Genomic DNA, 64141 nt, shown 5'->3' with positions numbered 1-64141 from the left:
TGAGTGAAAGAAGAAAGATATTGGGAAGAAAAATGTTATTTTTGGCTATTTGATGATTTTGACTAATTCAGAAAAATACTAGTTTTTTTTCTCTTTGGCTGGCCAAAAGGCAGTAGGCAGTGCATCATATGATGCTAATGGGCCTGGGCAGGTGTGGATTGGCTGAGAGCTTCATGCGGCTTGTTGCTGAAGTTGTGAAGCTGGAATTGGATTGGGCCTGGGCCCGTGTGGTTGGTGCAGCACGTGAAGGAGCTGAGGCTTGAAGGACCACTCGGCTGAATGAAGGATTCGTTTGAGGGGTTGATGTTATATGCTATATGCTGAAGGAAGAGGAGGACAGCTGGCTTCGGCGTGGCCCTTGCTGAAGGGAAAGTGGACAGCTTCGGATTGGGCCAGGCAGCAGGTGGGAGCTGATGGTGGGCCTCGGTTTGGGCTCCTGGAGGCAGCTTGGACTTGGACATTGATGGCTTTGAGGAGGGCAAGTGCTTGAGCTTGGGACAGCTGGCGGCATTGGTGGAGGCTGGTGATGCTTGTCTGTACGGCTGGCGTGAAGGAGAGAAATGCATCACAAGATGATGCACGGCTGGAAGAGCATCAAGCATGGGTCACGGCTGGTGAGGAGTGGTACTGTAGCAGCGGGCCTGGGCTTATGTTGACAAATATCACTTTTTATGCTATTTTCTTTCAAATTTGCCATTCTTTCCTTTCTTTTCAAAGCAAAAAAAAAAAAAATACAACTTACTCCCTACAAAATAAGTAAATAATAAATTAGAATCAAATATTTTCAATTATAAAATAACTCAAATTAAGTTCAAGAAAATACTAATTGAAATTTAATTTACTTTGGGAATTAAGTTTAATAAAATCACATTTTTTAACTTATAATTTATCAACACAAATTTCAAATAATTAAACTACAACATATTATAATAAAATATCTATAAAACATATAAAAATCTAGAAAATAACAATAAGACTAACAAATTAAAAATTACATAAAAACTTAATAAGTTAATTAAAAACTCAAGAACTAAGCAACAATTAACATATAAAAAGTGGTAAAATAACTCTATTTTGTAGAGTTATCAAAAACCGTCGGGAACGGCCACGCAGTGAGGAGCTTCAGGCCCTTAGTTCAGGGGACGACACGTCCCGGGTAGACCTACGCGACGGATTGAACACTCGGAAAGAGCGGACCCGTAAGGAAAAGATCCTCCCCCGAGGTGGCGACCTTAGGAACAATATCAACGACAGGAGGAACGAAAGAATCTCCCTGGAGGATGGCACGACAAAGCAGCTCATGGAGCAGCTGGCTGCTTTGAAAAAGGTCACGGACCGTTTGATCCGCAAACAGGAAGGAGCAGATACCGACTCCGATGAGGAGGACAAAAAGCCCTGTGCGAGGCACATCCTGGACGTTGTGCTCCCCAAGGGGTTCAAGATGCCAAGCCTCATCGCATATACCGGAAACACTGACCCTAGGGACCATCTATCCTGATACAACCAGCTTATGACAATGGCCCACGTCAGCGACTACGGCATGTGCTTCTGTTTCTCGATCACTCTAGGTGGTCTCGGCGAGGAGTGGTGGAAAAGACTTAAGTCGGGATCCATCCAATCCTGGTCAGGGCTGCAGTCGGCATTCCGGAAGCAGTTCGTGGCCGCCACGAGGATGGACATGCAAATCAGCGCCCTCGCAAATATTAAACAGCTCCCCGCGGAAACACTAAGGGCCTACATCCAACGCTTCACTGAAGAAGCCTCCAAGACGAAGGTGGACGACGGACAGCGCCTGGTGGTATTGCAGTCCGGAATCCGGGCGGGGTCACCGCTTTGGGATGACATGCAGCGTAGTAAGGCGGCTACCCTGGAAGAGTTCATCAGAAGGGCCCAAGGATTTATCATTTGGGAAGAGGCTCAGATCCAGGCTTTCGGATGGCCTCCGGCACCACAGCCAAATGCCCAAATGTTCCCAGGGTACGGGATGCAGTTCCCCGCGCAATCCTACGTCACGCCCGCGATCGCCCCGGGACCGGCAGTTACGCCTGGAATCACCTACACCGCTACGGTGTACGGTCCTGCCTCATTATAGCAAAAAAGGCTTCGCAAAGCCAATAAGAATGTATGAAATGTCCTCCTCATGTTTCCTCGAAACCCTTATATTGTTGTAGTGAACGGTTTTGTACTCCACATCCGACGAGTACCATAGCATTAGAGCAAGTTTCCAAATCCTTCATTGGACAATAAATATCCTATATAAATAATTAAAAAATCATGTTAGATACATCATAAAAGTTGTATGAATCCAATTATAATAATAAAATAAATAAATAAATGTGTTTCTTTCCCAAGTATTAGCATAATAATCCACATCAGTTGTTATATAAATATGGCAAAAAAGGCTTCGCAAGGTTAATGATAAGCGATGCAAAGAATCTCATTATAGCAACATTTTTACATCTTTCAGATATTAGTTTTAAACTTGATTTCGAAGTTGAGCTTTTTGATATCTTAGTTATTTTGTGTGTGTATTCTTATACACTTCTAAGGAAAAATTAAAACACTGTAATAAAGTAAGTAGGCATGTTCAAGCCATATCACCAGTACTATTGCCAAAAAAAAAAAGTGTGTACAAATTTATTAATTCTTTTTATCCTAAACAATGATGGTCATTAACAGGATTACACCTTTTAAGACAAAACACAAAGATAATTGTTGTGGGAGATCTTGCTCTACCACCAAATCATGATGACTTTTATTGAATTTTTTTTGAACCCATGTAGTGAGGATTTTAACCCTGACAATCTTCAAGCTCTACTCTTATTCCTCAAGCATTGTGCTTATTGTCTCGATGATAACTTATTGGCTTGATAGAGCAGCAGGTGCTGTAGCGAAACTGATTGCAAAAGAGGGGAATTCGGCCACATTAAAATTACTTTATGGGGAGGGTACATTTTTGTCACAAAGCCCTCTCACTGATGTCCTTCACGAAATGTCAAGCACTCCCCCAAGTGTTCAACTTATGGAACATTATGTTGGGTCTCGACTATCCAATAATCTTCATGGGTGCGAAGCGCTCTCCCAAGTATTCAACTTCTTGAAAACTATTTTGGATGCTGAACTCTCAAATAACCTTTATGGGTGTCGAGCATTCTCCTAAGTATACAACTTTTGGAGCACTTTATTGGTTACTCAATTTTTGGATAGCCTTTATAGGCATCGAGCAATCACTTAAATTTGGTATGTAAAAAAAAAAACACTTATTAGACGACGAGCCATAATCTGATTCTCAATAACTAAGTTGGTGGTTAATACGTGTTAAAATGGTTGGTCTATATTAAACATAAGTTTTTGTTAGCAAATTTTCGTGTTTTGTCCCAGTCTTGTCTACTGTCGTGTTAGTTAAATCTAGGTTTAATCTAGTGTTTTAAGTTTGTTGATTGTTATAAAAACACTATAAATAAGTCTCGTCGTCTCATTTTGTAACATTACAGAAAAATCAGTTTTTCAGTGATGTTTACTGAGAGGTTTTGAAAGCACTCATATTGGGGAGAGATTCTTCTAGTGTTTGAGAAGGAGCCTTGCACACGGTCAAGTGTGCTAATGAAAAAGCTCGGTTTAAGGCATTGTAATGAATCGAGTGTAAAGTATCTCTCAAGTGATCCACAAGCTATAATTCTTCATTGTTGATCATAGTGCATATAAGTACATCCTAAAGTAAATTTAAAGAAGATGCAAGCTCAAGTTTTTCAGTTGAACTTCTATAAATTATTGGTATTGATATTTGAATTTTTTTTTTGTTGGTTTGTGTAAAATTGTGTCTACTAATTTGTTAACTTTGTATGTGCTGGTGAAGCTGGTGTGAGGTGGTGAAATACCTCTCTTTATGATTTGTAACCATGTTTGTTTGATTGCAAATCGGGTAACCTATTTTCAAAAATACCACAATTCAGTATGGTTTTTGGTTTTTCAAAATTTATTGTTAAACTTTCTAAAAATAGCCACAAACCCCAAAAACCCCCAAAGCCCCATAAACTATTGATTCACAACAAGGCTACGTAAACCCCTTCTCCGAACTCTCTCGGAAGAAAAAATTTCTCTGAACTTTTTATTCTTTCCAATCAACGAGCAGAGATCTGGTTCGGTCTCGGCTCCGAGACCTCAATCTCATCAACCATGAGAAGAGCTTCAGCTCTCGCCACCTCCTCCCTGATCTCCAGATCTCTGGCCACCGTCGATGGCGGCGCAGCCGTCTCCAACCACCGCCTCCTTCAGGTAGCTCTATTCGCCAGCAGTAGCACTAGCGAAGCCTGTTCTCGCTCTCGTAGCCGGTGGTTCTCTCCCATGGTTGAATCTTTTTCCAGTGGCTCGTATAGGGCGATATCAGTTGGCATCGCCGGAGTTATGGTATCGGGGGTCGCTGCGGCAACTCTGTCTCAGCAGGTCTACGCTAAAGAGCCTCCGCCGCCGGAGTTGGTCCCCAAAGACGTCGTTCTTTACCAGTACGAAGCTTGCCCCTTCTGCAATAAAGTTAAAGGTTATTGCTTTTTCTCATATTCTTGAAGTTTTTGTATAATTATAAGAGAAAGTTTATGTTTTTTTTTTTGGCATTTGAATTCATTGATGGATCATATTTCTCCAATTATAATGACATTTGCTAAACTTAACTGTCTTAGAACATACAAGGAATCGTGGTCTCATTTTAGAATTTGATTACTTATTCTGAGAAAAAAAAAGTAAGAAAGAAAGCTCAATTCAATATATATATATATAGCAATTTAGTTGTATTGATGTCTTATTTTGACAAATTTGAGCAGGAAGATGGCACTGATCTATTAGTCCCTAGAAATCTTTCAATCATTAATACTTTTTACATATTTTTCTTTAGACTTCAATATTTCATTTTAAAAATATGTTAATTATTTGGTGTATAGATTTTATTGGAAAACTTCATGGATGCATTTTTTCTTCTTTTGTCTATCTGACAACTTTGGCTGTAAACTAATATCTGGTCCCTTATTTGGTTTTTTTCTCAGCATTCTTGGACTACTATGATATACCATACAAAGTTGTAGAAGTCAACCCAATTAGCAAGAAAGAGATTAAATGGTCCGACTACAAGAAGGTTCCTATTTTGGTGGTTGATGGTGAACAGCTGGTCGACTCATCAGGTTCAATTGATTGTTTGAAGTGTTTTTTTTTTAATACTAAAACTGAGGAAGTATGTATTTTAGGTTGCTTTGAATTTATCTATATCTTATCTTAAAGCAAGCATGTTGGTGTTTGCAGTTATTATTAATAAACTGGGTGGCAAAATTCTTCCGGATAAAGTAGCTCCTTCTGGGGATGATGAAGAGACGAAGTGGCGCCAGTATGTTTCTTCCTCTTCCTTGCTATGCATAGGTTTATGTTGGTACTTGTTTGTTGCATAAATTTGAAAATGAAATGACAGAGAATTTATTATACTTAGAGTAAATGTAGATGCAGGTTGTTGAAATGGGATTATCCTTAAATGTAGTGTACAGTGTGTACTTACAGCCTAACTCCACTGATGTTAAGTGTTTCAGTGCCTTCTTAGAAGATATAATTCAGAGTTTTTGTAGAAACTATTTATACATTGACCATAGGTTTTCAAGAATTTTCTTTTGTATAGTCTTCTTTAACTTTAGTTAATGATCTAATTTATATGGATTTAAAGCTTTATACTCCCTATTTGGAAGTTATGGTCCTTAAATTACAGCTTCTATTTTTCCTTTTATTGCTTACAAATTACTTGTTAATACAATGCTTTATACATAATAGTCTCTTGCAAAGGAAAAAACTTCGTGTTGTCTCTACTCATTGATTGGCACTTCAGTGTAAAATAAATAGAGAGTTTCATTGTTTAGTTGCCTGCCCTGGATTTAGTTTTTTGATTTTGTTAAATATTGCTTGTTATTCTTCATCAATTCCTTCAAGGTGTGTATCTTTTCTATTGTGATGGTTCTAGCCATTGGGGAATTTTCCGAGTCAGTTTTATGGAGGTATTTAGGGCTAGTTTGGTCAAGTATTTGACAAGCTAGAAGTACACACCGAGCAATTTGTGAGCCGAAAAGTGTGGTAAACCCAAAAAACTGATTATTGAACAGTTTGGTCTAAAGCCATAGCCAAAATCTGAAGTTTGCTCAGGGCAGTTACAGTTTTCCAATTGTGCAGGATTCAGCTTCAGCTTTTAGCTTGTTAAAAAGGATAACCAAAATGACCCTAGAAATAGCAATTTTTATGTCTTATTAATTAAAGAAACAACTAAAATTTTGTTCGTACAACTTTCAGGACAATGATGTTTTTTACAGAAATTAGTTTTTGGCATATCTTTGGGCATCTATGGTTAAGGATAATGTTGTCTTATAGGCTCTCATAAATTATAACCTCTTTTTGAGTTATATGCACTCTGAAAAATTATTCTGTGTTACTGTTAAAGACTTTAGCTCTACTTGGAGTGGCTATACAATTTTACTAATAATAATTTGTAGACTCTAGTCTTTTTTGAACCTGACACATCAGTTGTTGAATTTTGATGTATAGGTGGGTTGACAATCACTTGGTGCATATCTTATCACCCAACATATACCGAAATACATCAGAAGCCCTTGAATCGTTTGACTATATTACAAGCAATGGTAAGATGTGTGGGATTAATATGTCTCTATGGAAGTTACTTAAAGTATTTTTTATTTCTTAATCACCTTTTTGAATTATTTTCACTTTCTTTTGCCATTAGTGACACCTAGAAATCATGTGGTATGTCCTAGGTTTACTAGGTAGAAGCTTTATTTTGCCACTTTATGTTGTTACTGCTGCTCTTTGTACAAATGGTACTTAGAACTTGGAACGAGCATGAAGAAATTAACGATACTTTTTTATCTTTTGAGTTGTTTTGCCGGATCAGTCTGCCTCATTTCATAGGGAACCTCAAAGTGGCTCTATTTCATTATATTCCATCCATATCCCGATTCCATTAATTTAAGATCCCTTTGGTGTCATTGAGATAGTTTACCCAAGTTCTTTACTTCCACATCAAACAATCTATTATTATTATTTTTGCAATTACTATCATGACTCCTCCAATCTCCGGATTTATGTTTTTTTTCATTTTCCATCTGGTACAAAATGATATATATATTATCTAGAAGAAAACAAATCTTGACATTCTTCACTCTGCTGTCTAACCAACTTATAAATTTTATTATTGGAGTTCTGAGATTCATTCTCTCACTGCAGGTAACTTCAGCTTCACAGAAAGGATTACAGTAAAATATGCTGGTGCTGCAGCTATGTACTTTGTATCGAAGAATCTGAAGAAGAAATATAACATTACTGATGAACGCGCAGCCCTGTATGATGCTGCTGAAACATGGGTGAATGCACTGAATGGGAGAGATTTTCTTGGTATGTGCTCAAAATGTCATGTGTATTCTTCTAACAGTAATACTAGGGCACACTTTTTACAACTAAAATATAGATACACTGAAGTGTCATACTTTTGTGTGTAAAAAAGTGTGTGCATCACTCGTTATCTATTGCCTAATTTGCATGCATGACATCCTTCATTTAATATATATTGATGGGATACATTTAATGGATGTTGCACACATGAAGTCATATATATATATATATATATATGTATAGCATGCATAACATCCTTTATTTAATATATATCATTCATGGCATACATTTAATGAGCATTTTACACAATTGGAACTTGTGTATATAGCATGCATTACTTTTAAAAAATGAAAATTGTAACTATTGCTGACTTGTATTAATGTTTAACAACTATAACATGTGTTTTTTATTTATAGATTTCTTATATAATCTTCTTAAGTCAATGACACCAAATTGTATGTATATAAATATATTACTTTCAAATGTTTAATAGTATTATAAATGAGTTGTTGAAGTGGACATTTCTGATTTCAGAGAAATCATTGCTCAGTTTTGAAGAATGTGTTCTGGCATGTAAAACTATTCATCTTGTAAATGTGATTGAATGTGGAGAGTTAATTTGAAGCAAATGAGAAGGTTTAGGCTTCTAAAATTATTATGCTATAGATGTGTGGTCTTGTCGGCATACACATGTCTTCTACTGTAGCTTACCTTTTAGCTTCCCAAGAAGCTCTCCCTTAAGATGCCATTAAAGCTAGCTTATTTTAGAAAAGCTTTTTAGAGCTAAAAGTCAAAAGACATTGGGACCCAACCAGTTGTAAAAGTGCTTTTGGATTGGAGCTCTTAAAGCCCAAAAGTCACTTCCAAAAGCCTAACCAACCAGACCCTTAAACAAGCTAAATCCTTGGTGCAGTCCTTGGTGTGGTAAACGAGTCTCAACCTTCTGCCATTGGTTAATATCTAGTGATTATGTTGGTAGTGAGGACTTATATCAGTTTAGACCATCATGTTAAATCTTCGATTGTTGTTATATGACACCTTAGGTGTCCAGCATCGCATGATGTGACATGCGATAATTGATTCAATTTAATATTGGGTCTCACATATTTAAATTTACAATAAAATATGTGAAATTCAATATTAAAATGCACCAATAACCGTATGCCGCATCATGTGGTGTTGGGCATCACATGGTGCCCGATAGCAATATTCTTACCTTGGATGATTGGATTTTGTTGTGTTACGTGCCCAATTTCATTGTGTTTATCTTGTATTAGGCGGCTATTCAATTTAATATTGGGTCCCGCATATTTAAATTTACAATAAAATATGTGAAATCCAATAGTAAAATGCACCAATAACCGTATGCCGCATCATGTGGTGTTGGACACCACATGGTGCCTGATAGCAATATTCTTACCTTGGATGACTAGATTTTGTTGTGTTACGTGCCCAATTTTATTGTGTGTAACAAGCGGCTATTCAATTTAATATTGGGTCCCACATATTTAAATTTACAATAAAATATGTGAAATCCAATATTAAAATACACCAACAACCGTATGCCGCATTATGTGGTGTTAGGCACCATATGGTGCTCGATAGCAATATTCTTACCTTGGATGACGGGGTTTTGTTGTGTTACGTGCCCAATTTCGTTGTGTTTACTCTTTATCAGGTGGCTCGAAGCCTAATATGGCGGACCTTGCGGTGTTTGGCGTGTTGAGACCAATCCGTTATCTGAGGTCCGGGAAAGACATGGTAGAGCACACTCGTATCGGAGAATGGTACACAAGAATGGAGGCATCTGTGGGAGAGTCTGCAAGGATAAAAGAATGAAAAACAGTATGTATTCATGTAGAGTTCATCATGAAAGGGGGTCTCTACTATAAGCTTCACTTTGATTTTGTGTCACTTAACTATATCTATATAGAGAACACAGTTTTGGGAGCAACATTTTCTATTCATGATTATTGAAAATTAGCAAAATTTGCTATAAAGTTTTTCTTTCTTAGAAAGTGATACCATTATTATCACAACAGTTGAATTTGTACGCAGCATAGTAATAAAAAAATAAAAAAATTAAGATGTGGGTTATGATTTAGAATACTACATTGTTTCAAAACGAAATACTATTGATATTTATTCATTGTGGGTTACATGCAATTATTTAAAGAAAATGCATAAGAAATTTATAATGTGTGGCTATTCTTACTAGTTATTTATAATCGTGTCGTTTTGTTCCTTAGTCAACAAAAAAAAAGAAGTTAAATTAGCTCATTAAGTTTATGTTTTCTATTTTATTTATATGAAAATATTTATTTATTTTATTTTTATCATGTATTTTATTAAATTAATTCGAGTAATATTTTTGTGGTTGATCCAAATTACCACTTCATTTATTTTAAGTTGGACTTCATTAACAATTGAGGTAAAAAGAGAAAAAATGGTTAAATAGTCTTCTAGTGGTTAATGTAAACTTATATTTTTTTTACCTAAATAAATAATATTTTTATATATATAGTGAAATGCTATTCACCAAGCTATAAATATTTTACTATTTTTTATAAACTTTTTGTATATATATATATAAATGAGTTTGATACTATTATATTTAATTATTTTATTTCTTAAAATAAATAAAATATTTTTTAAAAATATAATATTTAAATGATGTAAAGAAAAATAGAAAAACTAATGTATGATATAATGTAAAAATTTGAGATAAATTATAAAAAAAGTATGTTTTGGTGATGTATTTTATATACACTTTCTCTATAATATTTAGTTAAAACTCACAAAAATATTTTTCATCAACTCCTTTATACATATGTTTATAATAGCTATGCAAAAACTCCAATTAATCCATATCTACATTTACATAATATTTATATATACTTTATCTAATATTTTAATATTATTATTTTTCTTTATAAGCTTTTTCTCTCATTTAGTATATATATATTTTTTATTTTTTCTTTTTCAATTATTTTATTTTACTTTAATTAATAAAATATGTTTAAAGATATAATATTTAAATAATGTAAATAAATATATAAAGAAGCTGATGTATGATATAATATACAACTTATAGGTAAAATAGAAAAATATGTATTTTGATGATGTATTTTAAATGATGAAGTAAAACACCAATTAAAAGTGCTCAAAAGAATGAGAGCCAGAACTTATAGATTATACTTCATTAATAATCTTATTTGCAACATAATATAATCGTAAGGTTTATAACTTTATAGCTTTTTGGCTACATTTATTTTGTTTTTATGACCGTTTCTATTTTTATTTTCAAATAATTACCAACAAACTCTTTGTTTTGTAAACAAGTAAAAAAAGAATCTTGTTTTAAATTTTGGCAAATATATTTTTGAATATGAACTAAATACTTCTAGCATGAATCATTTTTTTTAGAGTTGAGACATGTTTTGTTTTAATACTAATTTGGATTTTTAGTTTCAAACAAGACCTTCTGGTTTGTACATAGGTAAAAAACATAGTATCTTAACGTATCAATAATTTGGACTCTTCCTTCTTATTTTTAGTTTTGAGTTTATTGCTAATTAAATTTAAGTCTGAATACTTATTTTTTACTAAAATGTAAAATAGTCTTATTTTTACTTATTTGATATTTTGTGTTTTACAAAAGTATAGTTTTAGTCAGAGGTGAACATTTAACTCGAAAAACCCGCAATCTGAAAATCTGATTTTTTGCAAAGCTTATTGGATTCGGGCAAAATCCAGTCCAAACCCGACATGATTTGGGTCGGGTTCGAGTTTTGAAACTAAGGACACACGGGTTCGGGTGTAACCCGATCGAACATAATTTTTTTAAAAAATTAGACTTTAGAGATTAATGCATTTTTCAAAAATTTTTACCAATGCCCAATTTGTAAAAAATTAACATTAATAAACTAATAACAAAGTTAAAAAAACATGTGAAAAGTAAAAAAAAAAAAAATTAAATGTAAAAAAATGGCATTTTTTTTTTTTTACCAATGCTTATTTTCGGCCCAAAGTCCATTTTTGTACCAACCCCACCCAAAACCTGATACCTGAAATCACCACAAAAACCAAAAACTTCGGAGCGGGTTTGGTACACTATTTTCCCACCCAAAACCTGCAAAACCCGAATCCGATGCACCAAAATCCTGAAAAACCAACTCACGTGGACCCCTAGTTTTAGTAACTTCTATTATAAATAATACTAATATGATCACAATCACATATTATAGAGTCATGTATAAGTACATTCCCATAAATTACATACATCATTTTATACTGATTTAACTAATATGGAGAACATATAATTCCATTTTATACTAATTTTCAAATTAAATACTGTATTTAATGATCAAGAACATAGAACAACAAAACTATACTTTGTTCTAACACAAATAACAAATGGTACATACCCTATTCATAATTATTTAAAATTAAGGACGTCCGGGTAAAATGACCTATTTTTAAGTTATTTTGTACTCTAGCCTAGTTTTACTAATTATTTGCAAAATGACCTCTCATAAATTATAGAGCTACTAAAAAATTTAGACAGGTGGTCAAAAAATTCAAACAGTCGGTCGAAAATTTTAAACAGCTGGTTGAATTTTAGGCAGATGCTATTTTGCAAAAAATTATCAAAAGTAGATCAGAGTGCAAAATTACTAAAAACAAAATAGGTTATTTTCAACTATTTCTCTAAAATTAAACTACCATTCATATAATTAATTATAGATAAGAACATCACTAAACTTTTTTTTTGTTGAAAGGGAAACCTTTTTTTATTATATGGGAAAGTTAGAAGAAGAGGTCGATTCGATGATATTTTAGAATCATAAATGGTAAAATCGTAAATTATCAATCGATGCTATTAATAATAATATTAAAGATTGCGTCTTGGCCTCGGAGTGTTCTACTCTTACCTTACCAGTCTTAGGCCTATCGTCTTCTCGTCTTCTTCTCAACGAGAACATTTCTTGTTAGGGTTTCTCTGAAAGGCCCATTCATGGCTTCTCAGTCATCCAATTTATGGGTTTTGCTGGGTTTGGGTTTGGCTGGAGTTCTCTATATGACCAGAAAATTCAAGAAAGTTATTAGAGAAGATTTTGGAGCTTTTATCGAAAAGCTTCAACTGCTCCCTCCTCCTCAGCCTGCTCCTCCCAAAGCTCCTCATCCTCTTACTGGTCTCACCTTTGCGGTTTCCGACGTGTATTTCTCACTGCTCTCTCTCTCTCTATATATATATATACGTGTGTGTGTGTGTGTACTTACTGTTTGTTTCCGGAGCAATCTAGGATGTCAAATTTATAGACCATATAAGGGCGCATGTGTATTTATTTGTATAGTCGATACATTCATATGAGATTTCGGATGAAGTTTAGTATGAGAAGCTTTTGAATGAAGTTTAGTGTGAGAAGTTTTTGAATTGCGGCTAATTTTAGTGTTATTTTGAGGAAAAACAGGAGTAAACTGAATTGTGTTAGAACCCAGATAATGAAATCTTAAATGTATTAATGCTGAGAATGATAGAGAAAAATTATTACAATGAGAAAGTTGAATGGGATTCCGAGAAAGATTAAGTTTAATGATATGACATGGTTTTAACTTTCTTGTTATTTAAAATTTTTATTGGGGATATTTAAAAGGATAATTCTTGTTAGCTGTGCATTATCTTCTGCTCAATTGTTTTTGCAAATGTTTGTGAGTGTATATTGAGTTAAATATATAAAGGTTATGTTTTTGTGTGGGAATATTTGTTATGCTTCTGAGTGAAGATTTCTTCATTTACAATTGATAGATTCGACATCGATGGACAAGTGACTGGGTTTGGTCATCCAGACTGGGCGAGGACACATGAAGCAGCTTCTGGAACATGCCCTGTGGTTTCTACTCTTGTTGAAGGAGGAGCCACTTGCATTGGTAAAACTGTTGTGGATGAATTAGCCTATGGGTATGTATTTTATGCTTAATATGAGGAAGAATTTGAACCTTTTTTTTTTTTGCCCTCTTATTGACTGAATGCAACATCTCTTACTGTTGTTCCAGCATTGATTTAAACTATTAACATACCTGTTTGTGCACAATTGAGGAAAGAAATATGATTTTTGGTTCAAAGAGATCATGTATAATCTAGTTTGTGCTTCTTTACATTTTATATATTTATTTACTGATTCTCATATTCTAGCCAAAAGCTGAACAATGCTTTCTTTTTTGGCAGTATAAGTGGGGAGAATAAGCATTATGGTGCCCCCACAAATCCCGCTGTGCCTGAAAGAGTACCAGGTGGATCTTCTAGTGGAGCTTCTGTTGCTGTAGCTGCTAAACTTGTTGATTTTTCTTTGGGTGAGTTTTTTTTTTCTTCTTCTTTTACATGTTCTTACTGCAGCTAATTAAGTTATCCCAGTGGTCTGCCTCAGCTTGGTAAATTTTGTTAAGTTTCGAATTTGTATATATATAATAACAATATTGGAATTGCTAAAGTTGCTCTCCGGGTTTTTTGACTAAAGTCCTCAATTAATATAAGCTGTTTATTCCTGTATTAATTGTATATAGCTAGTGTCTAAAAAATTGTATTTCTTACTAATACTAATATGATGGTCCAGGTATTGATACTGTTGGGGATGTCAGAGTACCTGCTGGATTTTGTGGTGTTTTAGGATTCCGACCCTCCCATGGAGCTGTTTCTCAGATGGGAATTGTACCTGTCTCATCGAGACTTGATACTGTTGGTATGTATTATACATGATTTGTTTTTTCAAATACATACCCAATGTTTCCATAATAAAAGATTATCCAATGGCTTATAATACTGCAAGTGCATCAATTTGTACCCTGGGATGTGTTGCATGTCCTAGTTTCTGCTCTCTGATACTCTTGAGATCATTATCATAGCAAATAACTGCCTTTTTTTTGTGCTCTTTGTTTATGTTGATTGAAAATGTTTACTCTGTTATATTAATTTTTCGTGTCTGATTATGAGATCTAATTGATCTTATTTTATATTTCAGCATCTTAAAAGCAAGCTTTTTTCTAAAATGGGGGTTTTAATTTTGTTTTGTTTCAGGCATGTTAATTGCAAGCCTTTTCTATAATATGTTTTACCAGGTGTACTATAATAATTTTTTCTAACTCTAGGAGCTTTTGTAGTTACTTTATGATACTAATAAACTGACCATTGTGCCATTCATATTCATTCATCTCTTTCTGCACTAATGTACTTAACTGTTATTGGTTTTTGGCTCATTGGGTAGAAATGACTAGCTTTTTTATGAATATATGAACTGCTTGTGTTTGCATACTCTGATGATGCTGGATTTTTTTAGTTAAATTAATTTTGTATTTGGTTTGCTCTACAATTTGGTGGTTAGAACTACTATTGTGAGAGAGTGTCTTTGTTTGCCTTTTTTTTTTTATCTTTTTAATTTTTTTTTTATTTTGATATATCTTTCATTGATTTTAGCCTTTAAATATGATCTATCAGTCATCGATCATGTTCACCATGTAAAATCTTCTCTGCAGGATGGTTTGCCAAGGATCATACTATTCTTCGACGTGTTGGGCATGTGTTGTTGCAACTTCCTTATGCGCCTCCACGCAATCCTAGACAAGTAATTATAGCTGATGATTGCTTTCAACTAGGAAAGATTCCCGCTGATAGGATTGTTCAAGTTGTTATTAAATCCACGGAGAAGATTTTTGGAAGTAGGTTCTTTTGCTTTGTGTATTAGCATCATTATGACATTGATTTCTTTTGGGTGCCATATTTTCACCATTATCATAGTACGATAATCAGTACTTTCATTGTTGTTGCTATTTTTACTACTAATATTATTTTATTTCCATTCACATTGATTCCCTTAATATTATGATTTTCATTTTCATTTTCATTTTCAACACCTTTCTAAAATATATTTTATCTTGGAAGTGTTAACTTAGAAGGAATTTCTCTGTACAACCACAAAGGCCTATAACTCCGTTTTTTCTTACAACTGATACTTGTACTTCCCTTGCAAATAAGACAAAAAATGAGCTTACTCCATTGTGGATATTTTCCTAATGTTTCTTTTTAATCTGCTCCAGGACAAATATTAAAGCATGAAAATCTTGGAGACTATTTAAGTTCGAAAGTACCAAGCTTGAAAGTGTTCCAAAGCAAACAAATAAATGGGCAATCAAAAACTTCATCACTTGGGTCCTTTGCAACTGTCATGCAGATTTTTCAAAGGTGAGGTTCTTTCTTTAAAGAGGAAAAAGGAAGGAAACTTATTATCTGACTTTGTTGCGGTCGGGAACAACACAATGGTTGGTTTAATTAAATCTCTTCTAATTTCACGGATCATTATGTTGTTACTGATTTTCATTTAGGCCTCCAATTTGCTTTACCTAAGGCAAAGCTTGTGGTTCGAATGGGTTAGACTACTAGGGGCTGGATGGCTATAATTCGAGTCTGCTATAAACTTACGAGTCTTTTTGAACATCCTGGCTTTTGTTAGCTAAGCACTCGACCGCGTCTTGTAATTGGAGCTGAAAAGTAGGACTTGACACGTAAATGCAGACAAATAAAAGTGCTGAAATTAGTAATGCTAAGAAATTGGATAGAGATTTATCTTTAAGCTTGATTTAAAAATTTATATGCAAGAATATATTAAACATAATTGTAAACAGAAAATATAGTTAAATAAAGAAGACTTGTAATATAAAACGACAGAAATGTATATATGGTAATGGTACTAATTTAAATTGACACAAATTTTTGAAATTTAGTGTTTATTATTTATTTAGTGTTGGTTAATGCGTTTTTAATACAATGTAACAATAGTAGACATTCTTGGATTTTTTTAGTAACTCGTATTTGTTGGATCGTCTAACAAGCATAGTCTAAGTAACTAGTAAGAATATTTTGAATGTCTTGGAATGAGTGAAGGAGTATGGCTTGTGTTTAGATAATAAGGCTCCTAAATGAGTGTAGAAAAAGATGAATGGAATGAGAAAAGCTCAAAAAATATTAAGAACTAGAAAGCTTCTGGGTTTCAGAGGAATAAAGGAATCTGATTGATAGATAGAAGAGTTTAAATTGATGGTGATATAATGGATAATTTTATATGCAACGTTGTAGAACAAGGAAGGATGGTCTTAGGTTTAAAGAGGGCATAGGTAAGGGTAATAGCTTCAGGTTGTTCGAGGAATAGAGGAATGGAAGAAGAGTATTAGATCAAAGGCAGAGAAATAAAACAACCTCAGATCTTAGTAAAATGAGATTGCTGGAGAATAATCAAATGAGTGATCTGCAATTCTTATATATTGGTTTGGGCCCTAATCCTATATAAAGGTAAATTAAAACTTGGAGTCCAATTTAGAAGCTACGTAGATAGGTAGGGAATGTACTTGAAGTGAAAAGCCTTTCTGAAAGATGGTGGAACCATATTAAACCTGCCTTTTTGCTAATGAGTGCTTTCTGAATTTCATGTCTGCAGCATGTGAAATTAGGTCACCCGATAACAGCTTCATGTGCCAGTTCTTTCTTTTCTTGACAAATGTTTTACATGCTTTTGACTGATGGCAATCTTGTTTTGCAATCTTATTTCTTAGTTGTCCTCTTGGCAGACCCTGCTTTCTCTTTCTTAAATTTCTCTTAATTAGTCTTAATAAAACATGGTTTATTTTTTATTTTTTGTTTTTCTATTATAGGGATAAGAAAAGAAAACTATTTTATTAATAATGGATCTTACAATTGAAGGAGAACAGCTAAGGCAATATGGCTAAAGTATAAACGGTTTAATTTTTATTCTAGAACACAGTTGCTTGCCAATATTTGGTTCTTTGGTCTGCTTTGTTAATGTCGACTACTTGGCAATTTGCCAATATTTGGTTTAATTAATGTAAGGTATACATTTTGCTTTTGTCTTTATATTATATTCAATTTCAAGCTTGATGTTTATACTGTTTTATGAAATGAAATCATAACAAATATTTATTTCTTGTTATTTGTTTTTTAAGTTTGATCTTATCTGAACAATGATCAATCAAATTTTGCTTTGCACGCCCTTATACAGACACGAGTTTAGAAATAATCACGAGGAGTGGATCAACTTGGCAAAGCCTGTTTTGGATCCTGCTATCTCATCAATTTTTCAGGAAACACCTGATACAACTGGTACTGATGTTGAAAATTGTAAAGCAATTAGGAGCGAGATGCGTTTAGCTCTCAACGCTTTATTGAAGGTAATAGTTCTTTATTGAAGAATTTTGAAATTTATTTATTTTCATTCAACTTACAGAAAAGGAACATTTGTCTTTCTGCTAAATTGTACCTATTGAACTTATAATTCATGAGATACTTTAATTCTTATATAAATATCACCGATTAACCTTAGTATATTGCTTCCAGTTTGGTGGTTTCTGCCACATTGTGTCTTTTCATATGATCATGTCAGAACAGGGCTTGCCACCTTTTACATGAATTAACAGGGCAACTGCTAATGCTTCCAATGCTTATGCTTAATTGCTCTGGCCTGGTCATATTTACTATCAAATCTTTCTGTTTGGTTACATTCACTTTTAATAAGACGGGTCCAAAGTATGGCAGAAGCCTGTACGAACACAATCAGTTGTCTATAGTATTTTCTCTTATCATCTTTGAATTGAACCATCTATAATCTAATAATAGTGTATATGAAAATTACTTGCGTATACTTTGAAGTCCTTGATTATTCAAGGAGGAATTATTTTTCCCATTCTTTAAGAATGACTCGTTTCTATTGTTTCTGTAGCGTTAATACTCAGAGTCTAATAGTTTATGATGTCTGTATACCAGTTTTTTTTGTTAAAAGTAGATGTGGGATTGTCAAGAGTGGATTGAGATCTTTTATTTAGCATTAGGTTCTGTTTTCGTCGGCACTTTCTTAATTTGTCTACATATTAGAATCATGCTAACTTTGGTACTTGAGATCTGTTTAGGACGAAGGAATTCTTGTGATACCAACTATTGCCGATCCTCCTCCAAAAGTAGGCGGGAAGGAGATCCTATCTGAGCAGTTCCAGAGCCGTGCATTTAGTCTACTAAGCATTGCTAGCATATCAGGCTGTTGTCAGGTGAAAATTGCTAGTTTGCTCTGCCCCGCCCCGCCCCCCCCTCCCCCCTCTTTCTCTTTTTCTCTCCTTCTCTTCTCTCCCTCCCTCCTAATGGTATGAAGTCAATCAATTCTTGAAAAGTCAAATTAATGTGAATTTTCAAATAAATGTCTGTCTGAATCCAAAATGTTATTAAGAAAGACAAAGTGAAGATTATTGTGGGTTTTTTTTGGGGGTTGGGATGGGTTCTTACTCAACATATATCATATAGATTTCCTTGGTGAATATAATATGACCATTATGTATATATTTATAATAACAGGTTACAGTTCCACTTGGGTTTCATGAGAAGTCACCTGTTTCGGTATCCTTTATAGCCCGGCACGGTGGTGATCGATTTTTGCTAGATACAGTGCATTCCTTGTATGTGTCTCTTCAAGAGCAGACTGAAATTGCTTCCAAATCCAAAGCTTCCAGAAATGTTTCTGTCAGCAGGGAACAATCTGCTGAGATGGCAAAGGAAAAGGTTAATTTGATTAATAGTTTGTTTATCAAGCCAAAGTGTTTAATTTTGGTTATATTTTTACTTTATGATCTCCTTTTTGTACTGATAATTAGGGAAATCAAGCTTACAAAGAGAAACAATTCCAGAAGGCCATCGGATTTTACAATGAAGCTATCAAACTTTGTGGCGATAGTGCAACATATTACAGCAACAGGGCTGCCGCACACCTGGAAGTCGGAAGGTAGTGTAATTGTTTTTTTAAAGTTTGCTATATTAGACTCGTCGCAAGTGTTTGACCTGTATCCTTTCATAAATCCAGTTTTCTTCAAGCCGAAGCAGATTGTACCAAAGCTATTGAACTTGATAAAAAGGTAAATGGAGTACAGTCTCAGTTTAATGAACTTCCATGGCACCACTATTGCCTGAAAACAATTCCTTCATTGCTGCTGTTTTTTTTTTATGCAGAATATTAAATCGTACTTGCGAAGAGGTACAGCGAGAGAGATGCTTGGCTTTTATAAGGAGGCAATTGAAGGTGAGATCAGAACTTCTAATGATTTGTTGCTGAGATCAGAACTTACTTTTTTTTTAAAAAAAAGAGACAGAGGTCAAAGAAAGACCCTCCTCGCAATTAAATTGAGAACCTTTAATTATGGTGGAGGAATACCGAGGTAACAACATCAACAACAAAAACCAAACTCACACTCATCAAAAAACTAATACAACCATAAACTACTCCACTCCCTACATAGATCCAAGAAAGACACACCCTCAAAGTCTGTCGATCTATACACCCAAGTGGCAACCCAGAACTTGATTTTATCCCAAAGGCTGTCCACTATCCAAGAAACGTCTTAAAAAATTCTACTATTCCTCTCCAGATCAGAACTTACTTTAAGTTCTTCATTGATTTCTTACTTCAGAATAACCAAACTACCTTATAGGTTTTTATCAAAACTTTGCAAAACTGGGAGGTCATTTTTTCGTCGGTGTTATCTCCTAAATTTATGGGGCTAATGTAACTTTCAACCTTGCAGACTTCAGATATGCACTTGTTCTGGAGCCAACAAACAAAAGAGCATCTCTTTCTGCAGATAGATTAAGCAAGGTGTTTCAGTAACCGATCAGTTGTAACGAAGTTTCTCGAAGGCTCTCTCGAGGGAAAGTTTTTGCTATGCAATTCCTTGCAGATTCTTGGCCTGTAAAGATTCATTTAGACAGTTGAAGAAATTGCCATATATCAAGCCCAAAACTGCAGCAGATGAAAAGGGATTGTGATTCTTCACGAGTAAGGCCTAAAAATCGTTTTCCCTGTTTTTTTTTTTCGTTGTATTTTCGAGGTCCGATTAAAGCCATTTAAATCTCTAGATGATTCTTAGTTTCAGCACTACCAGCATACTGTGAATGCCAAGTTTCCTTTTACAGTCCAATTTTGTTTACTTCAATGTTTGGGGTTGTAATTCTTTCAGCTGAGTCTTGAAAGGTTTTGTTTGGTGGGGGGGTCGAGTATAAAAGCCAATGCATGTTATTTGCGAACGACATTGTTTAAACAAGTTCCTTTGTTCTTTTTGTAAATGGCTTAGTTAGCTAAAGATGATTATTATTATTATGATTAGAATCATTATTTTGGGTTAAGTTTGATGAAGCAGATTAATGCCATTTCTCAATCAGCTGTTGGTTTAAGGAATCTCTACAAATTCATGACAAAGGAAAAAAAATCGAGAAACTTCGAAATAAATTTAATTGTTTAAATGAACCTGTCACGTCAGTTGGGTAATGTGTTTAATGTAAACTTTCTAGATTATGTGGTTAATGTGAATATTAAAGAGATTGTGATTGTCCATAAATTTATAAATTGTGTATGCAATATTAGGTTAGATTTTTGTAAATTGAATTATATTGTATGGTGAATACATAACCTTATTTATTCTAAAAAAATAATTTAAAAATTTTAATAAAAAAATAGTCGAATAATTATTTTAAAAATAATTGTACATAAAAATAAAATCAAATAATTATTAAAAAATATTTTTTATTATAATTCTTGATTAATTTTTTTTATAAATATTTCTTGATTAATTAAAAAATAGTATTAATTTAATTAATTTTAAATTATTTATACGTGAGTCCCATATTATTGTGATTGATGGTAATATTTGAAACCCACCCATTTGACAGTTATTTAGATTACCTTTTCATAGTCCCACTAGATTAACATTCACAAGCTTAGAAAATGAAAGATTATTTTTTAAAACAAAGATTACCTCATACCAAACAACAATATTTAGTAATTACACATAAAAATAAAAATAACATTATGTAATAAATACTATTTAGGTATTGTAATTAGTAATTATACAGTATAATCACACCAAATTCTCACGGAGACTGAGAATTAGAGAATGTAATTGAGACCACTCAATTACCACAAATTACATAGTTAGACAAATACGTTATTAGTGTACTTTATTTTTTTCTTATCAATTGAATTGTAATTTTTTTAATTATGTTTAAATAATACATTAATTTTCATTTTTTTACTTTATTAAATGAATTGTAATTTGTATCTCATTGTAATCAAAAAAAATTTCTTTTTAAAATGCTACAGCACTTTTTTTTTTGGCTTTATCAAATGAATTGTAAATTTTTTAATTATATTTTAATAATATATTAATTTCAAAATTTTATATTATTTTTCTGAAATAAAATGTCCCGTGGGTTGTGCATTACATAAGTTGTATTTACTCATAAAACAATATTTAGTTGCCTGTAAATTTTAATTATTACTCTATATAGTAGTTGTAATAATTTTTATAGTTTTATTTTGACTGATATTACTTGTTTTGCTGCCAAGGTTTGGATTTTAGTGTTCTGGAAAAATTATAACATCAACTATTTCCTACGAAAATTCGAAACATGAACTATTTGAAATAACAAGATAAAATTGAAATGGGTCAGTAAAACAAGTTTTTTTTTTATTTATATATATAGGGGAATTCTCAGTACCGGTGGGGTTCTCAACCTGTGAACAGTTTTCAGTGCGATTTTTTTTATAACTTTATATATTGTAGCTATTTAGAGCATTTGCAAATTTACAGAAAATTCCGAGTAGTTTACAGTACCGAAAACTAAGTTTAAACATGTTGCACGTGTGACTAATTTTTTTTATACGCGTAGAAAACATGTTTGAATCTAGTTTTCGGTATTGTAAACTATTCGAAATTTTCTGAAAATTTGCAGGATGCTTTAAACAACTACAATATACACGGTCACAAAAAAAAATTGCACCGAAAAACTATTCACAGGTCGAGAACACATAGAACCCGACCAACAGGGCTTAAAGTGAAAAGAAAAAAACCAAATTCTTAAACGTCCACCAAACATGGCCTTCTTTTGCAAGCCTCAATTAACATTAATCGTATTTCAATTAGAGATGACTTGCTCTTTGATTCTAAACCCTTGAGCCATGACAAAATGATATGACAAGAACTGTAAGCACTTTTCACATAACACAATTTTACTGCCAGATTTACAATGAGTATGTAAAATTTCTAGTTTCTGCAACAATTTTTAGAGCAAAAACCTTACCTATTTCTTGGTCCTATGCACATATCAAGAACAAAAACCTTACCACTCTTTACTTGAGAAAAATCAATTCTCCTTGCCTTGATATGATCATGACAGAAGAAAAAAAACCCTATCAAAGTAAAGTAGATCATTACCTCAATCATCAAATGCGGAAAGCAAATCCAGCTGCTCATCTGTCCAATCTGGGATTGGGATTCCTGAAACCGTCAGCTCTTTTGGTTCTTTACTACCAAATTCCACATCAGGTTCTCTGTCACCAGGGACTTCAACCAAGTTTTCTAAAGTAATTGTGGTTGCGGTTTTGGTGCAGCGCGATAAATAGTCTGCTTCAGATGGTTCGCAGTCGCTAGGCTGTTCATCTGTCACCATCACTTCGTCGTTAGAAAGTGTACTGCCTAAAACCGTAGTGTTTGTGCTTCCATTAGCCACGACTCGTCCCATGAATAACGATTCTTTCTCGGCACTACCAGTTGAGTCTCTGCAGCCTTCATTGCTAAAGCTGCTGTTCTCTGGAAGATCTACTACTCTGCTCTTATTCAGACTTCCTCTTATCTCAAAGTTTTTCATCAGATTATTCATAATTCCTTTAGTTCTCTTCTGTGAAATCACTGGTTCAGCTATATGTGATGTTTCATTGCTCTCTGTTGCAATATACGAAATTAGAGAACCGATGGATAACAAGTGTGTTTGAAGAAAGGGACATTCACAAAAAGAGAGACATAAGTAAGATCACACATGAAATTGCTACCAACCTGAATTTTCTGCAGCATATCTCAATGACGGAGCATAATTCTGTTCAATGGGAGGGCCACTATCCTTTGAAATGACCTGATAGTTATCAACATGTAGAGAGAAAAATGAATGACTCCTTTTTTAGTGATGAATGTGAACACCCACAAACTTTTTTCCTTCTTTATATTGAAAATGAAAAAAATACAGATAAACAATTAAATATTTGTATGTTGTTTGTGAGGGAGAATGGGTTTATGCTTTTATGATATCTTCTGGCTTGCATAGTGCCCTTCTAACCTTTCTCTTTCTCATCACAAACATAACTAAAGAAGACCCCAAGTTCAGTCTTAATCACAATCATGTGGCCAACGAGTAATGAGCTTCTAAATTTGTTGGTATACCATTTTCTATGTATATAATATGAAGCAGTTGAAGGTAATGCAAAGGCTAGAAGACGAGAAAAGGTACTCACGTGAGAATGAAATAAGAGAATACGAAAATGCTACACAATATTGCTATGCTGAATGAGAAACAATTACAAAGGTAATACAACAGCCACATATGGCCCGAGGAATCAATGTACACAGAACAATAAGAAACATACATCTTTCCTAAGGGTAGTACCACTTATCAAACAAGAATAGTGAGAACTATATACACAAAGCCCTTAATGAATACAAACCGCAAGATGATTAATAATTTAAATGTCACTAACTCTAACAGTGGAATATCCTGCCACCTGTGGAGAAAAGTAATTAACTAGTATATCCTAACCAGCATAGAATTACATTATCAGCCTTCAAACTATTGATAAGTCTCTCTTAAGGATTTCTCAATTAGTTTAGCATCTCGGTTCAGTCCATCAATCACTTAGAAATATTTGCAAGAATTCTTAGCCACCCTAAAACCATCGTGTGACCTTTAAAACCACAATCTGTTTGCTATAAGTTCATTCTTCACCAAATTTTTTTCAAGACTTAGAATAGATGAATGTAAGAGCTTGAAGTATTATGACAATTATTTTGCTAGAATGTAATTAATCAATTATTAGACATCTATTTATAGAGTTTACCTCCATATCAATAGTTGGCTAATTAGCAAGAACAAAAAGAAAAATACCTTGATCACATTATTCAAGGTAATGTTGAGATAGAATGCAGAGCGTAAAGGAGCGAACACAGCTACCTGAAGAGGAAAAAAAGGGTTCAATAATTCTACCAGTCTCACCATGGTTGCTGTTAAATATATTTATAGTCGAAAAACACAATGGAGCTATAATGGGACAACGACATAGGTGTGATTAACATTCATGCAAAGAAGCATTAATTATGAGAATAAAATAAAGAATGAAACAAAACCTTTTGGAGAATCAAAACGGTACCAATGGATATGTTCTTCCCAAACTCTCCTTCCGAAAGAACTTTGCGGTGGATGCTAGCTCCTATTGTACCTGTAGGATCCTGAAATCCAATCTTCAGTGGCACGGCCATGTCGGCATAAATGGTATAGTGAACACTTAACAATAAATTCATATAAAGTTATGTTCAACCGCCTTACCTTAAGAGTTACCATCAAACCACCAAGACCATTTGGAGTACATGACTTGACTATAGCAACAACCTAATATATTCAATCCAGAGAAATTAGTGGATTAAGTTGAAGAAAAGAGAGACAAAAACTACGTCAAATGCAACGGCGCAGATTACTATTATCTAGGTTTTATCATTTCACCCCATTTAGAAAGTAAAACTCTTTGAAGACTCAACACTATTTTCTCAGCAACCAAACAGAATTCAAAATTCCAATTTGCAGCATTACACAAACAATTCAGAAATGAAGAAATCGCAAATACAATACCCGAGCTACTCTGTCATTATGAAACCCATTCTTGATAGAACTCAAAGGCGTTCCAGGAATTGTACAATTATCATCCACCATACCTAATTCAAACAAACAAAACACATTAAAAAAAAAAACCATAATCCACCAATCCACAAAAATTCTAATACATTTGGAGAAACACAGTTCGCACACCATTTGTTCGCAGAAAATCCAAAGCGGAAAGCCATGGATTAGCCCTGAAATCATCGTCATCACGAACATCGCCATTTTCAAGAACCCTCTTAATATACTCCTGAGTGGGGATAGAATCCTCATCGCGTGCGGCACCGTAGAATAAACCGTCCCCTCGAGCTTTCCGTTGCATGGCGGATTGTACGGCTCCGGCGGGGCCAGGAATGAGGAACGGCGCCGGAGAAGAAGAGGGGTTGGGGTGAGAGAGAACAGAGAGGCTTTGGCGCTTGCAAGGTCTGAGAAAGGGAACTTCGGAGTCGTCTACGTCTAGAGCTTCCCACTGTTCATCTTCCATTTTTGGGGATTTTGCCGCCTAAAATGGATGCGGTCGACTCTCCACTCGTTGATCTGAAAAACGCGGGAGTTTGGGAGAGAAATTAAACTTGATTTTCGTTAACAATGTTGAAGGGCTTTTTGGACATTTGCAACACCCTATTTTTATAAAAAAAAATGAATATAAAATATATCTTTTTTTGTTATTAATTTATACTCTTTTTTTTTCTAATTTTTTTTTTCTTTTTCAAGTTTAAGAACTCAATTATGTGTTGTCATAAATATTTTTATCCTCATATGCACTTGCTACTTCTGTTACTAGTATCTTAGGTGAGCGTTTTTAGACTGATTCTTGTTCTCGTTTGTTATGTTCACCTGTAACAATTGATTTTATTTGATAATTCCCATCCTTTTCTTAAAAAATATATATATTTCCGCCCTACGACATTTTTTATGGTCCTCCCATCTAAGAATTTAACTAATTTGCACTTCTCATATCTTGAATGAAATACAAATATTATGTTTGATTTGAAGAAATCCAACGTGCAATGGAAGAAGAAAATATGTAATTAAATTAAGGCATATTGAAAGAATCTTAATATGGTTATGTGCTTTGTCTATAAAGAAGCTTAGAACCTATTAAGATTCATATTCATAGATAAGATAAAAGAAAAAACATTGAGAAGAAATAGAGATTAAGGAAACCATTCACTCAATGCATTCGTGCTAGACATACATTTTGGTCCCAATTTCACATGTTTTTCTTCTAAATTGCTCATGATGAGAGTTATCCCTCCAAATAACATAAAAAATGAACTATAAACACAAAAACAATGAATTATAAATATGAGTAAATGGTGAAAATAACTTATATTTTGGAATTATTTTGTACTCTTACCTAATTTTAATAATTTTTTGCAAAATGACATTTATCTAAAATTTCGACCAGTTGTCTAAAAATTTCGACTAGATCTGAAATTTTCGACTACCTTTTTGAAATTTTTTGACCCTCTATTTGGAGTGTCGGAGACCATTTTGTAAAAAAATATCAAAACCAAATCAAAGTGAAAAATGAATTTAAAAAATAAATTATTTTGCCGGGAGACCCTATTATATTTTTCAAGTGTACTTTTTTTATGCTATCATTCCATTCAAAGATCGTGTCTGAGTATAATTAGTAGGGATGTAAATGGGGCGGGTTTGCCCCGCCCCGCTTCTGCCCCGCAAATATTTTGCCCCGCCCCAATTAGTTTCTTGGAGCGGGGCGGGTCTGCCCCGCCCCATTAGCTCTATTTAACTTTTTTTGTTTTTAAGAAACATTAAATTATAATTTTAGAATTTTTCCCAAGCCTAAATATTATTTTTTATTGTAATCTTTATATTTTACACTTGGTATCAACTACACCATCAAATATTATATTTTGTTTTTTTATTTTAAAATTTACAAAATAAATACAAGAATAAGGATGAATTATATAAAACATATTTTTCAATATTTATAATTATTTCTAGTCTATATAGAATTAAAAATATTATAAACCACATATAAAATGTCAATTTTACGTACTACGTATATAAGTAGCATGAGAGAATTGGGTTAGAGTATAAAAAAAAAAAATCAAGGCGGGGCGGCCCCACCCCATTTAAATTCCTAGTCCCACCCCGCCCCGAATTCCGCCCCATTTTTACCAGGGCAAAGATGCCCCGTCGGGTCGGTCCCCGCCCCACCTCAGTGCCCCATTTTGCCATGCCTAATAATTAGGCTAGACCCACGTTTAGACCTCCACCCTAAAGGGTCTCCAAAGAAAAATTATTTTATGTGTTAAATTTGGAAAAATAATATATTTTTTCTTGGAAAAATAAAATTGGTCTGAGACATGTGTTATATAATATAATATACATATATATTTATGAGTGCCTGCCTTCTATCTTCCACGCACGCATCACGTGCTTGCATTCCCACTAGAGTTTGTAAAAGCTAGAAGATCCAATCTTGAGTGGAAGTGGGGGTAATTTACAATATTGACCCTTCTTTATGTTATCTGAATAAAGAATATTGTAAAAGAAAAGGTACCCTTATATTAATTCATTGCTTTTTAAATTTCAAAAGCACTATTTTCTTTCCAAAATAACAAGTAGATCTTCCAATACTGGGTTTTCTCTACAAGTAAGCTCCTTAATTATATGAACTCTCCCACTTTTCTTATGAATTTTTCTGTTTTTATATTTGTTCTATATATATATAATTGTCATTTGAATCAACAAGTTCATTTTTTTTTTCTTATTATTGTTTGAAACTCTGAGATTTAGGAAGAAAAAAAAACTCCAAATGGTTTCATTTTTTCTTGATTAGATCCAGAGAAAAATGAGAGGTATTTTTAGCAAAAACAAGAGTTCGATCAATTCAGTATCATTTTATAAAAGAAATTTAAAGAAAAAAGAGAAAAAGAAAAGGAAGGATTAAAAATTTTCTCAGTAAAATCCATGTTAATCACAAACAAAGCCATGGAACAAAAAAGTTTAATGATGAGATCTGGAGAGTGGTACTAGGTAAATTTGACCACTACAAAACCATAATCTGTAATAATTAAGTACAATGCATTATTTATGTATTAAATGGATTATAGTAAGTAGAATATATTTTTTGATTTGGGTTTTTGTGTTGCGAATTTGGTTAATAGTTCATGTAAGAATGGGGAAAGTGGTTTATAAGTAAAATGATGTGTATGGTAAGAAGTATGGGTAACTAATTGATAATGAATGTAGTAACATATGCTTTTATAAATTGTTGAATATAACAATGTTGAAAGTGGTCTAAAAGTAATAAAATGGGGTGCATGGTAAGAAAAATTGGGTTCTATCTCAAAACAAATTGGTGATAAGTAGAGTAGTACATGTTTTTATAAAGTGTTGAATATATTTACACATTTTTCATGTGAGATATTTTCTCTAATATTTTCCGTCGAGATGGTGACTATTTTTGCCCAATTTTGGATGTGTTTACTCGTTAGAGTTTTCTTAGGCTCATGATACTGTTAGAATGTATAAAATGGTCTAGAAGTAGAATGAGATGCATAGTAAGAATTATAAGATTTCATCTCAAAACCAACTACGACCACGACCTTGTTTTGACTGATGTTTAAAATAATACAGCAATGGAAGACCAAATTGCCGCCATAAAAAGCAAGATTGACGCCATAGAAGTCAAGATTGATGCCATTGAACAAAAGCTTAATGGGTTGGTGAATTCTTTGAAAATGAATGAAGATGTAGCTGATCTACAAGCTAGACTTGGCAATGAGTTGAACGGACTTTTTGGCTTGAGTGCCACAAATATCTGTCGAGCCATCAATGTTCTAGCTACAAGACATGATTTGCTTAGGGTTTTCTTTGGTTTGCCTTTTCACATGAAGATATTATATATCGAGAACCTTTCAGTTGGTGGACCAAGAGTGATATAGCTATATATACATACATTAACTCTTCCATGATGGAAATGTTGTTTGGTCCATGTCATTTTGTATGCATACATACCTTTTTAAAGAATAAGTTAAGTAGAAGGGTTATTACGTCGAACAAGAGAATGACCTAATATCCTCCGTGAGTGTTTCGGAAAATATTACGTCGTTCCTAGATTGGCGTAATAAAGCTTTCATATATATATATATATTATTGGGAATATATTTATTTGTATATTATATTTTAGCGTGATATATGTTTGAATCTTGTATTACGAATAATATTTGTGTGATGCTCTAAAATAATAAAATTGATATATAATGGTACTCTAGCCTTTATTTTGTAATAAATTTTTTAATATGATGATAATCAAATTACCCAAAGTAATGGAAATATTACATTAAAATATATAAAAAAAATATTCTAATTAGGGGTGCACACAAGTTAGATTTAGCGAGTTTCGGGTAGTCGGGTTCAAATTTGAGGGGGACAATATTGAAACTCATTTGAAATGCATTTTGAATTTTTTCATGTTTCAGGTTTCAGATCAATGGATGTTGGGTTTAGAGTTTCAAGCATGTTTTGAGCCTTAGACAAATAATTTACAAAAATACCATTTTTTAAATAGGGTTGACGTACTAGATGAAGACTCCAATAAAAAAAAAATACAATTTCCCTTAAAATTAAAAAAAATAATACAATTTCTTCACATTTACACTACACAGTACACAATACATATTAAAGCAACACATAATTAATTTGAAATTGTAGCATAAACCAAATCAAAGCCAAATAATATTACATATAACATATATCAATTTCTTATACTTTTTAGGATGGATATGTTCATTCTTCGTAATTGTACTTTCTTGAATAAAAATTCAGTCTATTCTTACTATATATATATATATATATTTATAAGGAGTGATTACAACGCATCTTTTTTTTTTGCAACACCGGTACATTCTTTTTCTATTTCGGTACCTGAATAGTTATAATCTAAATTTTTTTTATATAATTGTGTACATTATAGATTTCTAGAACATCTTACAAATTTTCAAGAAATTCTGAATAAATTATGATACCGAAACAGGGTCTAAACTTTCTGTTGCACGCGTGATTGTTTTTTTGTGTACGCGTGTAAAATTTGACAGTTTGAACTCTGTTTTCAGCTTCGTAAACTATTCAGAATTTCTTCAAAATTTACAGGATATTCTAAATATGTACACTGTCATATAAAAAAATTTGGGATTATATCTATCTAAGTATCAAAATAAAAAGAAGATGTAATGATATTGCAAAAAAAAAAATACCTTGTATTCGTTCCTTATATTTATATTACATATAACATAACTAATATATGGCAGATAATATTCCCTGTGCAAAAGTGGTGCCCTCACCATAAATAAATATAATTAAAATGTACATTTTATTAAAAGAAATATAGGGTAGACTAATGGGTGTAATAAATGTACTGCTATTTGGCCTCATCAACCGTAATATATATATATATATTAAACACTTGAAGCTCTTTAGTTCAAAACAAAGTAGATATCTCATACCAACAATTCAAGTAACGCTATAGTATAAATACTTAAGTTTATATAATTGTTGCACTTAAATACTTAATTTTTAATTTTTGTAGCATATAAATTAAAAAAAAAGTTTAGTTTTGTTAAAAAAATTACTATTTATGCTACAAATATTAAAAGTTAAATATTTAAGTGCAACAATTATATAAACTTATGTATTTATGCAGGCAATATCCCTAATTATAAAATTTGGTAGTTGCCTATTAAATATGATATATGATACAAATTGTCCTCCAAAAATTGCAGGTAATAGTGGCTAGTGTCATATACAATAATACAGATGATGTGATGTATGATAATTAATGTAATTTAATATACTCTCATAAATATATTTATTTATGTCTAGTATAAAGTTTAGAGTGTTGACCTGATAGTTATCAACACGTAGAGAGAAAAATGAATGACTCCTTTTTTAGTGATGAATGTGAACCCCCACAAACTTTTTTCCTTGTTTACATTGGACGTAAATATTGAAAATGAAAAAAATACAGATAAACATTTAAATATTTGTATGTTGTTTGCGAGGGAGAATGTGTTTATGCTTTTATGATATCTTCTGGCTTGCATAGTGCTCTTCTGCCCTTTCTCTTTCTCATCACAAACATAACTAAAGAAGACCCCAAGTTCAGATTTAATCACAATCATGTGCCCAACGAGTAATGAGCTTCTAAATAGAAGACGAGAAAAGGTACTCACCTGAGAATGAAATAAGAGAATACGAAAATGCTACACAATATTGCTATGCTGAATGAGAAACAATTACACAAAGGTAATACAAGAGCCACATATGGCCCGAGGAATCAATGTACACAGTTCAATAAGAAACATACATCTTTCCTAAGGGTAGTACCACTTATCAAACAAGAATAGTGAGAACTATATACACAAAGCCCTTAATGAATACAAACCGCAAGATGATTAATAATTTAAATGTCACTAACTCTAACAGTGGAATATCCTGCCACCTGTGGAGAAAAGTAATTAACTAGTATATCCTAACCAGCATAGAATTACATTATCAGCCTTCAAACTATTGATAAGTCTCTCTTAAGGATTTCTCAATTAGTTTAGCATCTCGGTTCAGTCCATCAATCACTTAGAAATATTTGCAAGAATTCTTAGCCACCCTAAATCCATCGTGTGACCTTTAAAACCACAATCTGTTTGCTATAAGTTCATTCTTCACCAAATTTTTTCAAAACTTAGAATAGATGAATGTAAGATCTTGAAGTATTATGACCATTATTTTGCTAGACCGTAATTAATCAATTAATAGACATCTATTTATAGAGTTTAACTCCATATCAATAGTTGGCTAATTAGCAAGAACAAAAAGAAAAATACCTTGATCACATTATTCAAGGTAATATTGAGATAGAATGCAGAGCGTAAAGGAGCGAACACAGCTACCTGAAGAGGAAAAAAAGGGTTCAATAATTCTACCAGTCTCACCATGGTTGCTGTTAAATATCTTTAGAGTCCAAAAACACAATGGAGCTATAATGGGACAACGGCATAGGTGATTAACACTCATGCAAAGAAGCCTTAATTATGAGAATAAAATAAAGAATGAAACAAAACCTTTTGGAGAATCAAAACGGTACCAATGGATATGTTCTTCCCAAACTCTCCTTCCGAAAGAACTTTGCGGTGGATGCTAGCTCCTATTGTACCTGTAGGATCCTGAAATCAAATCTTCATTGGCACGGCCATGTCTGCATAAATGGTAACACTTTACAATAAATTCATAAAAAGTTATGTTCAACAGCCTTACCTTAAGAGTTACCATCAAACCACCAAGACCATTTGGAGTACATGACTTGACTATAGCAACAACCTAATATATTCAATCCAGAGAAATTAGTGGATTAAGTTGAAGAAAAGAGAGACAAAAACTACGTCAAATGCAACGGCGCAGATTACTATTATCTAGGTTTTATCATTTCACCCCATTTAGAAAGTAAAACTCTTTGAAGACTCAACACTATTTTCTCAGCAACCAAACAGAATTCAAAATTCCAATTTGCAGCATTACACAAACAATTCAGAAATGAAGAAATCGCAAATACAATACCCGAGCTACTCTGTCATTATGAAACCCATTCTTGATAGAACTCAAAGGCGTTCCAGGAATTGTACAATTATCATCCACCATACCTAATTCAAACAAACAAAACACATTAAAAAAAAAAACCATAATCCACCAATCCACAAAAATTCTAATACATTTGGAGAAACACAGTTCGCACACCATTTGTTCGCAGAAAATCCAAAGCGGAAAGCCATGGATTAGCCCTGAAATCATCGTCATCACGAACATCGCCATTTTCAAGAACCCTCTTAATATACTCCTGAGTGGGGATAGAATCCTCATCGCGTGCGGCACCGTAGAATAAACCGTCCCCTCGAGCTTTCCGTTGCATGGCGGATTGTACGGCTCCGGCGGGGCCAGGAATGAGGAACGGCGCCGGAGAAGAAGAGGGGTTGGGGTGAGAGAGAACAGAGAGGCTTTGGCGCTTGCAAGGTCTGAGAAAGGGAACTTCGGAGTCGTCTACGTCTAGAGCTTCCCACTGTTCATCTTCCATTTTTGGGGATTTTGCCGCCTAAAATGGATGCGGTCGACTCTCCACTCGTTGATCTGAAAAACGCGGGAGTTTGGGAGAGAAATTAAACTTGATTTTCGTTAACAATGTTGAAGGGCTTTTTGGACATTTGCAACACCCTATTTTTATAAAAAAAAATGAATATAAAATATATCTTTTTTTGTTATTAATTTATACTCTTTTTTTTTCTAATTTTTTTTTTCTTTTTCAAGTTTAAGAACTCAATTATGTGTTGTCATAAATATTTTTATCCTCATATGCACTTGCTACTTCTGTTACTAGTATCTTAGGTGAGCGTTTTTAGACTGATTCTTGTTCTCGTTTGTTATGTTCACCTGTAACAATTGATTTTATTTGATAATTCCCATCCTTTTCTTAAAAAATATATATATTTCCGCCCTACGACATTTTTTATGGTCCTCCCATCTAAGAATTTAACTAATTTGCACTTCTCATATCTTGAATGAAATACAAATATTATGTTTGATTTGAAGAAATCCAACGTGCAATGGAAGAAGAAAATATGTAATTAAATTAAGGCATATTGAAAGAATCTTAATATGGTTATGTGCTTTGTCTATAAAGAAGCTTAGAACCTATTAAGATTCATATTCATAGATAAGATAAAAGAAAAAACATTGAGAAGAAATAGAGATTAAGGAAACCATTCACTCAATGCATTCGTGCTAGACATACATTTTGGTCCCAATTTCACATGTTTTTCTTCTAAATTGCTCATGATGAGAGTTATCCCTCCAAATAACATAAAAAATGAACTATAAACACAAAAACAATGAATTATAAATATGAGTAAATGGTGAAAATAACTTATATTTTGGAATTATTTTGTACTCTTACCTAATTTTAATAATTTTTTGCAAAATGACATTTATCTAAAATTTCGACCAGTTGTCTAAAAATTTCGACTAGATCTGAAATTTTCGACTACCTTTTTGAAATTTTTTGACCCTCTATTTGGAGTGTCGGAGACCATTTTGTAAAAAAATATCAAAACCAAATCAAAGTGAAAAATGAATTTAAAAAATAAATTATTTTGCCGGGAGACCCTATTATATTTTTCAAGTGTACTTTTTTTATGCTATCATTCCATTCAAAGATCGTGTCTGAGTATAATTAGTAGGGATGTAAATGGGGCGGGTTTGCCCCGCCCCGCTTCTGCCCCGCAAATATTTTGCCCCGCCCCAATTAGTTTCTTGGAGCGGGGCGGGTCTGCCCCGCCCCATTAGCTCTATTTAACTTTTTTTGTTTTTAAGAAACATTAAATTATAATTTTAGAATTTTTCCCAAGCCTAAATATTATTTTTTATTGTAATCTTTATATTTTACACTTGGTATCAACTACACCATCAAATATTATATTTTGTTTTTTTATTTTAAAATTTACAAAATAAATACAAGAATAAGGATGAATTATATAAAACATATTTTTCAATATTTATAATTATTTCTAGTCTATATAGAATTAAAAATATTATAAACCACATATAAAATGTCAATTTTACGTACTACGTATATAAGTAGCATGAGAGAATTGGGTTAGAGTATAAAAAAAAAAAATCAAGGCGGGGCGGCCCCACCCCATTTAAATTCCTAGTCCCACCCCGCCCCGAATTCCGCCCCATTTTTACCAGGGCAAAGATGCCCCGTCGGGTCGGTCCCCGCCCCACCTCAGTGCCCCATTTTGCCATGCCTAATAATTAGGCTAGACCCACGTTTAGACCTCCACCCTAAAGGGTCTCCAAAGAAAAATTATTTTATGTGTTAAATTTGGAAAAATAATATATTTTTTCTTGGAAAAATAAAATTGGTCTGAGACATGTGTTATATAATATAATATACATATATATTTATGAGTGCCTGCCTTCTATCTTCCACGCACGCATCACGTGCTTGCATTCCCACTAGAGTTTGTAAAAGCTAGAAGATCCAATCTTGAGTGGAAGTGGGGGTAATTTACAATATTGACCCTTCTTTATGTTATCTGAATAAAGAATATTGTAAAAGAAAAGGTACCCTTATATTAATTCATTGCTTTTTAAATTTCAAAAGCACTATTTTCTTTCCAAAATAACAAGTAGATCTTCCAATACTGGGTTTTCTCTACAAGTAAGCTCCTTAATTATATGAACTCTCCCACTTTTCTTATGAATTTTTCTGTTTTTATATTTGTTCTATATATATATAATTGTCATTTGAATCAACAAGTTCATTTTTTTTTTCTTATTATTGTTTGAAACTCTGAGATTTAGGAAGAAAAAAAAACTCCAAATGGTTTCATTTTTTCTTGATTAGATCCAGAGAAAAATGAGAGGTATTTTTAGCAAAAACAAGAGTTCGATCAATTCAGTATCATTTTATAAAAGAAATTTAAAGAAAAAAGAGAAAAAGAAAAGGAAGGATTAAAAATTTTCTCAGTAAAATCCATGTTAATCACAAACAAAGCCATGGAACAAAAAAGTTTAATGATGAGATCTGGAGAGTGGTACTAGGTAAATTTGACCACTACAAAACCATAATCTGTAATAATTAAGTACAATGCATTATTTATGTATTAAATGGATTATAGTAAGTAGAATATATTTTTTGATTTGGGTTTTTGTGTTGCGAATTTGGTTAATAGTTCATGTAAGAATGGGGAAAGTGGTTTATAAGTAAAATGATGTGTATGGTAAGAAGTATGGGTAACTAATTGATAATGAATGTAGTAACATATGCTTTTATAAATTGTTGAATATAACAATGTTGAAAGTGGTCTAAAAGTAATAAAATGGGGTGCATGGTAAGAAAAATTGGGTTCTATCTCAAAACAAATTGGTGATAAGTAGAGTAGTACATGTTTTTATAAAGTGTTGAATATATTTACACATTTTTCATGTGAGATATTTTCTCTAATATTTTCCGTCGAGATGGTGACTATTTTTGCCCAATTTTGGATGTGTTTACTCGTTAGAGTTTTCTTAGGCTCATGATACTGTTAGAATGTATAAAATGGTCTAGAAGTAGAATGAGATGCATGGTAAGAATTATAAGATTTCATCTCAAAACCAACTACGACCACGACCTTGTTTTGACTGATGTTTAAAATAATACAGCAATGGAAGACCAAATTGCCGCCATAAAAAGCAAGATTGACGCCATAGAAGTCAAGATTGATGCCATTGAACAAAAGCTTAATGGGTTGGTGAATTCTTTGAAAATGAATGAAGATGTAGCTGATCTACAAGCTAGACTTGGCAACGAGTTGAACGGACTTTTTGGCTTGAGTGCCACAAATATCTGTCGAGCCATCAATGTTCTAGCTACAAGACATGATTTGCTTAGGGTTTTCTTTGGTTTGCCTTTTCACATGAAGATATTATATATTGAGAACCTTTCAGTTGGTGGACCAAGAGTGATATAGCTATATATACATACATTAACTCTTCCATGATGGAAATGTTGTTTGGTCCATGTCATTTTGTATGCATACATACCTTTTTAAAGAATAAGTTAAGAAGAAGGGTTATTACGTCGAACAAGAGAATGACCTAATATCCTCCGTGAGTGTTTCGGAAAATATTACGTCGTTCCTAGATTGACGTAATAAAGCTTTCATATATATATATATTATTGGGAATATATTTATTTGTATATTATATTTTAGCGTGATATATGTTTGAATCTTGTATTACGAATAATATTTGTGTGATGCTCTAAAATAATAAAATTGATATATAATGGTACTCTAGCCTTTATTTTGTAATAAATTTTTTAATATGATGATAATCAAATTACCCAAAGTAATGGAAATATTACAATAAAATATATGAAAAAAATATTCTAATTAGGGGTGCACACAAGTTAGATTTAGCGAGTTTCGGGTAGTCGGGTTCAAATTTGAGGGGGACAATATTGAAACTCATTTGAAATGCATTTTGAATTTTTTCATGTTTCAGGTTTCAGATCAATGGATGTTGGGTTTAGAGTTTCAAGCATGTTTTGAGCCTTAGACAAATAATTTACAAAAATGCCATTTTTTAAATAGGGTTGACGTACTAGATGAAGAGTCCAATAAAAAAAATATACAATTTCCCTTAAAATTAAAAAAAATAATACAATTTCTTCACATTTACACTACACAGTACACAATACATATTAAAGCAACACATATAATTAATTTGAAATTGTAGCATAAACCAAATCAAAGCCAAATAATATTACATATAACATATATCAATTTCTTATACTTTTTAGGTTGGATATGTTCATTCTTCGTAATTGTACTTTCTTGAATAAAAATTCAGTCTATAAGGAGTGATTACAACGCATCTTTTTTTTTTGCAACACCGGTACATTCTTTTTCTATTTCGATACCTGAATAGTTATAATCCAAATTTTTTTTTATATGATTGTGTACATTATAGATTTCTAGAACATCTTACAAATTTTCAAGAAATTCTAAATAAATTATGATACCGAAACAGGGTCTAAACTGTCTGTTGCACGCGTGCCTGTTTTTTTGTGTACGCGTGTAAAATTTAACAGTTTAAACTCTGTTTTCGGCTTCGTAAACTATTCAGAATTTCTTCAAAATTTACAGGATATTCTAAATACCTACAATATACACTGTCATATAAAAAAATTTAGGATTATATCTATCTAAGTGTCAAAATAAAAAAAAGATGTACTGATATTGAAAAAAAAAAAATACATTGTATTCGTTCCTTATATTTATATTACATATAACATAACTAATATATGGCAGATAATATTCCCTGTGCAAAAGTGGTGCCCTCACCATAAATAAATATAATTAAAATGTACATTTTATTAAAAGAAAAATAGGGTAGACTAATGGGTGTAATAAATGTATTGCTATTTGGCCTCATCAACCGTACTTTATATATATATATATATATATTAAACACTTGAAGTTCTTTAGCTCTTTAGTTCAAAACAAAGTAGATATCTCATACCAACACTTCAAGTAACGCTATCTTGATAGCATAAATACTTAAATTTATATAATTGTTGCACTTAAATACTTAATTTTTAATTTTTGTAGCATATAAATTAAAAAAAAAAGTTTAGTTTTGTTAAAAAAATTACTATTTATGCTACAAATATTAAAAGTTAAGTATTTAAGTGCAACAATTATGTAAACTTATGTATTTATGCAGGCAATATTCCTAATTATAAAATTTGGTAGTTGCCTATTAAATATGATATATGATACAAATTGTCCTCCAAAAATTGCAGTAGTGGCTAGTGTCATATACAATAATACAAATGATGCGATGTATGATAATTAATGTAATTTAATATCCACTCTCATAAATATATTTATTTATGTCTAGTATAAAGTTTAGAGTGTTGACCTGATAGTTATCAACATGTAGAGAGAAAAATGAATGACTCCTTTTTTAGTGATGAATGTGAACCCCCACAAACTTTTTTCCTTGTTTACATTGCACGTAAATATTGAAAATGAAAAAAAAATACAGATAAACATTTAAATATTTGTATGTTGTTTGTGAGGGAGAATGCGTTTGTGCTTTTATGATATCTTCTGGCTTGCATAGTGCCCTTCTACCCTTTCTCTTTCTCATCACAAACATAACTAAAGAAGACCCCAAGTTCAGTCTTAATCACAATCATGTGGCCAACAAGTAATGAGCTTCTAAATTTGTTGGTATACCATTTTCTATGTATATAATATGAACCAGTTGAAGGTAATGCGAAGGCTAGAAGACGAGAAAAGGTACTCAAGTGAGAATGAAATAAGAGAAAAGTAATCAACTAGTACATCCTAACCAACATAGAATTACTTTATCAGCCTTCAAACTATTGATAAGTCTCTCTTAAGGATTTCTAGATTGCTTTAGCATCTCGGTTCAGTCCATCAATCACTTAGAAATATTTGCAAGAATTCTTAGCCACCCTAAATCCATCGTGTGACCTTTAAAACCACAATCTGTTTGCTATAAGTTCATTCTTCACCAAATTTTTTCAAAACTTAGAATAGATGAATGTAAGATCTTGAAGTATTATGACCATTATTTTGCTAGACCGTAATTAATCAATTAATAGACATCTATTTATAGAGTTTAACTCCATATCAATAGTTGGCTAATTAGCAAGAACAAAAAGAAAAATACCTTGATCACATTATTCAAGGTAATATTGAGATAGAATGCAGAGCGTAAAGGAGCGAACACAGCTACCTGAAGAGGAAAAAAAGGGTTCAATAATTCTACCAGTCTCACCATGGTTGCTGTTAAATATCTTTAGAGTCCAAAAACACAATGGAGCTATAATGGGACAACGGCATAGGTGATTAACACTCATGCAAAGAAGCCTTAATTATGAGAATAAAATAAAGAATGAAACAAAACCTTTTGGAGAATCAAAACGGTACCAATGGATATGTTCTTCCCAAACTCTCCTTCCGAAAGAACTTTGCGGTGGATGCTAGCTCCTATTGTACCTGTAGGATCCTGAAATCAAATCTTCATTGGCACGGCCATGTCTGCATAAATGGTAACACTTTACAATAAATTCATAAAAAGTTATGTTCAACAGCCTTACCTTAAGAGTTACCATCAAACCACCAAGACCATTTGGAGTACATGACTTGACTATAGCAACAACCTAATATATTCAATCCAGAGAAATTAGTGGATTAAGTTGAAGAAAAGAGAGACAAAAACTACGTCAAATGCAACGGCGCAGATTACTATTATCTAGGTTTTATCATTTCACCCCATTTAGAAAGTAAAACTCTTTGAAGACTCAACACTATTTTCTCAGCAACCAAACAGAATTCAAAATTCCAATTTGCAGCATTACACAAACAATTCAGAAATGAAGAAATCGCAAATACAATACCCGAGCTACTCTGTCATTATGAAACCCATTCTTGATAGAACTCAAAGGCGTTCCAGGAATTGTACAATTATCATCCACCATACCTAATTCAAACAAACAAAACACATTAAAAAAAAAAACCATAATCCACCAATCCACAAAAATTCTAATACATTTGGAGAAACACAGTTCGCACACCATTTGTTCGCAGAAAATCCAAAGCGGAAAGCCATGGATTAGCCCTGAAATCATCGTCATCACGAACATCGCCATTTTCAAGAACCCTCTTAATATACTCCTGAGTGGGGATAGAATCCTCATCGCGTGCGGCACCGTAGAATAAACCGTCCCCTCGAGCTTTCCGTTGCATGGCGGATTGTACGGCTCCGGCGGGGCCAGGAATGAGGAACGGCGCCGGAGAAGAAGAGGGGTTGGGGTGAGAGAGAACAGAGAGGCTTTGGCGCTTGCAAGGTCTGAGAAAGGGAACTTCGGAGTCGTCTACGTCTAGAGCTTCCCACTGTTCATCTTCCATTTTTGGGGATTTTGCCGCCTAAAATGGATGCGGTCGACTCTCCACTCGTTGATCTGAAAAACGCGGGAGTTTGGGAGAGAAATTAAACTTGATTTTCGTTAACAATGTTGAAGGGCTTTTTGGACATTTGCAACACCCTATTTTTATAAAAAAAAAAAATTGAATATAAAATATATCTTTTTTTGTTATTAATTTATACTCTTTTTTTTTCTAATTTTTTTTTTCTTTTTCAAGTTTAAGAACTCAATTATGTGTTGTCATAAATATTTTTATCCTCATATGCACTTGCTACTTCTGTTACTAGTATCTTAGGTGAGCGTTTTTAGACTGATTCTTGTTCTCGTTTGTTATGTTCACCTTTAACAATTGATTTTCTTTGATAATTCCCATCCTTTTCTTAAAAAATATATATATTTCCGCCCTACGACATTTTTTATGGTCCTCCCATCTAAGAATTTAACTAATTTGCACTTTTCATGAATGAAATACAAATATTATGTTTGATTTGAAGAAATCCAACGTGCAATGGAAGAAGAAAATATGTAATTAAATTAAGGCATATTGAAAGAATCTTAATATGGTTATGTCCTTTGTTTATAATGAAGCTTAGAACCTATTAAGATTCATATGCATAGATAACATAAAAGAAAAAACATTGAGAAGAAATAAAGATTAAGAAAACCATTCACTCAATGCATTCGTGCTAGACATACATTGTGGTCCCAATTTCACATGTTTTTCTTCTAAATTCCTCATGATGAGAGCTGTCTCTCAAAATAACATAAAAAATGAACTATAAACACAAAAATAATGGATTATAAATATGAGTAAATAGTAAAAATAACTTATATTTTAGATTTATTTTGTATTTTGACCTAGTTTCGATAATTTTTTTGCAAAATGACATCTGTCTAAAATTCTGACCAATTGTCTAAAAATTTCAACTAGGTTTGAATTTTTCGACCACCTGTTTAAAAATTTTCGATCACCAGTCTCGAGTGTCGGAAACCATTTTACAAAAAATTATCAAAATTAAGCCAAAAATACAAAATAACTTCAAAAAATAGATTATTTTGCCAAGATACCTTATTATATTTTCCAAGTGTATTTTTTTTATGCTATCATTCCATACATGAATATCAGGATCGTGTCTGAGTATAGATAGGGTAGGCCCAAGCTTAGACCTCCACCTTAAAGAGTCTCCAAATTTAAAAAAAATATATTTTATGGGTAAAATTTGGAAAAATAATATTATTTTCTTTATTTGTGTTGGAAAAATAAAATTGGTATGTTAGACATGTGTTATATATGAGTGCCTGCCTTGTATCTTCCACGCACGCAGCACGTGCTTGCATTCCCACTAGACTAGAGTTTGTAAAAGCTAGAAGATCCAATCTTAAAGTGGGAGTGGGGTAATTTACAATATTGACCCTTCTTTATGTTATCTGAATAAAGAATATTGTAAAAGAAAAGGTACCCTCCCTCCTATTGATTCATTGCTTTTAAATTTCAAAAGCACTATTTTCTTTCCAAACAAACAAGTAGATCTTCCAATACTGGGTTTCTCCACCTACAAGTAAGCTCCTTATATGAACTCTCCCACTTTTCTTGTGTATTTTTCTGTTTTTATATTTGTTCTATATATATATATATATAATTGTCATTTGAATCAACAAGTTCATTTTTTTCTTATTATTAGTTGAAACTCTGAGATTTAGGAAGAAAAAAAAACTCCAAATGGTTTCATTTTTTCTTGAGTAGATCCAGAGAAAAATGAGAGGTATTTTTAGAAAAAACAAGAGTTCGATCAATTTAGTGTCATTTTATAAAAAAAAAATTAAAGAAAAAAGAGAAAAAGAAAAGGAAGGATTAAAATTTTTCTCAGTAAAATCCATGTTAATCACAAACAAAGCCATGGAAAAAAAAAAGGTTTAATGATGGGATCTGGAGGGTGGTACTAGGTAAATTTGACCACTACAAAACCATAATCTGTAATAATTAAGTACAATACATTATTTATGTATTAAATGGATTATAGTAAGTAGAATATATTTTCTGATTTGGGTTTTTGAGTTGCTAATTTGGTTGTAATAGTTTATTTTAGAACGTGGAAAGTGATTTTAGGAGTAGAATGAAGTGCATGATACATGGGGCTGACCAGTGACCAATTGGTAATGAGTATAGTAACTCATGTTCTTATAAATTATTGAATATAACCATAGAATGTGAAAAGTGGTCTAAAAGTAAAATATGGAGCATGGTAAGAAGCATGAGTTCTATCTCAAAATCAATTGGTGATTAGTGGAGTAACACATACTCTTATAAATTGTTAAATATATCCACACTTTCTATGTAAGATATTTTCTCTAACATCCCCCTTGAGATGGTGGCTATTTTTGCCCAATTTTAGATGGTTTACTAGTTAGAGTTTTCTTAGGCTCATAATACCGTTAAAATGTAGAAAGTGGTCTAGAAGTAGAATGTGGTGCATGGTAGGAAACATAAGATTCTATCTCAAAACTAATTGGTGATTAATGACTATTTTTGCTTTTTTGACTCGGTTTTGGATTTGGATCGTATTGTGGTCTGAAAGTAGAATGAAGTGCATGGTAAGAAGCATGTGGTTCTATCTTAAAATTAATTGGTAATGAATTTAGTAACACATGTTCTTATAAATTGTTGAATATATCCACACACTTTCCATGTGAGATATTTTTTCTAACATCCCACCTCAAGATGGTAGCTATTTTTGTCTTTTTGACTCGGTTTTGGATTTGGATCGTTTTGTGGTCTAGAAATAGAATAAGGTGCATGGTAAGAAGCATGAAGTTCCATTTCAAAACCAATTAGTGTTGAGTAGAGTAACACATGCTCTTATAAATTGTTGAATATACCTCACGAGAGATATTTACAATACATAGTTTTTTTATTTTGATTTTTTTATTGATTTTTACAGCAATGGAGCACAAGATTGACGCCATGGCAGTGAAGATTGAGGCCTTGGAGCAGAAGATTAATGGGTTGGTGAATTGTTTGAAAACTAATGAAGATGTAGTTGATCTACAAGCTAGGCTTGGCACTGAGTTGTACAAAATAAAGAACTTGAGTGATGTGGATGCCTATCGAGCCATCAACATTCTAGCCACAAGGCATGATTTGTTGAGGGTTTTCTTTGGCTTGCCTGCTCAGATGAAGAAATCGTATGTTGAGAACCTTGCTACTTATGGACCAAGAACGATATAGCTATACATAAGTTAAGCATAAAAACATTTTGTGAGGCCTTAGATTTATGCCTAACTTGTCAAGTGGATGGATTGTTTGTTCCATGTCCTTTTTGTATGCATGCTTTTCAATGAATCAATTAAGGTTGATTCTATTTTTTTTAGAAATGTTAAAGAGCATCCTAGGGCGCCTAACACCGTATAATATCGCTATTGGTGCAAATATATATCGGGTTTTACATATTTTAATTTGAATAAACTTAAATTAAAGTATGTGAGACTCACTATTAAATTACACCAATAATGATATGACCATAGAGTGCCTTATTGGAAATCTCTTTTTTATAGTCGCTTGTGATCAACTTTATAAATCTAGAATGTTATTTATTTGCACCTCTTCAATTTGAGTCTTTTTATGGACGTTACTTTATGATGTAGAGAATTATTATGTCGGACAAAAGATTGAGTTTATAGACTTGTCGTAATATTTTGGAGGATATTGAATTGTTCCTTGATTGGGCTAATAAGACTTGTATATATTATAAATATTAATGAGAGTATAATTATTTGCACATTGTATTTTAGGGTAATATAGATTTGGATCTTGGTTGGATCTTCTGTCATGCATGATAGTTATTATGTATTGAAAAAATTAGTATAAAATGGTACTTTGTATCTAATTTCCGTCAACAAATTAGTATAAATCTTCTAGATGTATTTTTAAATACAAGAAGACTTAACTGATTTTGTATCGAAACATTTAATGACATAAAAAAAAATTACAACCATTCTTATGTCTATTGGGAGAGTCGGAATTTTAAATTTAAGCAAGTTTTTATCACAGTGCAGCGCTCATTTCATTTTCATTGCGATTGCGCTCATCTCTTTGTGGCTAAGTTAGAATTTTGCTCGAGCATAGTTGCACTACTCACTCACTGCGTTCGTGGGCATCAAATATATAGTTAATGGATGATATAAATACAAGATATAACTATATGCAATCGATACACATTGAACATTGAACTGGATGATTGATAAAATAAAGATTACAACTCTATGTTTAAAATACAAATAAAAAGAGTGAAAATAGAAGAAATGTAGAAATACAAACTCAAAGCAATAATAATACAATAAGGACAATAGAGAAAAATAGGGAAAATAAACTCACACACTTACACCACTTTAAGTATAGAGTAGTGGGGTCACCAATTTGAACAAAGTTCTGGAGTTTTGTCCAAAAGCTTAGGGCCTGTTTGGCATTGTTTTCTATTTTTTGTTTTCAAAGTTGTGTTATCAGAAATGAGAATAGAAAACTGTTTTTGTAGTTTTCAAAAAACAAGAGGTGTTTGATTAATGTTTTCTAAAAATAATTTTTTAGTTTTATTTTTTTTTAAATCTTAAATAAAATATTAACAAATATATTTACAAAGAGAAAAATATTTTAAAAATTTGTAATAGATAATAAGATAAAATAATTTGAAAAAAAATGATAAAAAATAAGAAGTGAGAAAGTAAGAGGAGAAAATTTAAAGAAATAGAAATTGATCCAAGAAAAAATGAGAGAGAATGTGATGAGAAAGAAAGTAAAGATAGAGCAATGAGTAGAGATAAAGTGATGAGAGAGGAAATGACGAGAGAGGAAATGACGAGAGAGAAAAAATAATGAGAGAGAAAATGAGGATATATTAAGTGATGAGAGAGAAAGTAATGTGAAAGAAACTAATGAGAGAAAATTATGTGACAATAAATGATGTGAGAAAAAAAAAGATAGACAAATTTTTTCTGAGAACAATAGAAAAAAACTTTTTGTTGTTTTCAAAATTTTCTGTTTTTTGTAACTTTGTTTTTAAAAATTGTTTTCTGAAAACAACGGTAAACACCCAACTTGTTTTTAAAAAATAATTTTTAGCTTTTAAAAACAAAAAACAGTTTTTTAGTTAAGGTGTCAAACACCCTCTTATTTCCCCTATCTCTAAGCACTAAAATATTCTAAAGTTTATGAAAAAACTCTCTAGAATTATCAAGGGCATGTTTGACATTGTTTTATGTTTTTTGTTTTCAAAATTGTGTTTTCAGAAAAGAGAACAGAAAACAGTTTTTGTAATTTTAAAAAAACAACAGGTGTTTGGTTAATATTTTCTAAAAATAATTTTTTAGTTTTAATTTTTTTAAAAAAAATCTTAAATGAAAAATTAATAAATATATTTACAAAAAATCTTAAATAAAAAATTAATAAATATATTTATAATAGGAAATTTTTTTTAAAAGTTTGTAATAAATATTGAGATAAAATAATGTGAAAGAAAAAATAATGAAAAATAATGAGAGAAATTTTGAGGAAGAAAAATTGAGAAGAGAGAAATTAATGCAAGAAAAAATATGAGAGAAAAAGTGATGAAAGAAATATTAGCGAGAGAGAAAATAAGGATATCAAAAGTTATGAGAGAGAAAGTGATGAGAGATAAATTAATGAGAGAGTAAGTGATGTGAGATAATAATTAAAAAAATTATGTGAGAAACAAAATTGACAAAAAAAAAATTGAGAACAACTAAAAACAACATTTTGTTGCTCTCAGAATTTTCAGTTTTTTGTAACTTTGTTTTTAAAAATTGTTTTATGAAAACAATGTCAAACACTCCTATTTGTTTTCAGAAAACTGTTTTTTAGTTAAGGAGACAAACACCCTCCAAATCTTTGGTGTATTTTCGAGCCAAGTGTTTTGTGGATAGAAAATTAGTTATCGTACAAGTGAACAAGAGTCTTCATTTATAGAGTTAGATCATCAATCGATTTTCAAATTCCACAATCCCTTTTCGGTGCTACCGAACATAAATTGAGTGTTTGTGGAAGTAAAGAGATTCCATAGACATACAATTCTCTTCTACTTTGTTTCTTTGTTTTTGTTTTGTTATTTGATACCATCATTACATAGACATAGACATATACACATATATTTATATCTTTATTTCCACTATAGTTTGTAAAAGTTATATGGCATTTTGAGAGCAAGTATCAATTAACTAGCTTGTGATTCAATCTTGAACCTTTTCTTTATGTTAGGAGAAAGAATAAAGGAGAGGGTTTATATTTTTTTAAATCCTATATTTTGTTCCATTAACTGTTTGGACCCTGTGTTTTGATAAATTATTTTTTGGACCCTATATTTTGTAAAATAGTTAAAATAGAACCCTAAACCCAATTTTGATCAATGATTTCTCAACTAAAATCACAAATAATTTACCAAACTAATAATTCAGAATAAAAATAAAATCATTCTACTTAAAAACTGTATTGTTATATTCAATTTTTTATTTATCAAGAGTTTATGGTTCTATTTTAACTATTTTACAAAACATATAGTCCAAAAAATAATTTGTCAAAACACAGGGTCCAAACAGATAATAGGACAAAATACAGGGTCCAAAAAAATATAAACTCTAATGCAGAAGACAACATACACTACCATTAAATTGATTCATTCATTCCTTTTAAATTTCATAAGCACCATTTTTCTTCCAAAAAACAAGTAGACGATTTCTATATTACAAGTAAGCTCGATCCTTAGTAACTCTCCCAATTTAAATTTTCTTTTCTTATGGATTTTGTTGTTCTATACTTGTTCTATGCTAACATTATATCATATTATTATTTGTTCAATTTGGCATTTTGTGTACTAAAGAAAGAAAAATCTTTGATAGTGAGTTAATCAGTACGAGTAGTATTAAATTATATTATATGTGTTGTGTATAGGTTTATACTAATTTATACTCCTAAGTTTTAGCTAAATACCATATATAACTCCGTGTTTTTGAAAATACCACAACAAATTTTGTGACTGTCGAAAATAACTGGAGATAGCCTTAGACTTAATTCGAGACAAACTTTTTTATAAGGTTTTTTTATTAAAATTCTAAATTACTCTTTAATCGAATTATAATTAAATGATATTGTGCGTTTATATTTGAAAATTTTAATTTATTCTTGATTTTTATATTTATTTTAAGGTTATTTCTGGTACATTTTAGTAATCATATGTCTATTTTAGAAATTTTAAGAATATAGGGTCGTATATGGTATTTAACAAAGCTTAAAGGGTATTAAATAGTATAAACCCATTATATAATTTGATAATACCTTGGAAATAATGCATGTTTAAAGCTTATTTGGATTTTGTCTTGCAATTTTTTTTTTTGTAATATTTACATAGGAAAAGCATATATAAGCCCTGGTTGGCAACTATTTTGCTTTGAGTTTTGGCTTTGGGGAAAATGTGTTTTTCTAAGAAGTTAATGATAGCATATTTTTCAAAAATAGTTTATTTTTGTGATAAGTTATTTTATATATTTATATATGTCAATGAGTAATGAAAATCTTCTAAAATAGTTTCTACGATTAAAGAGTTGGTTGGCTCCACTTTGACTATCAGCTTTTGCTTTTGAAAAAAAACTCTTATGAGCTTTCTTGGGATTAACTTATTTTACCAATAAGTACTTTTTGTTAATTAACCCAACCGTAATTCTCAAAAGAGCTTTCATAGCCAAATAGATAACAAATCATTTTTAGGAAGATGTGCCAACGATCCCTTAAATAATAAATAAAAAGTACTTTTGAAAAGTTGTGCCAACCACGACCTTGATTTGACTTATATTTAAAATAATACAGCAATGGAAGACCAAATTGGCGCCATAAAAAGCAAGATTGACGCCATAGAAGTCAAGATTGATGCCATTGAACAAAAGCTTAATGGGTTGGTGAATTCTTTGAAAATGAATGAAGATGTAGCTGATCTACAAGCTAGACTTGGCTCTGAGTTGTGCGAACTTTTTGGCCTGAGTGGCACAGATCTCTGTCGAGCCATCAATGTTCTAGCTACAAGACATGATTTGCTTAGGGTTTTCTTTGGTTTGCCTTCTCACATGAAGAGATTATATATTCAGAACCTTGCAGTGTGTGGACCAAGAGTGATATAGCTATATATACATACATAAACTCTTCCATGATGGGAATGTTGCTTTGTTCTATGTCATTTTGTATGCATGCATACCTTTCAAAGAATAAGTTAAATAGAAGGGTTATTACATCGAACAAGAGAATGACCTAATATCCTCTGTGAGTGTTTCGGAAAATATTACGTCGTTCCTAGATTAGCGTAATAAAACTTTCATATATATATATTATTGGGAATATGTTTATTTGTCTATTGTATTTTAGCGTGATGTATGTTTGAATCTTGTATTACGAATAATATTTGTGTGATGCTTTAAAATAATAAAATTTATATATAATGGTACTCTAGCCTTTATTTTGTAATAATTTTTTTAATATGATGATAATCAAATTACCCAAAGTTATGAGTAATTAATAAGTAATGAAAATATTAAATTAAATATATGAAAAAATACTCTAATTAGGGATGCACACATGTTGGATTTATCGAGTTTCGAGTAGTCGGGTTCAAATTTGAGGGAGATAATATTGAAACTCATTCGAAATGCATTTTGAATTTTTTCATGTTTCAGGTTTCAGATCGATGGGGGGTTGGGTTTAGAGTTTCAGGCATGTTTTTAGCCTTGGACAAATAATTTACAAAAATACCATTTTTTAATAGGGTCAAAGTATTAGATAAAGAGTCCAATAAAAAAAAAATTCAATTTCCCCAAAATTATAAAAAAAATAATACAATTTCTTCACATTTACACCACACGGTACACAAAACATATTAAAGCAACACATATAATTAATTTGAAATTGTTGCATAAACCAAATCAAAGCCAAATAATATTACATATAACATATATCAATTGTGAAAATTACATTTTATATGGATTTTTTAATAAAGTTTTCAAAATATGGCTTTTTTTTATACAAGTATTATTTTATGGCTTTTTAAAACTTGTATTCCCTTTTATAGGAATTTTTTCCCATATTTTTGTAAAAAAATCATTATTATGCCATATTTTTGTAAAAAATTATTATTATGCCATATTTTTTTAATTAAATTTATCCATACAAACTAAAAAAAGTTTAATTACCATATATATTAATGGCTAAAAAGCCATATTTATGAAAAAATCTCTTATCAATTTCTTATACTTTTTAGGTTGGATATGTTCATTCATCATAATTGTACTTTTTTGAATAAGAATACAGTCTATTCTTACAGTATATATATATATATATATACATAGATATTTATATTACACATAACATAACTAATATATGGCAGATAACATTCCCTATGCAAAAGTGGTTCCCTCACCATAAATAAATATAATTAAAATGTACATTTTATTAAAATAAAATAGGGTAGACTAATGGGTGTAATAAATATATTGCTAGCTGATGACGGCATAAATACATAAGTTTATATAATTGTTGTATTTAAATACTTAACTTTTAATTTTTGTAACATAAATATTAAAAAAAATACTATTTATGCTACAAATATTAAAAGTTAGGTATTTAAGTACAATAATTATATAAACTTATGTATTTATGTCGCCAATATCCCTAATTATAAAGTTTGGTATTTGCCTATTATATATGATATATGATACAAATTGGCATCCAAAAATTGCAAGTAATAGTGGCTAATGTCATATACAATAATACAAATGATGCGATGTATCATAATTAGTATAATTTAATATCGACTCTCACAAATATATTCATGTATGTCTAGTTTATAAGTTTAGAGTGTAGTTATTTTGGCACCTTAAGTTGTCTAACACCACATGATGTGACACCTTATAGTTAGTTAGCGATATTCTATAATAATTATTAAATTAAAATGTGTGAGACTCGATATTTGATTGTAACAGGACACCACTAATGCCCTTAGCAATTCTCGTATCGTTATTCCCATAAGTTGTAAAAGTTAAGGGCATCTTTAGTGCAAATGTGGGTGACCTCATTGACTAGCTTGTGATTCAATCTTGACCCTTCTTTATGTTACCACAAAGAACAAAGTTGAATAAAACATACGCAACTATTAAATTCATTGATTCATTACTTTTAAATTTCACAAGCCCTACTACTTTTCTTCTCTTCATTCCAAACAACAAGTAAATCTTCCATTGGGTTCCTCTTGTGGTGATTTCTGTACAAGTAAGCTCCTTATAGTTTCTTTACTTGTTGATTTTGGTGTTTTATATTTATTCTATATATATATATATAGAAGACTTTTCAATAGTTACTGTCTATAGATGAATACTAACAATTACATGCTCAATTTATCATTTCGTGTACTGAATCGTTTTCTTCTTTTTTATTAGAAAAGAAAAAGAAGAGGCAAAAGAAAAAGGAAAATCTTTGATAGTGAATTAATCAGTAGTCTAGTTTATTTTAAATGATGCTAATAAGAACCAACTTCATCAAATAAAAATACAAATTTTATAATTCAAGTAATTTGAATCCAAAAATTAATTACAAAGTTATTTTTATTCTTTTTCTTTCCTTGATGGAGAAATCGAGAGCTTTGTCTTTTATTGTTTGGATTCAAACAAAAAAAAATGAGAGATTTTTTTTAGGAAAAAAAACAAGAATTCAATTTAGTGTCATTTTATAAATAATGACAAATAATGAGGGAATATTTTTTGGAAAAAAAATCAAGAGTTCTATTTACTAATTTAGTGTTAACAAGCCGCTATGGTGAAATCGGTAGACACACTGCTCTTAGGAAGCAGTGTTAGAGCATCGATTCGAGTTCGATGAAATTATAAGACTATATGATTCCTCCGAAAAGGGATGGTAGCGACTTTTTGCTGTATATAACAAAATTATTAGTTACTTGTTGGATTTAATAGGGACATTTACTGTTAAGTAATTTATATGAATCATTAATCTTTCTTTATAAGTTTTAGAATTTTAATAAAATTTAAGAAAATATTTTTCTCCATTTTTATTTCTATTTTTTTTCTCCGGTAAAGTCCATTTTAATTACAAACAAAACCTTAGAAAAAAAAAAGTTTAAAACCAAAACAGTCTGGTGATGTAAATTTTCTATATAATAACTGAGTACAATATAATATTTGTGTGTTATAATAAGTACAATATATTTCTGATTTTTCTGTTTTTGTCTTGAAAATCTTCTCTTCTTGTAATAGATTACATAGCAAAACATAGTTTTTATTTTTATTTTTATTGAAATATATCAAGTTCTATATTACAGCAATGGAACACAAGATTGATGCCATGGCAGTGAAGATTGAGGCCTTGGAACAGAAAATTAATGGGTTGGTGAATTGTGTGAAAATGAATGAAGATGTGGCTGATCTACAAGCTAGACTTGGCACTGAGTTGAACAAATTACATAATCTGAGTAGTTCGGCTATCACTCAAGCCATAACCATTTTAGCCACAAGACATGATTTGTTGAGGGTTTTCTTTGGTTTGCCTTCTCAGATGAAGAAATTATATATTGAGAACATTGGCGTGTCTGGAGCAAAATTCATATAGCTATATATATATATATATGTTAGCTCTTCCATGTTTGATCCGTGTCATTTTGTATCGAATGATGAGTTAAGGTTTATGTTATTTAGGGTGCCGAGGATCCAAACTAGTCCAACGGTTGAGATTGAATTGTTAGCAGTTGGGATTGTCAAGATCATCTCGACCAAACCAATCCAATCCAATCCAATCCAATCTATCTATATATATAAATATATATTTTAATTATTGTGTTAGCTACTTCAGGAAATCGGGTTGTTGTTGTTGTGTTCCATTATCATTGTAATATTGACGACTTGGAATACTACTAAATGATATTTACCCTTAAATAAAGATATTTTGGTCATATCTATATCTATCTATATCTCTTCTATATAATAAATGTGTAGATAACAGAAATTCTTGATTTTAACGGTTTTTTATTTTTTTAATGTTAACTTTAACAGAATATTCTTATATTTAACAATAGTTTGTAAACACTTAAACTTAAATAAAATAAATAATTAAAAAAATTAAAATATGATATTTTTAGATATTTTACAATGATAAGTATTTAAAAATAATAAATAACTAAACAAATTAAAATATGATATTTTTTAGATATTTTAAAATGTTAATTATTTAAAAATAATAAATAATTAAACAAATTAAAATATGATATTTTAAAAATATTTTACAATGATAATTATTTAAAAATAATAAAATCTTATGTTTTATAATTTAAATAAAATTTAATTAAACTTAAACTTACTTATTAGAATAATATCATATTAAACATATAATACAATTTACTGTGAATTAGCAACAAATTAATTTTTTTTTTAAAAACTAACTAGAAACTTAAATTTAAAATCCACGTATAATATTTAATTTTATATTAAACATATAATATATAATCTTTTGTTGTCAATCACAAATTCAAAAATTATAACAAATATAAACTTAAACAAAAATAAAAAAATTATTTAATTAAAATAAGATATTTATTTCAAAATTTATATGACATTAAAAATAATTAATAAATTCTATAAATAAAAATAAATAAACATGCATATTGCATGTTACTTGTATCTAGTATATAATATAAGTAGTTGAGTCCTAAGATTATAAGATATTTTAAAATTTCTACAATCTACTTTATTTATTTTCTATATCAATAAGAAGGTTTATACATGATGAGATAATTATATTATATTTCAGATTTTATATTAATAGTAATTAGTTTTATTATATTTCAAGTTTGGCACCCAATGAAGAATATTTTTGGTGGCAAAAATCTCTGTTGTTAGTGTTTTGATGCGCAGTTGGTTCCTGACTGTGTTAACGCTTTAACGGTGCCACATGTCAATTGCAGATTGGATAAACAAAATACTATAGAAGGACTTAAGTTCTACAAATATGACTACTTAAGTGTTATCCCCATTTCCTGCCTGGGCCCGAGACGGTGGTCTAGGCCCACAGTCTAGGCATTTGGATTTAGGCCCAGCCTAGGCCCGCTTAGCAGGGGAATGACCGGGAGAAACAGTCCAAGTGTAGGTCCAGACCCGGACAGTGTCTGGGAAAGATGATCCAGGACAATCGTCCGAGAGATGTATAGCCGGTTGGGGTTATGGTCAAGGTGTACGCAACGGTCCCGGAGCCTGGTAAATGGTTCGGGCCTGCGGTAAACGAACCCGGGTCAAGTCCTCCAGGTTGGCAGGAAAAGGCATCCGTGACCCTGAAGCCGCCCCTTCACGCGTGGGGGTTGTCCCCACTTTTCACCTGCTGAAAAGGCCACCTCAGGATTGCACGCCGTTGGTTTAGACCTGCGGCGCCAGTACACTGGCTGACTTCACTACAACAAAATAGACATTTAATGGCTATATGGGGGAGACATTGTAGACATTTAATGTCTCCCCCTAGGGGAGCGTTGTTGCAGGAGCCATCTAAAGTGGTCATATGACGTATCCCATGGGGAGACTTTGTAGACTTCCAACGTCTCCCCCTGGGAGACGTCATTGGTTTTTGTAATTTAAAAAATAATAATTAAATAATTATTTTCAGTATATTAATTAATAGAATTAAATATATATATTTTTTGAAATAGAATTAAATATATTAATTAAAAAATCTAAATTATATGCAAATTTAAATTGTGAATTTTCATTAATAAAACCAAAATGTGTATATAATATGTTTTTGCTAGCTAAATATACAAAATTGTAATATTTGTTGTTAAACATACAAAATTAACAAATATTACTCTAGCTAGCTAGACATATAGTAAGAAATAAAATGTAAAAAAAAAAACATAATATGTGGGACGATGACCTTGAATTATCGGTAGCATATGGTTCGCCCAGTGTTGTCGCAGTTCATTAATATGTGCTGGTGTATATGGCGTAGTGTTTAGCTTCAAAAAAAATACAAAGTAAAATATATTAGTTAATTATTATTTAATTATATATACTTTAATAATAAATAAATTGTTAACTATGTCTATGAAAATTAAACTAAAAAAAAATACTAAATAAGCATACGAAAAATTGGGCAGCATTTCCCCTATATTATTAACTTAACCATCTGTCAATCTAATCAAATCAAATCGAATAAGCACAACACAATACAAATATAATAATAGAATAATAAAATACATAATTCTAGACAAAATCGAGCAGCATTTCCCTTATAATAGTGATCTAACCATCTGTGAACAACAAGTCAAAAAATTCAAATAACACACAATAAGTTTCTTCCTTATAGCTCCGCAGCACACAAACAAATTTTCCAGAACCTACTTCACTAAAACACACAGTTCTCAACCTTCTATTATCACCGAAACACACAATTTTAATCTCAGAACCTACTTCATTATGGATGAATATTTAAGATATTTAAACCCCTCTAACAAAAGTTTAATAATACTAAAACAAGAAAAAAGATAATGTATGTACCACTTGCAATTAATAGTCCTTACTAACAAATTTACTTCACTTTGCAAAGAGCGCACTTTGCTATTAAATTCACAACCTACAAAACTAAATTAATTAATAAATAAAATATTAATAAACAAACTTCATTAAATAATTAGATTAACAATAATTTATTATTGAAATTTTAGAAACTTAAAAACCTCAAATGTGTGATTGAAATCGAAAATTTAAAACAAAAATCTCAGTTAAAACCACAACTTAAAAATTTTAATTAATTAATTAATAAAAGATTACTAAATCAATAAAATAACATAACTATATATAAATAACCTACTTAAATTTTAATAAAGATTACAAATATATATAATTTTCTAATTAAATAATAATATAAATTAAAAAAAATTATAAACATTATAAACTCGAATTACTATTTTTTATGTAAAATTAAAATTAAATTATTTTTCTTATTTTAGACAATTATTAAATACATTTTAGCAAAACATATTTACATATATATACTTAACAAATATTAAAAATTAATTAAAAAATGTATAATTTTTGGATTAAATAGTAATAAAAATTTAAAAATAGTAAATAATGTGGTATCATCTTAAAATTAAACAATATAGTATCTCAAATATACATAAAAATTATTTTTCATACTTTAAATTAATATTTCTAATAAAACCCACAAATCATATAAAAAAATGCACAAAAATAATTTTTTCTACCATTCTAACTATATTACATTGTTTAATCTTGAAATCCTACCTCAAATATGCTTTAAATCCACTTTGTTGAGCCAAAAATCACCAAAAACCGCAACTCATAAACCCTAAAATCTCAATATCAATTCCTTAATAACTAGAGACAATAAGCATGAAAATTATCCTAAATATTATACAATACTTATAAATAATAAAAACTTACCTTAAATGAGATTTTATAGCCTAAAATCGGCCAAAATCGTCAAAAAATGGCTCTGAAATCGCCCAGAAAATTGCCCTTCTCCGCCTCTGGTTCGTGCGCTCGGGGAAGAAGAAAGAAATGCTGAATATATATATTAGGCCAAACATTTAACGTCTCCCCTGGGAAGACGTGCCAGACATCTAACGTCTCCCCTGGGGAGACGTCCCATGTGGCACGTCTCCCCAGGGGAGCGTTAGATGTCTGGCACGTCTTCCCAAGGGAGACGTCAGATGCTCTTATATGTTTGATATTTTATAAATAAATAATTTTATATTTATATTTTTAAATTAACGTCTCCCACCACTTTTAATGACTTACCTTGGTAGTCATTAATAAGAACTTTTAATGACTTACACCATTAGACTTTAAATATCCTTGAATACCTTTAATGACTTACATTATTGGTGTAAGTCATTATAGAGAGTCATTAAAAGTGAAAATTGCTGTAGTGCTTTGCCCCCTGAATCTGCCTCGTAACTCGGAATGCCCAGACCAAAAGCCCCATTTTGTCGGGCGAGATATAGTTCTTGGGCTGCCCCATTGGGCCTTGGTAATTCTTAGTCTTGTTGTATTTTTATCCTTTGTATTGAGCTTCCGACAGAGAAGCCAAGGGTATTTATATCCTTGTTGAGCCTGGGTCAGCCCAGCCCAAGCCAAGGCTATAATGGGACAACGGCATAGGTGATTAAGATTCATGCAAAGAAGCATTAATTATGAGAATAAAATAAAGAATGAAACAAAACCTTTTGGAGAATCAAAACGGTACCAATGGATATGTTCTTCCCAAACTCTCCTTCCGAAAGAACTTTGCGGTGGATGCTAGCTCCTATTGTACCTGTAGGATCCTGAAATCCAATCTTCAGTGGCACGGCCATGTCGGCATAAATGGTATAGTGAACACTTAACAATAAATTCATATAAAGTTATGTTCAACAGCCTTACCTTAAGAGTTACCATCAAACCACCAAGACCATTTGGAGTACATGACTTGACTATAGCAACAACCTAATATATTCAATCCAGAGAAATTAGTGGATTAAGTTGAAGAAAAGAGAGACAAAAACTACGTCAAATGCAACGGCGCAGATTACTATTATCTAGGTTTTATCATTTCACCCCATTTAGAAAGTAAAACTCTTTGAAGACTCAACACTATTTTCTCAGCAACCAAACAGAATTCAAGGTTCCAATTTGCAGCATTACACAAACAATTCAGAAATAAAGAAATCACAAATACAATACCCGAGCTACTCTGTCATTATGAAACCCATTCTTGATAGAACTCAAAGGCGTTCCAGGAATTGTACAATTATCATCCACCATAACTAATTCAAACCAACAAAACACATTAAAAAAAAAAAACCATAATCCACCAATCCACAAACATTCGAATACATTTGGAGAAACAAAGTTCGCACACCAGAAAGCCATGGATTAGCCCTGAAATCATCGTCATCACGAACATCGCCATTTTCAAGAACCATCTTAATATACTCCTGAGTGGGGATAGGACCCTCATCGCGTGCGGCACCGTAGAACAAACCGTCCCCTCGAGCTTTCCGTTGCATGGCGGATTGTACGGCTCCGGCGGGGCCAGGAATGAGGAGCGGCGCCGGAGAAGAAGAGGGGTTGGGGTGAGAGAGAACAGAGAGGCTTTGGGCTTGTTTGTTATTGTTTTCTGTTTTTTGTTTTCAAAATTGTGTTCTCAGAAATGAGAACAGAAAACTGTTTTTGTAGATTTTAAAAAACAAGAGGTGTTTGGTTAATATTTTCTAAAAACATTTTTTTAGTTTTATTTTTTTAAAATCTTAAATAAAAAATTAACAAATATATTTACAAATAGAAAAATATTTTAAAAGTTTGCAATAAATAATGAGATAAAATAATTTAAAAGAAAAAATGATGAAAAATAAGAAGTGAGAAAATTTGAGAACAACAGAAAACAACTTTTCCTTGTTCTCAAAATTTTCTGTTTTTTGTAACTTTGTTTTTAAAAATTGTTTTCTGAAAACAATGCCAAACACCCACACTTGTTTTCAAAAAACAGTTTTTAGCTTTTAAAAACAAAAAACAGTTTTTTAGTTAAGGTGCCAAACATCCCCTTTGGCGCTTGCAAGGTCTGAGAAAGGGAACTTCGGAGTCGTCTACGTCTAGAGCTTCCCACTGTTCATCTTCCATTTTTGGGGATTTTGCCGCCTAAAATGGATGCGGTCGACTCTCCACTCGTTGATCTGAAAAACGCGGGAGTTTGGGAGAGAAATTAAACTTGATTTTCGTTAACAATGTTGAAGGGCTTTTTGGACATTTGCAACACCCTATTTTTATAAAAAAAAAAAAATGAATATAAAATATATATTTTTTTGTTATTAATTTATACTCTTTTTTTTTCTAATTTTTTTTTTCTTTTTCAAGTTTAAGAACTCAATTATGTGTTGTCATAAATATTTTTATCCTCATATGCACTTGCTACTTCTGTTACTAGTATCTTAGGTGAGCGTCTTTAGACTGATTCTTGTTCTCGTTTGTTATGTTCACCTGTAACAATTGATTTTCTTTGATAATTCCCATCCTTTTCTTAAAAAATATATATATTTCCGCCCTACGACATTTTTTATGGTCCTCCCATCTAAGAATTTAACTAATTTGCACTTCTCATATCTTGAATGAAATACAAATATTATGTTTGATTTGAAGAAATCCAACATGCAATTGAAGAAGAAAATATGTAATTAAATTAAGGCATATTGAAAGAATCTTAATATGGTTATGTCCTTTGTCTGTAAAGAAGCTTAGAACCTATTAAGATTCATATTCATAGATAAGGTAAAAGAAAAAACATTGAGAAGAAATAAAGATTAAGGAAACCATTCACTCAATTGAATAACGGACATTTTGGTCCCAATTTCACATGTTTATCTTCTAAATTGCTCATGATGAGAGCTATCTCTCCAAATAACATAAAAAAATGAACTATAAACACAAAAACAATGAATTATAAATATGAGTAAATGGTGAAAATAACTTATATTTTGGAATTATTTTGTACTCTTACCTAATTTCAATAATTTTTTGCAAAATGACCTCTATCTAAAATTTCGACCAGCTGTCTAAAAATTTCGACTAGATCTGAATTTTTCGACTACCTTTTTGAAATTTTTTGACCCTCTATTTGGAGTGTCGGAGACCATTTTGTAAAAAAATAGCAAAACCAAATCAAAGTGAAAAATGAATTTAAAAAATAAATTATTTTGCCGGGAGACCCTATTATATTTTTCAAGTGTACTTTTTTTATGCTATCATTCCATTCAAAGATCGTGTCTGAGTATAATTAGTAGGGATGTAAATGGGGCGGGTGCGATGTGAAAAACGCGGGAGTTTGGGAGAGAAATTAAACTTGATTTTCGTTATCATATGATCATATGTTGAAGGGCTTTTTTGACATTGCACCCCAAAATTTGATTAAAACATTCTCATTTTTATTAAAAATTAATATAAAATATATTTTTTTTTATTAACTTATACTCCTTTTATTTTAAGATTTACATATAAATAAAATATAATTTAAATATTTATACATAAAAAAATATTAATTAAAGTAATTTTTTGGGTTTATGCCTTTTTAGACATGTGTTTTGCCTTATTAACTGTTTGGACCCTGTGTTTTGACAAATTACTTTTTGGATTTTATATTTTCTAAAATAGTTCAAATAGACCCTTAAATCCGATTTAAACCAATATAAAATAGAAATTTAAAATATGAAATAAATTAAGTAATAAAAAAGTAACATGTGTTTTTTAAATATAAATGATAATTTAAAAAAAAATTAAGATTATGTATATACATTATTATAATAATAATGATATTTTATAATATTTAAATTTATAATAATATAATTATTAAATATGTAGTCTTGTATTAAATATTATTATAACTATGATATTTATAATATTTAAATTTATACTAATATAATTACTAAATATTTATTGTGTTGTAATTTTATAAAAATTAGGATTATGTATTATATATTTCATAATAATAATAATATTTAAATTTATATTAATATAATTATAAAAAAAATTATTATTGTATTAAATATTATTTTAATAATAATATTTTATAATATTTAAATTTATATTAATATTGACAACTAGTTCACTAATGTATTTATTAATTTTTTTCAAGATATAACAATTAAATATAATAGTAAATTCTCTACATCTCTTTGATATTTCTCTCTCATTAGAAATCATCAAGTTTAAGAACTCAATCACGCGTGGTGATAAGCATAGCCTAATGGTCCCAAGTTCAAAATCCCCTTCACCAATGTCAAAATTAAAAAACTCAATCCTATTGCACAAAGCCTCATAAATATTTCCACTCTCTCATGCACTTGCTACTTCTGTTACTAGTATCTTATGTTAGCGTCTTTAGACTGATTCTTATCCTCGTTTGTTATGTTCACCTGTAACAGTTTATTTTCTTTGATAATTCACGTTTTTTTCCTAAAAAATATATATATTTCCGCCCTATGAAATTTTTTATGGTCCTCCCATCTAAGAATTTAACTAATTTGCACTTCTCATATCTTGAATGAAATACAAATATTATGTTTGATTTGAAGAAATCCAACATGCAATTGAAGAAGAAAATATGTAATTAAATCAAGGCATATTGAAAGAATCTTGATATGGTTATGTCCTTTGTCTGTAAAGAAGCTTAGAACCTATTAAGATTCATATTCATAGATAAGGTAAAAGAAAAAACATTGAGAAGAAATAAAGATTAAGGAAACCATTCACTCAATTGAATAACAGACATTTTGGTCCCAATTTCACATGTTTTTCTTCTAAATTGCTCATGATGAGAGCTATCTCTCCAAATAACATAAAAAACGAACTATAAACACAAAAACAATGAATTATAAATATGAGTAAATGGTGAAAATCACTTATATTTTGGAATTATTTTGTACGTTGACCTAACTTCGATAATTTTTTGCAAAATGATATCGGTCTAAAATTTTGATTAGCTGTCTAAAAATTTCGACTGACAATTTCACAAACTTACAAATTTTAAATTAAAAAAATTACAATGAAACATAAATAAAGTATGAGACAAACTAAATATATTCTTTTTGTTACTCTCTTCTTGTAATCTCTAATCTTAATGTTTGACAAACTGATGTTATTAATAATTTTAAAATATAAAATATATAGGTAATGTATACATGTCAAGCATTATAAATTAGCCTAGCTGAAAATTTTTGACTCTCTATCTGGAGTGTCGGAAGCTATTTTGTAAAAAAATATCAAAACCAAATCAAAATGAAAAATGACTTCAAAAAATAAATCATTTTGCCGAAAGACTCAGTTATATTTTTCAAGTGTACTTTTTTTATGCTATCATTCTATTCATTAATACGAGAGTCGTGTCTGAATATAGTCAGGCTAGATCACGTTTAGACCTCCACCCTAAAGGGTCTCCAAATTTAAAAAAAGAAAAATTATTTTATGTGTTAAATTTGGAAAAATAAAATTGGTCTGAGACTTGTGTTATATAATATAATATACATATATATTTATGAGTGCCTGCCTTGTATCTTCCACGCACGCAGCACGTGCTTGCATTCCCACTAGAGTTTGTAAAAGCTAGAAGATCCAATCTTGAGTGGAAGTGGGGGTAATTTACAATATTGACCCTTCTTTATGTTATCTGAATAAAGAATATTGTAAAAGAAAAGGTACCCTTATATTGATTCATTGTTTTTTTAATTTCAAAAGCACTATTTTCTTTCCAAAATAACAAGTAGATCTTCCAATACTGGGTTTTCTCTACCTGTTGATTTCTGTATAATATTACAAGTAAGCTCCTTATATGAACTCTCCCACTTTTCTTATGTATTTTTATGTTTTTATATTTGTTCTATATATATATAATTGTCATTTGAATCAACATGTTCATTTTTTTCTAATTATTATTGTTTGAAACTCTGAGATTTAGGAAGAAAAAAAAAACTCCAAATGGTTTCATTTTTTCTTGATTAGATCCAGAGAAAAATGAGAGGTATTTTTAGCAAAAACAAGAGTTCGATCAATTTAGTGTCATTTTATAAAAAAAAATTTAAAGAAAAAAGACAAAAAGAAAAGGAAGGATTAAAAATTTTCTCAGTAAAATCCATGTTAATCACAAACAAAGCCATGGAACAAAAAAAGGTTTAATGATGGGATCTGGAGAGTGGTACTAGGTAAATTTCACCACTACAAAACCATAATCTGTAATAATTAAGTACAATGCATTATTTATGTATTAAATGGATTATAGTAAGTAGAATATATTTTCTGATCTAGGATTTTGTGTTGCTAATTTGGTTGTAATAGTTTATGTTAGAATGCAGAAAGTAGTCTAAAAGTAAAATAAGGTGCATGGTAAAAAGTATGGGGTGACCAGTTGATGATGAGTGAAGTAACCTATGCTTTTATAAATTGTTGAATATAACCATAAAATGTGGAAAGTGGTCTAAAAGTAAAATGAGGTGCATGGTAAGAAGCATATGATTTCATCTCAAAATTAATTGGTGATGAGTGACTATTTTTGCCTTTTTGACTCGGTTTTGGATTTGGATCGTGTTATGGTCTAGAAGTAAAATGATGTGCATGGCAAGAAGTATGAGGTTCCATCTCAAAATTAATTGGTGATGAGTGTAGTAACACATGCTCTTATAAATTGTTGAATATATCCACACACACTTTCCATGGGAGATATTTTCTCTAACATCCCACCTCAAGATGATGTCTATTTTTGCCTTTTTGACTCGGTTTTGGATTTGGATCGTGTTGTGGTCTAGAAGTAGAATGAGGTGCATGGTAAGAAGCATGAAGTTCTACTTTAAAACCAATTGGTGTTGAGTGGAGTAACTCATGCTCTTATAAATTGTTGAATATACTCCCGATGGATATTTTCTCTAACAGTTTACAATACATTACATAGTTTTTTTATTTTGATTTTTTTATTGATGTTTACAGCAATGGAGCACAAGATTGACGCCATGGCAGTGAAGATTGAGGCCTTGGAGCAGAAGATTAATGGGTTGGTGAATTGCTTGAAAACTAATGAAGATGTAGCTGATCTACAAGCTAGGCTTGGCACTGAGATGTACAAAATAAAGAACTTGAGTGATGTGGATGCCTATCGAGCCATCAACATTCTAGCCACAAGGCATGATTTGTTGAGGGTTTTCTTTGGTTTGCCTGCTCCGATGAAGAAATCGTATGTTGAGAACCTTGCTACTTATGGACCAAGAACGATATAGCTATACATAAGTTGACTCAACATTTTATAATGTCTTAAGCATAAAAACATTTTGTGAGGCCTTGGATTTATGCCTAACTTGTCAAATGGATGGATTGTTTGTTCCATGTCCTTTTTGTATGCATGCTTTTCAAAGAATCAATTAAGGTTTATTCTATTTTTTTTAGAAATGTTAAAGAGCATCCTAGGGCGCCTAACACCATATAATATCGCTATTGGTGCAAATATATATCGGGTTTTATATATTTTAATTTGAATAAATTTAAATTAAAGTATGTGAGACTCATTGCTAAATTACACCAATAACGATATGACCTTAGAGTGCCTTATTGGAAAGCTCTTTTTTATGGTCGCTTGTGATCAACTTTATAAATGTAGAATGTTATTTATTTGCACTTCTACAATCCGAGTCTTTTTACGAACGTTACTTTATGATGTAGAGAATTATTATGTCGAACAAAAGAATAAGTTTATAGACTCGTAGTAATATCTTGGAGGATATTGAACTATTCTTTGATTAGGCTAATAAGACTTATATATATTATAA

At 31.3% G+C, this 64141-nt stretch overlaps 5 protein-coding genes and 4 long non-coding RNA genes across 11 annotated transcripts; 6 read left to right on the top strand and 3 right to left on the bottom strand.

Moving 5' to 3' along the window:
* Positions 1-4037: 4037 nt before the first annotated feature.
* Positions 4038-9534, top strand: LOC133831671 (uncharacterized). The gene is made up of 6 exons (XM_062262043.1): positions 4038-4537; positions 5037-5171; positions 5290-5371; positions 6565-6659; positions 7261-7428; positions 9104-9534. The coding sequence occupies exons 1-6, from the start codon at positions 4177-4179 to the stop codon at positions 9262-9264; spliced, it is 1002 nt and encodes a 333-aa protein (XP_062118027.1). The 5' UTR covers positions 4038-4176; the 3' UTR covers positions 9265-9534.
* A 2804-nt stretch (positions 9535-12338) lies between these two features.
* On the top strand, positions 12339-20647 carry LOC133831670 (translocon at the outer membrane of chloroplasts 64). The gene is made up of 13 exons (XM_062262042.1): positions 12339-12645; positions 13235-13387; positions 13655-13779; positions 14040-14165; positions 14956-15138; positions 15517-15661; positions 17490-17658; positions 18394-18528; positions 18830-19033; positions 19126-19253; positions 19332-19383; positions 19478-19547; positions 20050-20647. The coding sequence occupies exons 1-13, from the start codon at positions 12443-12445 to the stop codon at positions 20130-20132; spliced, it is 1776 nt and encodes a 591-aa protein (XP_062118026.1). The 5' UTR covers positions 12339-12442; the 3' UTR covers positions 20133-20647.
* Positions 20648-22393: 1746 nt separating this feature from the next.
* On the bottom strand, positions 22394-33488 carry LOC133831669 (uncharacterized). 2 transcript variants are annotated; one of them, XM_062262041.1, is made up of 7 exons: positions 32981-33488; positions 32804-32886; positions 32504-32566; positions 32311-32412; positions 32074-32139; positions 23353-23428; positions 22394-23241 (listed from the first exon to the last, which is right to left on the bottom strand). In XM_062262041.1, exons 1-7 carry the CDS (start codon positions 33312-33314, stop codon positions 22736-22738), a joined length of 1230 nt encoding a protein of 409 aa, XP_062118025.1. In that variant the 5' UTR covers positions 33315-33488; the 3' UTR covers positions 22394-22735. The 2 variants fall into 2 exon arrangements, with proteins under 2 accessions (XP_062118025.1, XP_062118024.1); XM_062262040.1 differs by lacking the exons at positions 32074-32139; positions 32311-32412; positions 32504-32566; positions 32804-32886; positions 32981-33488 and adding exons at positions 24452-24517; positions 24691-24792; positions 24890-24952; positions 25190-25272; positions 25367-25872 and having other exon boundaries at positions 22395-23241.
* On the top strand, positions 27777-29468 carry LOC133829538 (uncharacterized). Its single transcript, XR_009891827.1, has 2 exons — positions 27777-27845; positions 28832-29468. It is a non-coding gene; the product is annotated as an uncharacterized LOC133829538 (long non-coding RNA).
* Positions 33489-35401: 1913 nt separating the features above from the next.
* LOC133829537 (uncharacterized) lies at positions 35402-37080 on the top strand. Its single transcript, XR_009891826.1, has 2 exons — positions 35402-35459; positions 36446-37080. It is a non-coding gene; the product is annotated as an uncharacterized LOC133829537 (long non-coding RNA).
* Positions 37081-38683: 1603 nt separating this feature from the next.
* On the bottom strand, positions 38684-40876 carry LOC133829535 (uncharacterized). Of its 2 annotated transcripts, none has more exons than XM_062259242.1 (5): positions 40398-40876; positions 40221-40303; positions 39921-39983; positions 39728-39829; positions 38684-39556 (listed from the first exon to the last, which is right to left on the bottom strand). In XM_062259242.1, exons 1-5 carry the CDS (start codon positions 40729-40731, stop codon positions 39440-39442), a joined length of 699 nt encoding a protein of 232 aa, XP_062115226.1. In that variant the 5' UTR covers positions 40732-40876; the 3' UTR covers positions 38684-39439. The 2 variants fall into 2 exon arrangements, with proteins under 2 accessions (XP_062115226.1, XP_062115227.1); XM_062259243.1 differs by having other exon boundaries at positions 39751-39829.
* A 1278-nt stretch (positions 40877-42154) lies between these two features.
* Positions 42155-44354, top strand: LOC133831668 (uncharacterized). Its single transcript, XR_009892545.1, has 2 exons — positions 42155-42307; positions 43688-44354. It is a non-coding gene; the product is annotated as an uncharacterized LOC133831668 (long non-coding RNA).
* A 6500-nt stretch (positions 44355-50854) lies between these two features.
* On the top strand, positions 50855-52756 carry LOC133831666 (uncharacterized). Its single transcript, XR_009892543.1, has 2 exons — positions 50855-51060; positions 52124-52756. It is a non-coding gene; the product is annotated as an uncharacterized LOC133831666 (long non-coding RNA).
* Positions 52757-56901: 4145 nt separating this feature from the next.
* On the bottom strand, positions 56902-57938 carry LOC133829534 (uncharacterized). Its single transcript, XM_062259241.1, has 3 exons — positions 57528-57938; positions 57228-57290; positions 56902-57130 (listed from the first exon to the last, which is right to left on the bottom strand). The coding sequence occupies exons 1-3, from the start codon at positions 57714-57716 to the stop codon at positions 56993-56995; spliced, it is 390 nt and encodes a 129-aa protein (XP_062115225.1). The 5' UTR covers positions 57717-57938; the 3' UTR covers positions 56902-56992.
* Between the last annotated feature and the right edge of the window lie 6203 nt (positions 57939-64141).

The sequence above is a fragment of the Humulus lupulus genome, chromosome 4 (genome assembly GCF_963169125.1).
Source record: "Humulus lupulus chromosome 4, drHumLupu1.1, whole genome shotgun sequence".
Classification (NCBI taxonomy): Eukaryota; Viridiplantae; Streptophyta; class Magnoliopsida; order Rosales; family Cannabaceae; genus Humulus; species Humulus lupulus.
Note: the sequence above shows the minus strand (reverse complement) of the source record. Positions and strands in the feature narration are given on the sequence as shown.

Excerpts from the sequence above, each read along its gene's own strand:
- LOC133831671 (XM_062262043.1), top strand. The coding sequence starts at position 4,177 with ATGAGAAGAGCTTCAGCTCTCGCCACCTCCTCCCTGATCTCCAGATCT. Across the intron at positions 4,538-5,036 it reads CTTCTGCAATAAAGTTAAAG|CATTCTTGGACTACTATGAT; the intron begins GTTATTGCTTTT and ends TTTTTTTCTCAG. Across the intron at positions 6,660-7,260 it reads TGACTATATTACAAGCAATG|GTAACTTCAGCTTCACAGAA; the intron begins GTAAGATGTGTG and ends CTCTCACTGCAG.
- LOC133831669 (XM_062262041.1), bottom strand. The coding sequence starts at position 33,314 with ATGGAAGATGAACAGTGGGAAGCTCTAGACGTAGACGACTCCGAAGTT. Across the intron at positions 32,887-32,980 it reads GGATTTTCTGCGAACAAATG|GTATGGTGGATGATAATTGT; the intron begins GTGTGCGAACTG and ends TGTTTGAATTAG. Across the intron at positions 32,140-32,310 it reads CCGTTTTGATTCTCCAAAAG|GTAGCTGTGTTCGCTCCTTT; the intron begins GTTTTGTTTCAT and ends TTTCCTCTTCAG.
- LOC133831670 (XM_062262042.1), top strand. The coding sequence starts at position 12,443 with ATGGCTTCTCAGTCATCCAATTTATGGGTTTTGCTGGGTTTGGGTTTG. Across the intron at positions 13,388-13,654 it reads GTGGATGAATTAGCCTATGG|TATAAGTGGGGAGAATAAGC; the intron begins GTATGTATTTTA and ends CTTTTTTGGCAG. Across the intron at positions 15,139-15,516 it reads CACGGAGAAGATTTTTGGAA|GACAAATATTAAAGCATGAA; the intron begins GTAGGTTCTTTT and ends AATCTGCTCCAG.
- LOC133829535 (XM_062259242.1), bottom strand. The coding sequence starts at position 40,731 with ATGGAAGATGAACAGTGGGAAGCTCTAGACGTAGACGACTCCGAAGTT. Across the intron at positions 40,304-40,397 it reads GGATTTTCTGCGAACAAATG|GTATGGTGGATGATAATTGT; the intron begins GTGTGCGAACTG and ends TGTTTGAATTAG. Across the intron at positions 39,984-40,220 it reads ATAATGACAGAGTAGCTCGG|GTTGTTGCTATAGTCAAGTC; the intron begins GTATTGTATTTG and ends TGAATATATTAG.
- LOC133829534 (XM_062259241.1), bottom strand. The coding sequence starts at position 57,716 with ATGGCTTTCTGGTGTGCGAACTTTGTTTCTCCAAATGTATTCGAATGT. Across the intron at positions 57,291-57,527 it reads ATAATGACAGAGTAGCTCGG|GTTGTTGCTATAGTCAAGTC; the intron begins GTATTGTATTTG and ends TGAATATATTAG. Across the intron at positions 57,131-57,227 it reads GTTTGATGGTAACTCTTAAG|GATCCTACAGGTACAATAGG; the intron begins GTAAGGCTGTTG and ends ATTGGATTTCAG.